General features: G+C 38.9%; 3 protein-coding genes across 3 annotated transcripts; all 3 read right to left on the bottom strand.

The window, feature by feature from the left end:
- Window positions 1-20,006: 20,006 nt before the first annotated feature.
- On the bottom strand, window positions 20,007-34,338 carry LOC119727327. The gene is made up of 11 exons (XM_038199216.1): window positions 34,237-34,338; window positions 33,305-33,502; window positions 32,413-32,610; window positions 31,756-31,771; window positions 28,611-28,952; window positions 27,671-28,024; window positions 25,774-26,118; window positions 25,134-25,400; window positions 24,898-24,969; window positions 23,766-23,810; window positions 20,007-23,530 (listed from the first exon to the last, which is right to left on the bottom strand). Exons 1-11 carry the CDS (start codon window positions 34,336-34,338, stop codon window positions 22,662-22,664), a joined length of 2,808 nt encoding a protein of 935 aa, XP_038055144.1. The 3' UTR covers window positions 20,007-22,661.
- A 6,421-nt stretch (window positions 34,339-40,759) lies between these two features.
- On the bottom strand, window positions 40,760-46,434 carry LOC119739612 (tyrosine-protein kinase receptor Tie-1-like). The gene is made up of 7 exons (XM_038214635.1): window positions 46,300-46,434; window positions 45,031-45,224; window positions 44,380-44,502; window positions 42,865-42,976; window positions 42,288-42,384; window positions 41,761-41,860; window positions 40,760-41,136 (listed from the first exon to the last, which is right to left on the bottom strand). The coding sequence occupies exons 1-7, from the start codon at window positions 46,364-46,366 to the stop codon at window positions 41,044-41,046; spliced, it is 786 nt and encodes a 261-aa protein (XP_038070563.1). The 5' UTR covers window positions 46,367-46,434; the 3' UTR covers window positions 40,760-41,043.
- Window positions 46,435-47,741: 1,307 nt separating this feature from the next.
- On the bottom strand, window positions 47,742-61,273 carry LOC119727226 (tyrosine kinase receptor Cad96Ca-like). The gene is made up of 11 exons (XM_038199122.1): window positions 61,081-61,273; window positions 60,585-60,695; window positions 59,488-59,666; window positions 58,973-59,095; window positions 58,121-58,232; window positions 57,334-57,430; window positions 56,445-56,544; window positions 51,168-51,483; window positions 49,724-49,896; window positions 48,128-48,332; window positions 47,742-47,749 (listed from the first exon to the last, which is right to left on the bottom strand). The coding sequence occupies exons 1-11, from the start codon at window positions 61,271-61,273 to the stop codon at window positions 47,742-47,744; spliced, it is 1,617 nt and encodes a 538-aa protein (XP_038055050.1).
- Window positions 61,274-72,089: the final 10,816 nt, after the last annotated feature.

The raw sequence follows: 72,089 nt of genomic DNA, 5'->3' as shown, positions 1-72,089 counted from the left end.
ATCACTCTTGATAACAGATTAGCCATAATATTGCTCTCACGTTTTGTTACAGAAACAAATACTGCCGACGATGTTAAGACAGTTTGGATTACAGGGAGAAAATGAAGTTTAATTTAGTGAATAGTATACAGAATAAACTACCTCTTCTTAACTCAGCGACCGTGCTATGATTCCAGAATCAACTTGATATGAATGTTAGAGGTTTCCTGCATGTGTTAGCTACTGCACCGGACAATAACATAATGTAATAACGAGTACGGAATATGTTCTTTTCGGGAATGGCAGACACATTTACCATGAAAACCCGTTAAAACTGGTTTCAGCAGTGGTTGGAAATGATGCAAGGATAACGAAAACAGTTAACTATATAATGGAATATAATGAAATGTAATGTTTCAGCTTCTTCCTTTGTTTATCGAAATAAAGAGTTTCCAACAGATAGACGATGGGTACTCAAGAAGGACTTCCAATCGCTTGCAGAACAATTTCGTATCAAACATCAACAATGGCAACTGTTTAAAGTATGTAGCTTGACAAAAAAAAGAAATTGAATATAGCTTACCGAACAGGGGTTCAGCAAGTAGAATCATTGCTATCAGACAGTAAACAATTCCCATCTTGTTTCTTAAACCCTCATAAATGTCGTCATGCGATCAGTGCAGTGTATGAAGGTGAACGCACACAGGATTATAACTATGCTGCAGTTGATCAATGCTAACAAAATATTGAAGTACATGAAGTGAAAGTGGGAAAAGGGTGCGCAAATGTATAACTGAGCGACGGTGGCCTATGTTTATCTGTTTCGTTGTTTTGTGTAAAAAAAGACACGAGGTTATTTATTTGACAGAAGCAATAACAAACGAAGCGCAGGATTCAAAGAGAAGCAATAACAAGTTTGATGTAGTCTGATTAATGAAGGCCCATGAAGCCCAGCAAAAAAAAAAAATCAATAATTATATTATCAGATAAATTGCATTACTCATGTGATTGGGACTTAATACCATGTATAATAACTTATGCATGAATTATATCGTATTTTTTAAAATTATTTTTGATTTTACCACACTAAAGCATTCGGTCTAGGGTGTATATATGTATAATATTTTATATTGTTTACGAATTCGTGGCTTAGACTAGCGCTTCACCACTATAATCCCATCACTCGACAGACTACTGAACAATTATTGCTCCATTTTCTGGTGAATTGAGACCAACCTGTGTCAGGCAATGCCGTTGTATTTGTTGCTGTATTGTGCAAGAGTTGGAAAGTAGCAGGATGGATTCTTAATGAATGTTGGAGAATGGCTGGAGAAGCCGGGATTTCTTAAACCCCTAAATAATCCATAGACTATATGCACCCTTCTATACTGCTACCTGAGGTCCGCAGAATGACAGGTTGTATTACTTGGATACAATAAGAAGTTTCTGCACTCTCTTGCTTGAATATATAACATTAAGGTCATTTTGGAAAAATTTACAATGACGTTATCAATATTAGACACTCACCGAGCCAAGTCACGTCGATACACGCGGTTCTTAAGTCGCTCCCTTCCTCGAACACGTGACAACAGTACCTTTCGTCTCTTCTTTTGAAACTCTTGATGTATAATCCACTGTTTCCCTCTGGGCCGTGCGTTCCAGCATATTCGTGAACTAACAACGTATCACCGTTAGCAAACTTGGCAAAAATAATTGCCAAGTCTTTGTCCTTATGAGTCAAGATTGACCAGTAAACTGTGGTATCGGTCTCAGTTGGTGCTTGCGGGAGTAGTGGGCATTGGATCATATTCTCACTCTCGACGCTCAGTAATACAAAGGTCTCATCGACAATTGTGTCATTATCTTTAGGAAATGTCTTCTCTGGAAATGAACCAAAAAATCATTATAAATGACTGACGTGGCATTCAACCCTTAAATACATTTGCCTTAACCCAGCACAAAAAAGGTAATGCGTAGGGGTAAATAAATGTCTTGATCGTTATTATGGTCACTGCAAAATATTGGCGCTATCACGGTTGATATAGGAATGGTAATGATCCTTGTCTTTGTTGTGTCTCAGGTGTGGTCACGGGCGTGCTTTTGGGTGTTACCATAGCTGTTGTAATGGCTGTGAAACTGGGTGTAAACTTGGTTGCGGTTGAGGCATGGCAATTTAAACAATCGTGACCATCTGAATGAACAAGGAAAATGCTATCTGTTTGGTCACTGTCACTTTGCGAAACGGATGAATTGAAATCATAAATCATAACGTTATTTAATCGTGGTCACTGTTAATTGGAATAACTTGTTACTTGACTAGTGATTTACTTCATATGTGCCTACCTACAACTGTCACATCCAGCTAGTCCTCCGCAAACTGATTGGCAGGTTTGCGCACCGTTTTGCACCAATACATATTGGTGTCAGTCACGTTTACTGGGTCAATGATGATTCCGGTTGTGTCACATTTTATGGTCAATAATCGGCTGCAATTTCAATCCAATGCATTATGTTGTTCTTGAGTTTTCGTCTCCACAATGTGTGTCAAAAGGAACTAAAATTCGGAATGAAGTTTTTGTGATTTAACCGCTTAGGCCTATTTTTTTAAATCATATTAAATGTATTCTTCCACAGTTCACGCCAATTTTCAAACAGGTTGTGTCAAATGTTATGGTTAATAATCGTTTGCAATTTCAATCCAATGCGATATGTTGTTCTTGAGTTATCGTCTCCACAAAAAGTGTTGTATTTTTGTTTAATGGGCAGATTGTGGCCGCGGGCTGACCAGTGGTTGTGTAGGGCGCCCTCTTAAGGAAAAAAAATCATAGAGGGTAGCAAAAACTGGCACATGCACTGTTGGCCGCTGGTTATCACGGTTCCAGTCGATTCCTACTTTTTTCTGTCATTACATCACGACTTATTATCGAACAAAGTTTCGTTTCAGAACATATTGTTTTTCTAGAGGTACTGTCTCCAAAAGAGTGCTTCATTTTTGTTTTCAATTAAAATAGACTCAGATTCGGAATGATTTTTTTCGTAATTCTAAGCACTTCTTTCCTTTAATAATATCAAATGTATTCTTCGGTTCACGCCAATTTTCAAACTTATTGTGTCAAATGTGATGATTAATAACCGTTCGCAATTTCAAACCAATGCAATATGTTGTTCTTGAGTTATCGTCTCAACAAAGACAGTCAAAAGAGACTAAAATTCGGAGTGAAGTTTTCGTAATTAAATTAAACGCTTAGGCCTATTTTCTTTAAATCATATTTAATGTATTCTTCCAAGGTTCACGCCAATTTCCAACCGGGTTGTGACAAATGTTATGGTTAATAATTGTTCGCAATTTCATTCCAATGTGATATGTTGTTCTTGGGTTATCGTCTCAACAAACTTAGAGTGTTGTATTTTTGTTTAATAGTGTTTATGGTGCTGACCAGCGGTTGTGTATGGCGCCCTCTTGTAGAATTTGTTTTTGAGTTATTATCTCAACAAAGGTCTATTTTTAAATCATATTAAATGTATTCTTCCACGGTTCACGTCAATTTTCAAACTGGTTGTGTCAAATGGTTTGGTAAATAATCGTTCGCAATTTTAATCCAATGCGATATGTTCTTCTTGAGTTATCGTCTCAACAAGTGTTGTATTTTTGTTTAATAGTGTTTACGGTAATGACCAGCGGTTGTGTAGGGTGCCCTCTTGAAACCAGTGCAATATGTTGTTCTTGAGTTATCATCTCAACAAGGAGTGTCAAAAGAGACTAAAATTCGGAATAAATTTAGATTAGCTTGCCCTTGACCTGGGACATGTTATTCAAATGTGCTGACCAGCGGTTGTGTAGGGCGCCCTCTTGTAGAAATGATTTTTTCGTAATCCTAGCACTTCTTTCCTTTAATCATATTAAATGAATTCTTCCACGGTTCACATCAATTTTCAAACGTGTTGTGTCAAATGTTATGGTTAATCATCATTCGCAATTTGAAACCAATGCAATATGTTGTTCTTGAGTTGTCATCTCAACAAAGAGTGTCAAAAGAGACTAGTTCTTTAGGACTAAACTTGTGATGACAATTTTACTTTCTCAAGTTAACAACAAACACGAACACTTGTTGCAATAGCTACAATATTGCATATTTATTCATTACAATGTACAATCACTGATCCCTTTCCATGCAGATCTCCAAAGTCTGTGTACCAAATGTTTGCATTTTTTCCACTCTTAGTTATACAGTCATGAAGGAGTGTTAAAGAATTTTCCCCAGACGTCGCCCGTCTTTCAGCAATTTAAAGAGGATCTTGGACATTATGATTCCTGACTCGCAGGTAAGCCTTGTCATTTCCATCTGATGACTGTGAATAGACAAATACTGGCATACGTCAGGTCAAGCTTTTATTTTTAATGAGGTCAGAAAATGATCCTCTATGGTATTACCCATTTCTTGCCCATGTGGTCGAAACTCACAACTAGATCTTGGCGGCACATTGCACTGTACACACCTTTAAGGTTCAAATGATTCAAAGGTCCATGCTAAGAATTCTTCTTAGGAACATTATTCTGTGCAACTCCCCTTCTCCTCTTAAATGGGCGAAAATTATACGACATGTCCTTTTGGCTAATGGTATTGAAAAGTGCATTTTTTTCAAACGTTCAAATTTGGCCTTCCCCGTAACCCCTGCCATGCAAACAGAAGCTGGGATACTCTGATGTATTCACGCTCTGATTGGTTGGATTTTGCGCGACCTGTGACTTGCGCGTCATCACTCTGCAAGATTTGGAACGGCCGTTAAGATTGATTCATTACTCTTTCATTCCAGTTTTTCGAGTCACGAACGGTCTGATTGCATTATGCAATGCTCAAAATGTTGTCCACATGGGCCGCAATGAAACAGAAATCACATCCAGTATGGAATGTGCGCATTTCTATGGAAAGTTTTCGGATAGCATTTGTGCACATTGTCTAAGTGCGGTATTGAACAGCTGCAGCCAGATGCTTTATACATAGGTCATAGGCCACATCCTTTACAATATTCTGTGAAGCTCATCAGAGTATCCCAGCGTCCTGTTTGCAGGGCGGAGGGTATGAGCGAAACATTTGGCCATGCTTTTCTGGAAATCTGAGGGCGCTGTTCAGTTTATGTAACATGTGCTGCTGAAAAACATTGATGTTTCTACCTGAAATGATAACACACTTTTGCTCATGAATATGGAAATTCACATTAGCAAATAAACGTAACTAAACGGCACTAAAATACCCTTGGAATCCCCTTGAATGGCAAAACAATAAGTTGAATAGGGAACAAAGATAGACTGTATAATTTGGGTCTTTGCATTTTAAACAATTATATTGCATGTGCCCAGTAAATGTTACTGAAAATGACGATCATACTTTATTAAAATATCCAATGAGAACTTGTTTCTTTTTGTGTTATTCTTGTATAGATATACCTGGCAATGGAAGACTTTGTGGCTGACAAGTATACATAGAGATGTTTACTTTTCTTAGTTAAACGTCTGACCATGGTTTGCATGGCATGAGTTCAATTCCACCTCATGTAAAAGCAGCTTCTGTGACTGAAACTATTAGTGGTTTCTCCTGGAATTCTAGTTGTTAGAGTACATTGTTTTCAAAGTCAATGTTATTTGGAGAGAACTCGGATGGCAAATTGTAATGAAGCCGAGTGTACGTGTTTTCGAATATTTCAACAAAATAGATGTATAAGGCGGTGCAAAAAGAAGGAAACCAACTTTTGATAGCAATTTTCAGCTACTTGTTGAGCATATTTTTTGTAAACAAAATACGGTATTAAAACATTGATTTGTGGACATAAGTAACGGAAAAAAATTGCAATTTTATATTTGTCTCTTAGATATGACAGTTGACACATTTCATGTACTAAATCTGTTTGTCCGGATACGGCTTTATTCCATCCGCCTGACTAAGCCTCGGAGCTTGATTTGAAGACGAAAAAACACTGCACTAGACTTACACATGGACAACAGTATTTTTGGTGACACAATTTGTGTAAATTCCTAAAAGATTTGTGTCACCATGTATGGTTGAATTAGAGCTATACTTCACTATATATACAAAAAAATAACATTTCAAATTGGTTGAGTAAGTTGATACCATTTCTGTCAAATGTGGGTTCTCTTCTTTTTTTCCACCACCATGTATATATATTTTACATATTAACTCAGTGCTTTTACAAAGACACTTTTAGGGGGACCCTAAAATGCATTTATTAAGCTGATACAATTTCACAAAAAAGGTGAACGGTTAATTAAGCACAAAATACGAATAAAGCAGCACGTAAAATACACGAAATTTATAAGGCGGATAATAACATGAATTTATTCGTAGTATATTTATAATTTGTAAACGGAAGTACTACAGCAAATTTTGAAATATCATAGGAACAAATACATTTACTGAAGTATGAAATCATGAAACTTTCCGTCTAAAATAATTTGGCATTACAGTAAAGACTAGACTTTACTGTTTTCGATTTTAGCTAATTACGTGAGCTATAGAAATTATGGATGTACAGCAACTGTTGAAATGTGATTCCCTTGCGGGCAGTACATTAGATTGTATCAAAGCAAAGTCTATACATGCTTAAAAATGCAGAAATCAACATGCCTATGTGGAGAAAACAGAATCTAGTGTAAATTGTGCATGTAAAGACAAAATATATCAAGACTTGTATACCCAGTACGTTTGTGGAATAATATCGGAATCTGAATAATTTCCTGAAGACGGTCAGAGCATACTGACCGGAACGTCGAGTTAATACCTATGGTTCTTTTCAGAACCATTCTCTTAGTTCAGAAAATATTCGTGGGGTTTCCGCAAACCTCTCATTATCTGAATATTCACTAATATAGTGTAACGTCTCTCTGAGTTGAGAGACATTATCAAATAAAGAGTCGGATACAAATATCTTACACACACACTAGTACTTTATTCGAGATTATTTACATCTCAGGTCAATAGAGGGCGCACTATATACAATGTAAAGTTAAGGCGTACATGTGTACATGTCAGGAACTCTGTCGGGGTCAGAGCCCAGAGCAACAATCTAATGCATCATATGCGGGAGCTCTGTGTAGGTCAGAGCTCAGCTCAAGAATCTACGGGGGAAGAGCCCAGTACAACAATGACCAGAACTGACATTTCTGCGCGCTTTATATACACTTTTGGGTGCGCGTCTTAGCCAATGGGAGCATTGGATTCTGGTAGTTATGAATAATGCATCCGTGTACAAAGGCATCGGGAAAGTTCTCTATGGGAGATTTGTACACGACTGACTTAGACATTCTACTGGAAGAAAGTCCGAGAGCAGTGGTTAGGGGGCGAAGTAGGATCACTCGTGGGTGCGTTACGGGGAACTGATCCTCAAGGAAAAGGGAAAGGGAATAACTTCTCGGTACATAGGTTTGTGTACAAGACTTAGTCTCTAGACTAGGTAAGATTCTACACACTAATGCTATGGAGTAAAACTATGAGATGAAGGACGAAACCTGACCTCTAGCTACCGTAGGTCTCGGCCAGTGGGTTAGCGGGACACACTCGCTGGGGTGTACGGGATCACAAATGGGTGAATACACGGGTAGGTTTTAGCGAGCCACATTCGCTAAATGCTTGGGGTCAATGTGGGTCGGATGCGAGGTAAGGTGTGTGAGGGGAATTCGCATCGACTCCGGGGAAAGGTGGAGGGAAAATGGCTAAGTCCTAAGTACATGTCCCATGGCGGTACATGTTCAATAGCAGTGAGAGCTACATGCATTGCGCGCTATATACAATAGCGTACTGTACAATGTGCTGCACACTTGGTGTGCGTCTAAGACTTCATGGTAAGCTTCGCGCTGTGTGAGGGCACACAGGATCGCTGCAAGCATTACGCTGTGCACGGAGTGGAATGGATTGGTTGGGCAAGAAGTAAACTACGCAATTTGCGGGAACGCAACAATAGTAAACGAAAATGATTAATATTAAATCAAAATTACCAGAATATGCAAATACAGTGAGTGGAAAGGCTCAAAGAAAAACATGTTACTTCTCTGAAAATATCCAGAAATTCAAAAATCTACATAGCTTAGTGTCAGTACCGCTGTAAATAAAGCAACATTTCTGCCTAATTTAAACCATAATGATGCTCTGTCTCTCATTTGAAAAGGAATTCTGCTCATAATGCAAAGATCGATACTCCATCAGGTCATAGTCCAAAACAACATCCGTGATAAACGAGGCATGTCTGGTGCAAAGTGCGATTCGAATGTACATAACACCTAGAGCAGCAGACTCAGTAATGCAGCTAAACGATAGCAAAACAAGAAACTGTTTACATTGTCGTTGTGATTGTACGACCCTTCACCTTTTGGGTCGAATAAACATTGACTGTAGTTACGACTATACGCCTTAGCAAATGTAATCTAAATGCCATATCAATACACAAATCTGTTCATACCCGTTAACAGCGTTTTCACTGCAACTGGCTGCAATCAAAGTTTATACAAACACCGGAGTATACGGACTGCATTGGTCCGAGGTGCATGAACAGTTATATACAAGGAACATCCCCGCCAATTCCTACATGTTATTACACTTTGTGAATTATGCTAAAAATGGAAATCAAACTGCAGTGCGAATGGAATCAGTCAAATGATACAAGGAAACGACGGACTTCTAGTCTCGAATTTGTACTAATTACATTCCGTTCCGTGAAATGTATTAAAAGAGCTTTTAGGCAAAATAAATCAAAACCAACAATAACAAACAAAAGAGCCACACAACCAGGGAACAGTACAATACACACGTACTTAATACATGTAAGTGCACGAAGTGTGCATACAGCCGGCCGAAATATGCAGCTATAAAACGAGAATCCTAGTATACGCCTGCACGATATGCTACACGAGAACTGAGCAGTTAACCATTAACAGACTCATACCAATAGAAAGCATGGTTTAATGTGGTTGTTCATAATCATCCATTTGATTTTAGGCTGTGGAAAAACCCTGTGCAAAATATACCCGAAGGGTCAACGTTAACACGATGAATGCAAAATTGCATGTAATAAACACAGCGTTGAGGGTCATAACCCTCGACTTGCGCTGCGTGTTTGGCCACGTTAACTGCCGTAATTATTTAAAGACATAACAACGCTTTAATACATTTGAGAACAATATTATAAAAGGGTTTTAATATTTTGCAAAGAATCGACGAAATGAAATCGGAAATATTTAGACGCCCGTTGGCTTTTTCACAAAATTCAAACTTTAAAGTTTTTAATGTTTCGATTCTTATTTGCATACGTTACATTTTTATATTGAAAAATCAGTTTGTGATGACGGATTTTTTTTTTATCATTTCGTCCTAACCCATGCAATTTTCTGTAACAGCATATTTGCTTGCCAAAATCACTTTGAGTATTCCAGAAGGCTCTTAAACATGCCTGTTTTCAGTTATGGGTATTGTATCCTTAGTGTTGCGCTGTAAAAACCAGGTCTTGCATGAGAAGCCTTTAGTCATAAGTGACTATTTTTTTGGGATCGCCCTTTTTAAATACGTGAACTGAGTCACCAGAATAGAGAACTATCCTGTCTCCACTGATGAACTCTATGCCACAAATACCAGGTGCCTTAGCTATAATGCTTCGCTGAAATGCCCCGTTGTTGACGTCCAGTATTAAAATCTGCAGTAACCCAGGATCGTCCAGATGGTTTACAACCAAAAGCTCGTCTTTTTGCACGGAGCTATGACCAGGTTTGAGTCTTTCGATTCCTAGAGTTATTTTGCTGATGTCAAAATAGTGAACGTGTTTGATCTTCGTTTGTTCTTTTCCTCCGGTAATATGAAACTTCCTTGCTACTTGACCCGATGTGACGAAAAAGTTTAGCTCCTTTTGACAGACCTGAAGTGCCAAAGACCCTGGCTGAATTTTCGGGCTCTCCAAGCGTTTCAAATACACACCCTCGTGATCAAAAACTGATATTTTTTGCCCATTCTCATCACTGGCAAATACGTACCCCAAACTACCCACCGCTAAACCATTCAATAGAACTGTCTTATCTTTTACTGGGGAGACGGAGCCAAAGTTAGTCACCTGTTTATTCACAATGTCAAAAGTCACAAGTTTACCCCATTGCAGCCCAAACAGCAGCTTGTCATCCGTAAAATGTGCAACACATGTGTAACCTGTGTCACCCAACGCCCCATACAGATCAATAAACCGATAATGATACTCAACCGTGAATAGATGCAAGCCCTTTGAATCAATGACCACCATGCCACCAACTTGGATACCAATTACGTCTGTGATACCCTGGAATCCGCTCTCATTCCCCATCTCCAGAGTAGTCTCGGTAAGTAGCTGTCCCAGGTAATTCCAAATGAAGTTGGCATCTATAAACAGTACAACATAAATCGTTTTGGTTTGATATTGGTGTACACAAAACACAACTTTCTCAAACAGCTTTTTGTTGATTTCTTTATAACGAAACAAGGCAGGTCTCGTAAAACTTGTTTCAGGGCTTTCAAAATTATATTCAAATGGTTAAGAATGGCTTTTGACTAGAAATTTGTTCACGCATCTTGTGTACACAGTGGGTAGAAAATAGTTCATTCATTGACGTTACTGGGTAATTCTATACAATAGCATCGCCTGACTGAAATTAACAATCAGTCAGTGAGGCAACAAGTTGAGTAAAGTCAGATAGGTAGATAGACTACATACTATGGACTGGCCTTCTGGGACAAGCAACAACTTGAAATCTAATTTGTGTCACTCAAGACTTGAACAAACCTGTTAAATCAAAATCTTCGTTCCCTCGGTTCTCAATGCATACCTTATCTGTAAAAAAAAACGTACATACTTTTAATTGCGGAAGTGACTTTTGTAATACTATCACAACTCAAAAACTGATTTCTAGCTAACTATTCATTTCCAAACGAAAGAAAACTGCATTCGAGTGAAAATACACGCCATTCATCTGAAAACTAGGGACAAGACGATTAGAGTGGGAAAAAAAAGTTTTTCTTTTTTTTTTCGAAAATGTCAAAGTTCACTCTTTAAAAATATTAAATGTAGGAGACTATTTTATCATGCTACCTTAAGCTATTTTTAATGAATAAAAAAAAAAAACTATACCATTTTTCTCATTTGCGACTCCATTATCTTCATCTCCAGTTGACATCAAGGGTGTAGTCACTATTTCTACATCTGAATACAATAAATTCATCTATAGTGAATCATCCACATTAGGGAATTCAAAACGATATAATATTGCACATTTCTAAAGCACATTTCATTAAGCACTAGGTAAAAGCAGCATTTTGGTGTAAAGTCTACGGGTACAATTTGAACATGACCATATTACATTTAATCATGATGATGGAATACCAAACGGACATGTTTTACCTTCAGGCGAGACCTGATCAGTATTTGGCCGCGACTTCTCTGTGTTCAGGTCCGCACACTCTTCAAGAAACCAGCGAAAGATTCCGCAATGATTGTGAAGAAATTTACGACTTTTTGGAAGTATCAACAAGACAGATGTCAGGACATAAGCCACAAGAAAATACATCGCTAGAGAGTAAAGAACAATCCAAACAAAACAGTTGCAGACAGGATAGGTACGTGTGCTCGGCACTATCCGGGATGTTGTAGTTTCCGTAAGACCTAGAGAAAATGTAAGAAGGTTCATTTTAAAACAAGACTTAAGGCAAGCCTAGTAAAGCTGGTCCCAAACAATAATGTCAGAGCTGGCACAGTATTCTGTGCAATTGATTTAGATTTTGCAATACCAAGGTCTAATCAACAGGTCGTGTGCAGTCCTAGCCGGTTCATTGCCGTTACAGAGTAATTATACACAAAATAGAGCTGCCCCGGCCCTCCTTTTACCAGTCAACAATTTGTTTAAGTCAAAAATAATAATGATCTGTCAGCCAGTCAGACAGTCTGTAAGTCAGTCAGTGAAGTACTAAGGCCTCATGGGGGCTGCTCTCCTGGACCAGCAAAGTCGGAACTTAATAGGCCTATGTGTCTCTTTAGGGTGAGTAAAATAAAACGAATCCCAAATTTCGGGAGTGTGTTTTAGTAAAGCTCTGCATGTCGCTCTTGCAACATCTACGAGTTAAAGCCCATCTCATAAGCTTTTTTTTAGGACAAGAATCATTCAAATCGCTAGTGTACTTTCCAAGTAACGGTGGTTTAAACACAACCACCGTTTAAAAGATGTGTCCACGGATTACAAAAACGTTCTTTCAGTAAAACGAAAACAATTCATACACATTCCTATGCGGTTTGTATTTGTTTTGTTGAACAAAAACACCGAACTTGTTTTGTGATCCGTGGACATAACCTTAAAACGGTGGATGTGTTTAAAATTCCGTAACTTGAAAAGTACATAAGTAATTTGAATGATTCTTGTACTAAAAGAAAGCTCACGAATTGGGCTTTTATCATCTAGAATAGAAACCTCACACTAAAATAACGGTCCCGGCCTTTTTTTTTTTTTTTTTTTTTTTTTTTAACCTACCCTGTATAATGTAATTCTAGCAAAGCAGACTTACGTGTAATGACTGCACTTGCTGGCTTTGTCTGGTCCGGAATGGCTTCACCGTGAGCTGTACAGACCAAACTACAATCGTCGAAGGACGGTTGCAAGCCGACCAGGTAAACTTTGGATTGTACATTGAAAACTTCATTGGTCAGGTTTTCTGTTGATGACGATGTTGTGAAGAAGGTTGGACTTTCTTCGCAGTTTGTGTACGACCAGATGAGGGTGGGCTGTGGGTAGACCTCATTGATAGAACACTCGAGCTGCAGGCTGTCTTGGTGTGGACTTATTTCCACCTCACAATTGTCGGCCGTAGAGTCGCAGTCTAATATTGTGGGGCGCCTTTCGGTTGCTAAAGCTGTTGATAGTGCAGAAGGTTTGAAATGTTTATAATACTAGGCTCTTCACGAAGAGATGGCATAATGGTACATAATAGCTCTAAACCCTAAGCCATAATAGAGAGAGCAAATGTTCATATGCAATTTACTTCCCTATTGTTATGATCGTTGTGATCATGTTTCGCAGCGCAGAGACCCTGGAGGCAACATGGCACGTACGTATACAACTAATCTCCTGGCTGTTGTGCCTTCAGTCTCAATCATCAGGATGTTAAGGGCCAGCTCAAGTCTATTATTTGTCATCAAGCAACCAATGCATGGGACGAATACGAGCCCTGCAGGATAGCATTGGCTTTATCTCGGCTTTTCTCCTTGACACTGACATGTAATCTGTATTGGGTGACGAGCAGTACGATTTGGTGATTGGTCGTACCATTCCATACTGCTTATCTGAGGTCCGCAGGATGACAAGTTGTATTACTCAGATAAAATAAGAGGTTTCTTTACTCTCTGGCTTGAATATATAACAATAAGGGCATTTTGAAAACACAATAACGTTATCAAAATTAGACACTAACCGAGCCAAGTTACGTCGATACACGCGGTTCTTAAGTCGCTCCCTTCCTCGAACACGTGACAGCAGTACCTTTCGTCTCTTCTTTTGAAACTCTTGATATTTAATCCGTTGTTTCCCTCTAGGCTGTGCGTTCCAGCATATTCTTGAACTGACAACGTATCACCGTTAGAAAACTTGGCAAAAATAATGCTAATTTGTTTGTTATTATCAGTCAAGATTGACCAGTAAACTGTGGTATCGGTCTCAGCTGGTGCTTGCGGGAGTAGTGGGCATAGGATCGTAGTTTCACTCTCGATGCTCAGCGATACAGAAGTCTCATCGACGATTGTGTCATTATCTTTGGGGAATGTCTTATCTGGGAATAACCAAAAACCATTATAAATGACTGACGTAGCATTCAACCCTTCAGTACAGTTTGGCTTAGCCCAGCCTAAAAAAGATGATGTAGTGGTTACTAACATAGTTCTGAAAGTTATTGTGGTTCCTGTAAACCATCGGCGCTATCACGCTTAATACAAAATGGTCATGGTATACGTATGCAAAAGCATGGTATTGCCATTTGCATGCAGTGAAATGTTAATGATCTTATGTCTTTGTTGTGTCTCAGGTGTGGTCACGGGTGTGGTCTCGGATGTAACTTTAGCTGTTGCAATCGCTATAAGACAGGTTTTGGTCTTGGTTGTGGTTGAGTTAAGACAATTGGAACAATCGTGGCCCTCAGAATGAACAAGAACATTGCCATCTGTTTGGTCCCTCTTACCTTGTATTGCCATGATTGCGTTGATGTAATTATTGATATGAGGTGTTGATGAATTGAAAGCGGATTATAACATATCGTGTTAGTGAAGTAAAGAAAAACAATTACGTCATCCAATCTTTGTCACAGTTCATTGGAATAACTTGTTACTTGACATGTAATTGACTTCAACTGTCCTACCTACAACTGTCACATCCAGATAGTCCTCCACAAATTGATTGGCAGGTTTACGCACCGTTTTACACCAATACGTATTGGTGTCAGTCCTGTCCACTGGGTCAATGATGATTCCGTAGGAAGACGAAATCTGGTACCGGTCCAATGCAAAATTCAGACCATCGTTTGGATATGCCTGGCGAAGAATGACGTCACGTAAGGCGGGGTTCAGACTTTCTCCTCTTAACCAGAAGACGATTGACACCGAATCACCAGGCCTGATGACTGTGCAGGGGAGCTCGTAGGCGTGACCAGTTTGGAGGTAAGCTTTCTTTTGAGAAACTTGAAGAGGTTCCTCGTAGGTTCCTGCACAAAACAATTCGCCAAGGCCAATTCACTTTAGTTGCACAATCGACGTACGGTATAGGTAAAGGTATTACTTGTATCTTTGATCTAAATGATGCAACAGGCATTTAGGCAATATAGCTGAGCAGTAGCAAATACTTTAATCACACACACACCCACACACACTCGCTCGCTTACATAGGCATAGAAGTTGGGTACTTTCTTTGTTCTCGTGTACTAAATTTTTTCAACGTCGCACACTTATCTCAAAATGCTCTTATTTTCACCATGTTTAATTTCTTGGGCTGAAATTCGGACTAAATACCCCTTTTCTAAAACTCTTCCATTTGCGACGAATCAACCCACCTTGGAAATTCCTAGTTTTTGAGTAAAATCCATATGTCTATTTCGTGAAAAACTTGTTGGGTACCAAAACGGTACCCCGCAAGTCGTCAGGTATTCCTTGTGGGGTACCTCCCATTGTTCCGGTGCCCCACAAGGCAGTGGTTGTACACGTACACACACCCACGGCCACATACACAATTGTTATCGGTTAAAAATGCACATGGCGTTTTTAAATAATTTAGAATATAGGCCTATTTTGTTGGATTTGTGGAGACACAATATGAAGTGATTATTACCCTAAAAGATAAATGGTTGTAATATCAACAACAAGCTTCAGTTCATCTCACCAGGCCTCCTCATCTTAATAAAGACGTTTGGTTATTATTATTTGCTATCATATATAGGGATTTCAGCGAATGACCTTTACACTTTCTAGTGTAGTGTTGCCCGTGAAAAAAAACATAACCCTACCACTTCTTTTCAATCGTCTTCTGAGGGAAGAATGATCGTCTGACTCCGAGTGGTGCTTTATATTCATTGCTTGATTTCCAAGTACACATAATCCAATGAAGATCAGCAGAAGTAGAAGGGTCTTCATTTTTTCATCTGCCACTTTGGAAATACAGTTTAGAAAAACGTTGAAATGTTTTAGTCTTCGCTATATGTTTTTGACATTGTATGTAAATCTGTTTTTGAAAAATTGCTATTGACAATACACGTAAATTAACAGGGCCGGAAATCGTGTTCGGATCGTTTAGTTCGGGAAAAAAAGACTTCAAGGTAAAACATATTTCGTTAGTTAGATCTTCCTTAAAAATGTAACACAACACATTTGTGAAGAAACATGTCCGGAGTCTATATACAACCCAACGCACGTTGTCCAAAGCTACCGATGTTCTTTTTTGAAGCACAGTTGTGACCCCTGCCGCTTTCTCCGGCCGCCGCTTTCTCCGGCCTTTAAGTTGCCTGTTATGTTTGTAAAAAAGTAAAGTATACATTTTTTATTGTTTGTTGAATTTATACCTGCTGCGCCTTTAGTCAAGGCTTATGCGCTTACCTGGACACGTGACGCACCCCTTACGCTGGCACGTAAAACGACTAGCACGAGCGGTGAGTACCATAATGTAGAGCGTCACGCGTCAAGGTTGACACACGCGTCTCAAATAAAGACTACGACGAAAAGGGTTTTTCCATATTATCATTGCGTCAGATATGGAAAAACCAAGCTGTGCAAAGCTTTCACAAACATCAATGATTTGCTCGATTTTGTTTTCATATCTAGATGCTACTAATCAAGCAAACTCACCAATAAAAGCCGGCAGGAAGAAGTAAAGATGTGCAATGAAACATTCGGTGTTAGAAATGTGTCGTATTAAAAAAAAGGCGCAAATCATGTAGCACCTCACTCCATGCAATCAATAGGCTTACACACAGACTCTAGTTTTAGTTGTTTTTGTCGTTTGTACTTGAACTTTGGCCAGACACCCGTTAAAAGAGCTCACTACGATAGCATTAACGTATTAGCTGTTATTATGGAGTAGGGACCTTTGTGCGGGTGTAATTTGCACTGCAGTTAGAAGCCTACCCAATAGTAGGCTTACTGATGTTGATTTTGGTCGATATTGAGCTACATATATAACGTTTAGCAGGCATTTTGTGAGTTATGTTCTGCCTTGTATTTCGAATTTCATTTTGCGGCCCAAAGGAAGACCAGAGAACCCACCTAACCACCCTCCGTAGACTCCGTGAAATACAGGGCGAGTGAGAATGACCCGGACCCGACATTGAAGAAAAATATAACAAACATTGTAAAAATACGTAGCAATTATCACTGTGTAAAATTATGAGGTATTTGACAGGCAGGTATTTTGGACATATTTGGTGAAAGTTTCATGTATATCCATCATACCATTTTGATGAAAAGCACAGGCAAAGAACACGGCTAATAAAACATGAGCCTCTACATTGAAAATGGCATAACTCCTCACCACAGCCAAAAATTGCGATATATGCAATGCGATATATTAATGCCAAGCCTATGAACAAGCCTTTACATATTGACCCATTCACTTTATATTACCTATTTTTTTTTTTATCTAGCCTATATACAGGGTGTCCTAAATATAATGGTGCATGTAATCCCCACCATTCTCGCCAAGTTACAACCGGAATTTAACGCAAATGTTTACACGATCTTCAAGGTTACAGATTTAGCTTGAAAATACCGTTTGTTTAACTAAGACTGCTTTTGTAAATCAAGAGATATGTTTGAATAACTGCAAAGCCAAAAAAAAAAAAAAAAAACCCGAGTGTTTCAAAGATCAGACAATGCCAGTTTGGCTCTTTTGATTAGATTATTCCTATGGGTTTAAGACAAACATTCCATTCACACGACAATATTGGGTTTTGTTCTTATGTTGATACAATTTAATAGTGCAGACAAGTTCAATTCTTTAAAACTTCAATGAAAGAGTTCAATTAATTGTAAATTAGTTATCAGCTAGTTTGTTTGCACTGTCATTTACTAATTGTGATAAACAAGAAATACTTTAAAAGGCATGAATTACAAAATTCGTCTTTCTTCCTCAAATTCCAGGGCGTCTCTGTTATAGCTGCTCCCTCACTGAGACATTGCTGCCTGAATGTAGTCTTTTTTCTTAGATACTTCGGAGTAGGCGCAATAAACAGTCACACAGTTCGGCATGTCTTGTACTTCCTGGAACATCTAAAACATACATTAATCATTTTTTTTTTCAATTCTTGCCACATACATAACAGCTTTAATCGACACTGTAAACACAAGATAACACTTTGAATGTGAACAAATTCTCGATAAAAAAATAAAAAGGTTCAAAATTTATCTGATTATAACAGCAGTAAAATAAAGCAAAGTCTGCTAATATTTCAGGGATTGATTCCTGTACGAATAAATGTAGTGTACATTAACCATAACTCCCTACTGCGATTGTAATAACAAAGAATTATTTTTATGAGAGACAAACAGTACATATTCATTTTGTAAGCTGTTGTGTTTTTACATAAAATAATAGCAAAAGATTTATTAAGCACAGAATAGAAAAATTGCTGCACCTAATGCACAATTCATTTGTTAAACATAAATATAGGTGGATCATAACAAAATGTATTCTGGAAGGCCTATTTATAATTTAAAAACGGAAATACAAGAGCGGCTTTTCAAAAAAAAAAAATAGAAAAAAAAAGTTTAAAAAAATCATTAAAGGGAAAATACAACATTTGCAAACATCAAAAAATAAAACTACCAAATCATTTTGAAATACCTTGCTGGACTGTTAGTGAATGACAGTGTAAAGCATCCTGTAAAATCATGGCACCTGGTATACTGTCATTTTCAAGAAAAGTGGTATTTTTGTATCAATTTCCAACGCTGATCGGCCGATCAGCGTTGGAAAAAACTGGCTTTTTTTCAAATACTGGCCCCAGTTGACCATCGCACTTGTTTGCAATCGATTACACACCTATGAACGGGTACAAGCCAGCTAGACTGGTTCCCTGACCTTACAATTCCCCAATATATGTAAACTGCTCTGTTTCTTCTTAAATGGAGTCAGGGAACCAGACTACAGGAAAATGATTGTTTTTCTTTGTTTTATAGCATTTTCGAACCCAAAACCTCAAAAAAGTCAGTGTAACTATATTTGCTATATATTTCCAACCCCCAAATTCCATCCATTTCTGAAAATTACAGCAAAAGCAAATGATGTATATTCCCTTTAAACTAAGTGAAAATTTAATTTGCAAAACAGTTTGATCTAAACCGAAATGTAAATTTTTTTTCAATGTGGCTAACAAAATGACCCAGTACAGTGCTTGGTGTGTTTGGATTCTCTTGAGGGCATTTTAATGGATTATTTCTTAGCAAATTAAGTCTCTATAGCTGTATCTGTATCTGTTTGGGTAAATTGCAGAAACCTATTAACTTTTCGTTGATCAAGCCAAAAACCTTAATGCGGAATGGCCACTTGGAGAATTTTATCACCACGTGTGTTTATAAGTCACTAGCCATGGCAAGCCTGTACATGCACAAGATATAGGTTATTCACATGACCAGGGATTGTTTACAATCTGAACTCTGGGCGGCACGAAGGGTTGACACAAAGGGATCGGCGGCACTTATAGGTTGGCCACTAAGATCTCCCATTACTGCACAAAGGCATCAGTCGCCATCTTGGCTTCTGTATTTCAACACTCCTTACTCCGGTGTGGTTGGTGTCTGGCCAATGGGAGTCTAGCAGGCTTTTTTTTTAAATTGATTTTGAGTTTGAGAAATTGAAGAAAGAGTTTTTCAGTTGAACTGTGTTGAACCAGGATATTTTAAAGCATTTGGAGTTTGGAACTTTCTATAGAGATGTTATAATGCGAGTTATAAAGATGCTTGAATTAATTGGTTAATACTAACAGAATTCATGTTATTATACATGTATTCAATGTTTTTGAATCTGAACAGTTAATTAACATCAATGTATGTATCTATACTAATCAATACATACGAAATTACTACATGATAAATACAGTGAGTGGAAAGGCTCAACCGTTAACTAGAAAATCTATACATTGTATTACTCTCAAAATATTCCCCCCAATTATCAAGGAATTAAACATATCGTATTCTACGGTTATAGAATACAACCTTAGTAACATAGAAAATACTAAATAATAAATCAATACAAAACTACTAAAATATACTAAAATAAAGTGAAGTAACGTTTCACTTGATGAATACGTCATCGCGACTACAATCTTTGGCGTACATCTTTAAGGATAGTGGCCTACGTGTGTTCCAAGTCTTACGTCGATCAGATTTTCGAAAGTGCCAAAAGTACATAAGTGGGTTAAAAAAAAAAAAAAAAAATGTACACAACCCATGAAGAGAGTCTGACAAAGACAAAGAAGAGGGGAAGAGGGAAAAATGGGATATTATTGAATAAAGAAAACAACAGCTGTTTTGGGGTATGTATTCCGAAACAGCTAATTAATGTTTCAAGTGAAACAAGCGTGGTAATATTATCAGGGAAGCATGCTTACGAGAAACAAGACAAAAGTGAAATCAAGTGAAAAGACAAGTAAACAACTATAAAACAAATAAATTTCAATAAAGACATTGTATATTTCTAAAAGAAATAAGGTAAAAGCAAGTGAAATGCAGGCAACTGAAACACTAAAAGCAAGTAATGATCTGAACTTGAGTAAGGAAATAAATTAAACATAAATAAGCAAACGAATAACTTAGATGGAAACCAGATAATAAAAACACATTCCCTAAAAAAATAAGAAAAGCAATAGACCTCGGACCCAACGACGCCACGCATCGCCCACATGTGCGCTCTCCCATGAGAGCCACGTAGCCATGTGGGAAGCATCCCACATGGTTCCCACAAAAAAGCGTACATGAGAATAAAACGCGCGTTCATGCATTCAAGCACTAAAGGCAGGTAGGTATTTTTAAAAAAAGACATAAATAATACTTGAAATATAAAAATAAAAATAATACATAAATAAAAATGTAACTAGGTTAATGAGGAGAATATAAACTACTACATACTCGTTGGCCACTGGAAAGCATGGCTCGATGAAACCAATCTAGTTGTTTCGTTAGAATTATACATAAATATTTTATGCTTGGAAAACAAACCAAGCAAAATGTATATTTAGGTTCAAGGTTCACACGATGTTTGTATATATCGTAAAATATACATTTACATGTATTACAGTAAACATGGGTCAAAAGTGACATAACCCTCGACTCGCGCAACAGTGGCGTAGCTGGGGCTTATACCTCGATTTGGATTGACATAAGACGCTTTAAACAGTAAGCCTTCAGCTAACTGAAAACATACAACTCAACAAAAAATACCACATGTTTTGGTTGGGAAAGGACAAGGGGTATTATCAGTATTTTAGAGGGGGGACTAAGGGGCATGGACAATATGTTTGGTCCCCCCGTGGCTACGCCACTGTTGCGCAGTCGAAAGTGTTTGAGTTTCACTACTCCAGTAATAGGCTACCAACTGCCATGTTCATTTCCAGAACTAAACAAATCTTTACAAGAGATAATCAAGTGGAATGAATGTTATAATCTGAATAGTCACTTTTTGGTGATGTACTTTGAACGCAAACACAATTTTTGTATAATTTCCAACTGAGAATATGACCACTTTCGACTGCGTAGATTGTTAATAAAATGGTAACAGATTTGTTTGATTCGATTCGATCCGATTTGTTTGTGGTATTACTTAAAATAGAAAAAAAAATAGAATAGCTAATGACATTAAGATTAGACTGATTGTAATAAATACGTATTTATAACATAAACAAATGAAAACCCTGCACGCTTCTAAATAATTCTCAAAAACTAAACCAACAGGTTAAAAACAAAGGCAGAGGAAATTGGGAAATTGAAGAATTGTGCTTAAATCAATATCAGATTCAATAACCAGCTAAACATAATTCCCGTTATTCCCTCCATATTATGTTGTTAACTATATATGTATATATCAATTTAATTATTTATTATACGCGTGTTATTACCCTTTATTAACTGGCACTGTCGTGTTTGTGTTTCGCTTCTCCAGAGTAGCCTACAAACGCAAGGTGCGCTATTTTCTCTTAAAGAACTCGTTTTCAAAGATCACTATAAATTATTGATAGCTTAAATGAATAAAAAAAATGCATTTTGTGGGCTATAAGTAAGATTTGAATATATTTAAGAAAGAAGAATAATAGGAGTTGACGATAAGTTTTGCATACGATTTTTAGTGGGACACATACGGTACCCTATTACCACACTGTAAATCATTAAAATGGTAACAAGAGTTGTAACTAAAGAAAAAAACCCACATTTTTTTCTTCATAGCAGTGCCTCTGAACATAACGCTGGTAAATAAAACCAATATCTGTTTACAATAAATACGTATGATACTATATACACATTATATATTGTATATACATAATAGTACGCTATACACAGTATACAGAGTATACATTGTTAGTACTATATAACACTTTTTCTAATCTGTAATATATAGTCTGTACCAATCTGTACTACTTTTTATGAAGATTAAAAAGGCGAAGAATCAGGGATCTCCTCTTTCCGAAAACGCACAACCGTACGCTTACCTATAAAATTCTGAAAACTGGGCATTTGAGTGTTTCTTTAATGAAGCCCTCGCATGTTATTGCACGAAACTATTTGTCACCCCCAATTTCATGTACTGACATTATACTACTTTACATCTCGGAAACATATACTTCAGTTTTGGATAATGCACTTGGCTGAAGCCCTCTCATGTTATTTCAAGTAAATAACTACTCATTGTCCGCCCTGAACTTCGTGTGTTGACACCAAATTACCTCCTAAGCCCAAAACATATATTTCAATTGGGGATATTTTTTTAAATGCCGTTTTAAATACCATTCAATTAGCTGCAACAGCGTCTGTGCTTGCCAAAATCACATTAAGTTGTTAGAAGGCTCCCAAAACATGCCTGTTTGAAGTTTGCAATATTATTATTTTATCTGTACTGTCAAACCAGATCTTGTGTGAGAAAACGTTTTCATCTATGACTATTTTTGTTTTGGACTGCCCTTTTGAAGTACGTGTACTGAGTCACCAGTATACATAACTATCCTGTCTCCACTGATGAACTTCACGCCACGAATACCAGGTGCCCTAGCTATAATGCTATGCAGGAATTTTCCGTTGTTAACGTTTAATTGTAAAATCTGCAGTACCTCGGGATCATGCAGATGGTTTACAACCAAAAGTTTGTCTTCTTGCACTGATATATAGCCAGGTTTGAATTCTTTTCCTTCCAGTGTTTCTTTGTTGATGTCAAAATGGTGAGCATGATATATCTTGGATTGCCTTTTCTCTCCCCAAGTATGATACTTCCTTACTACCTGACCCGAAGTGACGAAGAAGCTCAAGGTTTCTTTACGAAAATGAAGCGCCAGAGAACCTGGTTCGACACTTGGCGTGTCAAAGCGTTTCAAACACGCACCCTCATGATCAAAAATTGATATTGCTTTTCCGTTCTCATCACTTGCAAGCACATACCCCAAACTACCCACCGCTATGCCATTCAATCGCACTATCTTATCTTTTACTGGGGTGACGGAGCCAAAGTTGGTGACCTGTTCATTTACGATATCAAAAATCACAAGTTTACCCCATTGTAATCCAAACAGTAACTTGTCTTTCGTAAAATATGCTACGCATATGTAACCTTTGTCACTAAAAGCTCCATACAGGTTAATAAACCGATAATGATACTCAGCTGTGAATAGGTGCAAGCCTTTTGAATCAATGATCACCACGCCGCCTTCTTGGATACTTATGACTTCCATTACAGCTTCAAATCCACTCATATTGTCCTCCTGCAAAGCAGCCTCGGCGACCAACTGTCCAATGTAATTCCAAATGAAGTGTACATCTATACAAAACAGGAATCAATTTCAATCTTTCTTTTCTAAATTCGGTGTACATAGAAACCTTATCAGATAAGTTTTGATAACTTTATAACAAGACGAGTCAGGCTGCATAAAGCAGGTCCCGGGGTGTATGCACAGAATTTTATACAAAACATTCAGAGTGGCTTCCACTGGACATGTTTTCACGCATCTGGTCTAGATGAAGTACATTTGTTTTTGCCTAAGACATGAACATACCTGTTAGATCAACTTCTGCGCTTCCTCCGTTCTTGAGGCATACATCTGCAAGACAAAAATTAACTACTGTAGATAAATATTCATCGAATAAGAAAATTTACCAGTGAATGTGGCAAAAATACAAATACTGGCTGCATGGTGTAGTAAAACAAGTTTCTTTAGGTGATCCATGAAGCAATCTTTCTGTTTCGAGGCAAAGCTTAAGGAAAATATAATGCACCATGGATCACAGAGATAAAGCAGTCAATATTTGATTTGATTTAATCTTAATACTAATACAATTTAATTCAAATAGTTCCAAACTACCCCCTCACGAAATTGAAACCTAACTTTGTAGCGCTAGCGCTCGGGACAAATATACGAGCAACGCGCACATCCGTATTACTTTGGTGGCTACGGGTATAGTACTTTCGTTGCTATGGGTATAGCACTTTTGGCCGTGAACAGCAAGATGGCAGAAAATTTCGAATTTCATGTAACTTGCTCTCGGCCAATCGAGATACGGAATGTGTGGGTGAGGTGTTATAATAGTGATAACACCTTTCTCACACATTTGTATCTCGATTGCCTAAGAGCAAATCATATGGCATTCGCTATTTTTGCTATTTTGCTGAATTGTGTTGGTATGTTGGTTGGTATTGTGACCGGCAAATACATGTATAACTATATGGGTGTGCGCTTTGCACGTATAGTTCCAAAGCTGCGTCCAAACATTTTGTGAAGGGGTAGTTTTGGGAAAGTACATATTTCGTAATAAAAAAGAAGTACGTTTCACTTTTTTTTTTGGTGAACTTAACCAGTTATCGCTGAAACTCAATCAGAATCTATGGGAGAGGTGTTTTTAAACAAATATTGACTGCTTTATCTCGAGGTGTTGTGAAACTCGCCTCCCTCTGTGATCCATGGACAATTTTTTTTTCGGCACATGGATCACCTATGGAGGCTAGTTTTACTACACCAGTCGTAAATTGTTTTCTATAACCAAGAATCATTTCCACGAAATGCGTCATGCTCACTTTTTTTCGATAATAAATGGGAACATGTCGAGGCTAGATTGCTTTTTAGGCAGCAATTCGAAGCGGCTTATCAACATTTATTTTTTGAAAGTGGACAAGATGGATGAAAATAATACCCTTCTTCTCACTAGCGGTCTTTTGTTCCTCGGTACTAGGCATCAAGAATGATGTCTCGACAGGTTGTCTTTCTAAAGAAATTTAACAGAAAGAAATTTTGAATTTCTACAAATTTATAAGTACGAATCATGTTTATGAGACTGAATTTAAAAAGATTACATATTTCCTTTTTCCAAATAATACTGCAATCCTGTATTTATTTAAAATTATTAGTTATCGAATGCATTTGTTTTACCTTCGGATGACGACTGATTCTCTGTCTCAAGATTATCTGTCTCAAGATTGGTACACTGTTCATGAAACCAGGGCAGGGTTGGGATGTCACTGACATGATTTTGAATAAATTGCTGACTTTTTGGACAAATCAGCATGACAGTGATCAAGAGAAAAACCACAGGAGAAACGATTGTCACGAAGAGAGTAAAACCGAAACCGGAACAGTTGCAGCCGGGGCAGGTACAGGTGCTCGTCACCATCTGGGTTGTTGTAGTTTCACTAAGACCTACAGAAAGGTAGGAAGGTTAGTTTAAAACGAGCCTATGTACGATAATTAATTCAGGGTGCGCAAGGTTTTAATCCAATTATCCAGTTGACTATCAATGGAAGTGTTTTGATGGTGTACATGACGGTGTAGCCAATTCATTGACGTTACGGAACACTTCTAGACTCTCGTTTCAGCAGTCTACCACCGGTGTAGACTGAGTCGCAATTAAATTATCCGTCGGTCAGCCAGTCAATCTATTAGTCATTCAGTCGATCAGGAAAGGTTTGCAAAAAGCTAATTAGGATTTTACCTGGACCAGCAAAACCCAAAGTTAATAGGCCTTAAGGCCCATGTCTTGTATCATTAATGTAATTTAGCAAAACTGACTTACGAGTAACGATTACACTTGCTGGCTTTGTCTGGTCCGGAATGGCCTCACCGTGAGCTGTACAGAGCAAACTACAACCGTTAAGCGACTTTTGCAAGTCGAACAGGTAAACGTTTGATTGTACATGGAAAACGTCATTGGTCTCGTTTTTCCCTGATGACAAAGTTGTGAAGAAGGTTGGACTTTCTTTGCAGTTTGTGTACGACCAGATAAGCGTGGGCTTTGGGTAGACCTCATTGATAGAACATTCGAAGTGCAGGCAGTTTTGGTATGGACTGATTTCTACCTCACAACCTTCGCCCGTAGAGCTGCAGTCTAAAATTGTGGGACGCCTTTCGGTTGCTAAAGCTGTTGATAGAGCGGAAGGTTTGACATGTTTATAATATAAGGCTCTTCACAAAGAGACAGCATAATAATATCGGGACATACCGTTATTTCATTTTACCGTTTTGGATTTCCTCAAAAGAAAAACAGTAAACAAACCATTGACCGTTTTGTCGCTTTACAGTTTTGTAAAACGGTCAAACGGTATTAAGATAAATACGGTTTCTCTGTTTTATAAGTTTAATAAAATTCATTACAGCATAACGATCAATGATTTTTGTTTTACAATTTTACACAAATAACTTTGAAAAAACAGCAAAACGGTCAGTATTGAATACAGAATGTTTTTTTTTCAGTGTCATAGTGAACAGTCCGTGGTGCATTTTGTGGTGCTGGGCAAGGGGGATGGAAGGGGATCATGCTTTACATGAAAAAGTGTTACCTCGGCATAATGCGTGGTGTGATGATTCCTTGCGTGACCCTGACCCCCTTCTCACGCGATTCAGTTGGTGGGGCTTAAGAGTTGCAAGCACAAATGGCGCTGGAAAACTTCAATGGAGGACAATACTTTTTACAATGGATACAGGATGGTAAGACGTTTGAAGAGGTTGCAGATTTTTGAAGGAAATTGGAGTTCGGCGCGGCTCTTCAATAGCCAGTTCGAAAACTATGTCGTGAGAACGAAATGTGAGGAGGGTAATTTGGATCCCAGGCAATGGCTCGATCCCATGAGGTCGCATTACATTCCTAAGTGCATTGCTTAATTGCAGAACCTAAATCAAAAAAAAATGGTGGACAGGACTATTGACCGTTTTTTATTGTCATGTTCTTGTGAAACAACACTCTGAAATGAAGCAACTGACCGTTTATCGCTTTCAACAATTAAAAAAAAAAACATAAAGGTCATTGTTTTTTGTGACCTAATACCGTTCGACCGTTTTACAAAACTGTAAAACGACAAAACGGTCAACGGTGCGTTTACTGTTGTTGTTTTTGAGGAAATCCAAAACGGTAAAACGAAATAACGTTATGTCCCGGGATTATAATGGTGTATAGTAATTTTACACCCTGATTTAACACCATTATATGTGATCAACATAGGCCTACAGAAAGAGAGCAAATGTTCGTATGCAATTTACTTCCCTATTGTTATGATCGTTGTGATCATGTTTCGCAGCGCAGCACAGAGACCCTGGAGGCAACATGACACATATATAACTAATCCCCTGGCTGTTGTGTCTTCAGTCTCAAGCAGCAGGATGTCAACGGCCAGCTCAAGTCTATTATTTGTCATCAAGCCACAAAATGCATGGGACAACTTCGAGCCCCGCAGGATAGTATTGGCTTTATCTTGGCTTTTCTTCTTGACACTGACATGTAATCTGTATTGGGTGACGAGCAGTAAGATTTGGTGATTAGTCGTACCATTCCATACTGCTAGCTGAGGTCCGCAGGATGACAAGTTGTATTGCTTGGATACAATAAGAGGTTTCTCTACCACTCTCTGGCTTGAATATATAACAATAAGGGCATTTTGGAAACAATTACAACGACGTCATCAAAATTAGACACTCACCAAGCCAGGTCACGTCGATACATGCGGTTCTTAAGTCGCTCCCTTCCTCGAACACGTGACAACAATATACTTCGTCTCTTCTTTTGAAACTCTTGATGTATAATCCATTGTTTCCCTCCGGGCCGTGCGTTCCAGCAAATTCTTGAACTGACAATGTATCACCGTTTGCAAACTTGGCAAAAATAATTCCAAAATGTTTGTCATTATCCGTCAAGATTGACCAGTAAACTGTGGTATCGGTCTCAGTTGGTGCTTGCGGGAGTAGTGGGCATTGAATCGTATTTTCACTCTCGATGCTCAGCGATACAGAAGTCTCTTCGACGATCGAGTCATTATCTTTAGGGAATGTCTTATCTGGAAATAACCAAAAACCGTTATATATGACTGACGTAGGATTTAACCCTTAAATAGAGTTTGGCTTAGCCCAGCATAAACAAAGATGATGTGTAATTGTTACTAACATAGTCCTGAAAGTTATTGTGGTTACTGTAAACCATTGGCGCTATCACTGTTAATTAAGAAATGGTCATGGTAAGCGTATGCAAAGGCATGGTATTGCCATTTGTACGCAGTGAAATGTTAATGATCTTATGTCTTTGTTGTGTTTCATGTGTGTGTACGAGTGTGGTTTTAGGTGTAAATTTAGCTGTTGTAATGGCTATAAGACGGGTTGTGATCTTGGTTGTGGTTGAGGTAAGACAATTGGAGCAATCGTGACCCTCGGACTGAACAAGAACGTTGCAATCTGTTTGGTCACTGTCACCTTGTATTGTCGTGATTGCATTGATGTAACTATGGATATGAGGTGTTGATGAATTTAAGGCTGATCATAGCATATGTTGGCAGTGACGTAAAGAAAAACAATTACGTCATCCAATCTTTTTCACAGTTCATTAGAATAACTTGTTACTTGACATGTGATTGACTTCAACTGTCCTACCTACAACTGTCACATCCAGATAGTCCTCCACGAACTGATTGGAAGGTTTGCGCACCGTTTTACACCAATACCTATTGGTGTCAGTCATGTTCACTGGGTCAATGATGATTCCGTAGGAAGAAGAAATCTGGTACCGGTCCAATGCAAAATTCAGACCATCGTTGGGATATGCCTGGCGAAGAATGACGTCACGTAAGGCGGGATCCAGACTTTCTCCTCTTAACCAGAAGACGATTGATACCGATTCACCAGGCCTGATGACTGTGCAGGGAAACTGGTAGGCGTGGCCAGTTTGGAGGTAAGCCTTCTTTTGAGAAACTTGAAGAGGTTCCTCGTAGGCTCCTGCATTAAACAATTACGAAGCAGAGGCCGATCAACCCCAAGCGCACATTCCGTAGATATGGATGCTACTTTTTGTTATGGAAATAAATGAGGCTATTCGGGCATAGAGGTAACAGCTAATGTAGAAGATAACTGGAAATCGAGGTACTGGATCGCACTGGGATAAGTAAATTTAAGGAGCTCAGCAGTAACGATTACTCAAATCACATCAACACTTCTATCAATTTAAAGAACGTGCTTGGGTTTTATGACGAAGAATATGGGCCTACATTGTGAACTGATTATTACCCTAAGGGTGTGATATGAATAGAAGGTACAAATGGAACGTGTGGCTCTTGTCATAGGCCCAATGTTCTTAATAAAGATATTCCCTAAATGCTATAGTTATTTCTTTTCATCGTTATAGGCCTATAGTATTTTACAGGATTAGGTAAAAAGAAAGTGACATGGGTAAATATTTTTTTCTTTTACTTTAAAAGCAATCACTATTTGATAACCAATGAAGTATGTCTTAAAAGAGCATGTTTTTCCAATCATCTGTAAAAAAAAAAAGTCAAATGTTTACATGTGTATATGGAAAAAGAATTGCATACTTCACACAAACATTCAAACTCAATCGAGATTTTCAACAGTTGTGCTAAAACTAAAACATTTTTGTGACTGTCAGATTTGTGTTTGTGTAAAAGGAATAGGTCAACTCCCACCCCTCTCGCATATTGATGACAAGATGTTTGTGTTTTCCTTTGCACGTTTCTGTTTTATGGAGGTACTAGTGGGAAAAGGTTCGGGCTTGATTGTATTTAATGCGTTTTCATCAGAACGGTATGTGGACTGCTGCAATGAATGCACTCTATCCCCGTGTAATCTTCATGATATGGAGCGATCCACATGTGTTTTCTAAATATATATTTCTTATCCGGGCACTTCCTTTTTTGCTCACTCTTTATAGGGATAATTAGCATGTGGCCTAAGGAACGGGAATACGCACAGGTACTTCTTAAAGGGAAGATACAACATTTACAAACATACAAAAAAATGATCAAGTTATCACGAAATATATTACTGGATTGTTAGGGAATGACATTATAAAGCAGCCTGTAAAATCGTGGCTACTGGTGTTCTGGCATTTCATTTTACTGCTCTTAATTTTTCATAATTAGTTTTTCCTCATTTTCTTTGCAATTGATTACGCACCTGTTTAGGGGTACAAGCCTGTTGGACTGATTATCTTACCTTACAATTCCCCAAAGTCAAAAAACTGCTCCGCTTCATCTTAAGTAGGGTCAGGGAACCAGATTACAATAACTTGATGTTTTGTTTGGTTTTTCCAGCATCTTCAAGCTCAAGAAGTGAAACAAGTCAGTTAACAATATTTGCCATAACATTCCACTCCCGGCTCCCCCAAATCCATTTTCGACTGAAAATTGCAGCAAGAGCATGTATTGTACATTCCCTTAAACCTTCACTTCTTTAATCAGCCATGTTGGACAAGTATATAACGCCCTCATGTGACAGGTGGAGATGTGACATCCCCCTTTTCATAGAAAAAAAATGTGATTTTAAGAATAATCTTTCCAATCTTGACATAAACAGTTCTTTTTTAGAAAAAAAAAATGTGAAAATGATTGTAGTGGATCTATCTACATCCATTCTTGCAAAAGAAAAAATAATTTGTTTGGCTGCAGCAGAAAATTAAAATGGTTTCCAAAATTCTTGGATTAAAAAAAAGTCTACTGATTGTTTTGCTTAGGGGCTTTTCTCTTTCTTTTCTTTATTTGTTATGAGTTACTGGATAATCAAAGAAACTTTTTAGATCATTGTAATTTCGATTAGATTTTTAGAAACTTTTTTAGATTTCTGGAAGATAAAAAAGGGAAATAATTTAAAATACCAAATAAACTGTGCTTTCTCAAATCAACTGAATTGAATCTTGGTTCTGGCAAACCCGGATTTTATGAATTTTTAGCCGGATGAATATTAAGTTTTCTGCTGGTAATAAGAGTGAATAAAAATCAAGTAAGACAAAGATGTTTTGCGAGAACACTGATGGAGAATCTGATGGACAATCTGAAGGAGATCTGATGAACATAAATGTTTACAATGACAGCCTTTCTAGCTTTCGCAAAAGACGTCCAGAGCAAGTCCTGTATGGTTGCTTTTTGATCGCCTGGATTGTACGTGGCTATGATGTCATTGAGGAAATTGCAGTTGGTTAGTTGGAAGATAGAGTATCATGGCCTAGCGGTTAAGAGCACCGGACTCATGCTCCTATCATGGAGTATCATGGCCTAGCGGTTAAGAGCACCGGACTCATGCTCTGATGATTCAGAGGAAAACAGTGGCGTGGGTTCGAGCCCGGGCTCGGACACTTGTGCCCTTAAGCAAGGCACTTAACCATTATTGCTTCGTCCTTCGGATGGGACGTAAAGCCGGAGGCCCCGTGTGTTGTGTAATGCAATGCACGTAAAAGAACTCAGTAACACTTATCGCTAAGAGAAGGAGTTTGCCCGGTGTTTCTGGCCTCCTAGTTATACTCCCTTGTGGAAGTCTTACAGGAGAAGAACCAACCAAGTACCAAGTACCAAGATAGTGGTACCTGACGACTTGGGGGTCAAGTGTAAAGGTCACGGTCTTCTTGGCTAGCTCTATATCACGGATGTGTGTACGGTTGGGACGTAGAATACTGTCGGTAGGGGTTTTTACTATATACGATTGGGGCTTATGACATTTCTCCTGGACAATGGCTGTTTTCTATCGTCCGGATAATAATAATAATAACTGGATTTGTAAAGCGCCAAATTACCAAAGGATACAAGGCGCTAGAAAAGAAGAAAGAGGAATAGAAGACAAAAAAACATCAAAAGAAGGACATGCAGCTACGTTTGGGGGAATAGGTCTGGTTGAGAGCTTTTTTGAAGGAAAAGACTCTGCCTGAGTTTCTAATGGAGATGGGCAGGTTGTTCAATAGCCGGGGCGGCAACAGAGAAGGCTCTGTCACCAGCCAATTTATGTGACTTTGGGATGACAAGAGTCTCACAAGTAGAAGAACGAAGGGAGTAAGGACTTTTTTGGATTTTGAGAAGAGAGGAGATAATCTGGTGCAGAGAGTTTAGGTGACTTGTAAGTGTGAACCAGTCTGCGAAGCTGAATACGTTCGGCGACTCGGAGCCAGTGTAGTTGTTTAAGCACAGGAGAGGTATGGGTGTGTTTGGGGGTCTTGCACATGTGTTTTGAAGTCTCTGAAGACGTGACATTTCTTTCTTGGAGAGTCCATTAAGAAGGAAGCTGCAATTGTCCAGTTTTGAAAGAATCAAGGCACGGACAGTGTTGTGGCAGGCATCACAGTCAAGAAATGTCCTGATCCGGCTGAGGTTGCGTATGTGCCAGTTGAGAGAGCGACAGAGTTGTGTTATGTGGTCAGACATTTTCATGTCGTGGTCAAACACAACACCTAACTTACTGACCGAGAGAGAAGGGTGAATTTCAATGCCATCAATGTTAAAAGTGAAATTTTGGAGATGTTTGAAGTGAGCAGGAGAGACGCAATGAAGAACTCCGTCTTGTCTGGATTCATCCGGAGTTTATTAGATGTCATCCAAGATTGAAGCTCGTGGACACACTGGGACAATCGAAGCAGAGCACAGACAGCATCTCCTGGCTGGATGGGGATCAAAGGTCAAGAACATTTGGACATCATCTGCATAAATGTGGTATTGTATGGAATGTTGACGGGCTATTTGATCAATAGAGTGGGTGTAGTAAGTGAATAGCTGTGGACCAATGACAGATCCATGAGGAACACCATATTTGAGATTGGCTTCAGCAGAGAGCGCCTCCCTCACAAGGACTTGACTCGTTCTACCCCTCAAATACGAACGGGACCAGTTCAAGACAGTACCCTTCAGACCAAAGTCATGACGGAGACGTTGTAAGAGGGTACTGTGATCAACTGTATCAAATGCTGCCGACAGGTCAATCATGATGAGGAAGACGTCCCGCTTGGAGTCAATAGCTCGACAACATCAAAAGGACAACATCCCGAACTGTGAGGAGAGCAGTTTCAGTGCTATGTGTCGGCCAGTAAGCAGACTGCAAAGGCTAGGACAAGTTATTGGAATGGACGAAAGATGCAACCTGTGAGGAAACGACCTTTTCAATACGTTTACATAAAAAGGGTAAGTTTGACACGGGTCGGTAACTTTGCAGTTGCTGAGTGTCAAGCAAAGATCTTTTCAGGACAGGGGTTATCAAAGGTCTACGGAGTTCTGCTGGAAACACACCTGCTGGAAACACAGCCGTTCACAATGCGACATAGGATCTGGATAAGAGCCGGTAAGTGGTTTTTAACTAACCATGGGCATGGGGTCAAGATTACAGGATTTGGATGGACATTTCATGACAAGGCTAGTTAGTTCATCTACAGTAACAGGCTCAAAGCAAGACATAGTGCAACACAATCGGTTATTATCCCCATGTTCAATGGGTGTACCAGCACTAATGGGTGTACCAGCACTAGCAACGTTATCTACTTCAGAACGTATCTTTTCAACCTTACATACAAAGAAATCACCAAACTCATTAGCCAGTCTATCCGAGAAGGTAGAATCGGGTAAATGACAACGATTTGTATTCAGTAATTCATGTATATCGGATCTCGGATGGAGACTGCTTGACCAGTCTTCAGAGGTTAGAGGTCGGTGGCACGTCTGTCGTGGTACTGTTTCTGGCTCAGTTGGCGCTGAAAGAAACGGTCTTGGATTTCATCTCGCGTGATCAACTGGGGTAGTACGGATGCAGAGCAATGCAATTTGCATGTCATTACCACTGGATCAGGCATTTTATCAACGTCTTCTTTACAGTTGAATGGCTCTCTCTATGAAACCTTTGGAACGAAGGTAATGGGGCGAGGACGTGATGTGGTCGAAATCCCGGGTTTGAGAGAAGTTTTTGTAGTTTGAATAATCGTAGTGTCGTGCCACTATGTAATCCCACTGACGACTCGTTCTGGGATACCATGTTCAGCAAATATTTGCTTGGTGGCGTTGATGACTGCTGAGCTGGTACATAGGACTGAAAGCTTTCTGATGAATTGGGAACTTTGAATAGTAGTCAGCTATTATGAGGAAATTCTCAACCTCAAAGGAGAACAAGTCTATGCCTACGACTTCCATGGTTGGGTAGGGACAGTGTGTTGACGTAGAGTTTCTAGCCGTTGTCTTCTTTGGAAATGCTGACAAGTTGGACAGTTTTTGAACAATGATTCGATGTCGCTTGTAATGCCAACCCAGTAGACGCAGTCTTTAGCTCGTAGTTTTATCTTCTCACTGCCTTGGTTGCCTTCATGTAGCTGGGAGAGAACATGTTGCTGCTGTGTAGCAGGGATCATGATGGATTCACATTTAACAGTCAGACCATCTGCTGCAGCTAACTCGTCCCGGAAAGGCCAATAGTGATGGAGAACTTTGGGTAGCTTAAGTCGTCGTTCTTGCCATCCACTTATGATTCAATCATTCAGCTTGGTGAGGGCTGTTTCTGAAGCAGTGTGTTGCTGCAGTGTGTGCAGTCTAAGTTGGGTAAAACTGACAAACGTCACATGTAATTCAAGGTAGATGTGGTCGTCATCATCTCTTTACCAGGACGGTAGATGACCTTGACATCATCACCAAGGGCTTATCGTCGCTCTCAACAGTGAAACTGCTACTATTGACGTACGTGTGAAAGTGTTCACACCCAAAGACTACAGCGAGGGGTAACGCTCAATGTTGGCGTATTGCTGTTCTGTCTCGCTCAATGATTTGGATGCAAAGGCGATTAATTGGTGGTCAATCTTGGGTCAAGGCTGCTTCTAAGCCTCTGCTAAACGCATCTACCTGTATTGTGGGGTCGAAGTAGGTTAAGATCGTCTCGATGCAGGTGAGATTTCTGACCTTCTAAGACGCTATCTGTTGTGAAGGAGACCAGACGAAGTCGACGTCTTTCTTCAGTAGCCCTCTGAGATCAGCTTTGTGTTGGGACAGGTGGGATATGAATAAACTGTGGCAGATCACTATGCCGAGGTATTCTTGGAGTGTTGTCTTGTCTTGAGGAAGTCACATCTGTAGAAAAAACTTGGTGTTCGGAGTTTTGATCGCGCGTGTACTGTTGAACATCAACCCATACTGGCTGGCTGCCTTCAATAGGTGATGAAGATTGTGATCGTGCTCGTCCTCTGTTGCACCGAAAACCACAATGTCATTTGCGATGTTAATTGTGCCTGGGCTTGAAAAACCATGGTCCATGCGCATCTGGACACATTTTGGATCATCACAAGCCCAAACGGTAGCCTCAAGTAACAATATCGGTCAAAGGAACTGTTGACAGTTTTGAGTAGGGAACTTTGTCATCTAGTCGCACTGACCAGTAGCCATTTGTCGCGTCTAACTTACTAAAGAACTGGGCACTTGAGAACTTATGGGTAATTTCAGGAGAAGTGCAGCTGCTTATCCGATCAGTTGGTACTGTGACGCGTCGGATAACGCCTTGTCGCTTCATGCCGTCTAACTCTGCTTTGAGCTCATCCTTCAACCTTAAGGGGGATCGACAAGGGGCACTGATAGTGGGTTGTACTCCGTCTTTGAAAACGGTGTGATATGTGCCTTGAAAACTGCCAATTATGTTAAACTGCCGCTTGAGCTCCTGTGTTGAGTTGATAGGGGGACATGGTGGTTTGGTGATTGCACGGTGTAGTGTCACGAGTTTAAATTCTCGTGATGTGGACAGTACTGCTGGGCCTTCGGACTCTACGATGAAGAATTCCGCATTGTTTAATCCACTTTGTTGGAAACTAACTCTGGTTACGGGAAACCGTCGGCAGTGAGTCTATCTGGATGCATTCGGCTGTACATGTGAAGGGGCAAGTTGTTGCCTTGAACGCCTGTGTCAACTTTCACCCACAATGTGACCTACTGGGGCAAAATGAGGAATGTCCCCCAAAATCCTGTTTTGTATTTTTGAGTAGCCAAGTTATCCGAGATTCACACCGTGCATTTTGGTTGAACCTGGGCCAGTTGTCGCATGTGATTTATCGATGCCTCATGCGTACGGTTATGTTGCAGTGTAAGGGGTTTGTCTTTTCCGAGTAGTTCCTTTTGTAAGTCTGTGTATGTCACACCTGCGATGACCTGTTCAATGACACGATCTTGGAACTCACTATCATCTTTGACGTCGCATTTCTTTGCGTGTAGTTTTAGTCTGGACAAGAACTCATCGACTGTTTCGTTGTCTCTCTGTGTGAATGTGACCCACTTGCTTGCCTATATGAATGTCTTTGACTGAGAAGTATAGGGCACACTGCTGTTTAAAACAAGTGGATTGCATTTGCCTGATCTGGATCATCCCATTGCATTCTTGGGTGTAGACCAGCGTTTTCTGGCATGGCGGTTGTCTAGAGTCAGTAAACGGATGACAAGGATAAGCAGACACAGCTTACCGGGTGTAAAAGCAGCACTTGGGTTGGTGCCGTTCAGGTTGTCGCGGGTGTGTATGCTACCGCACGTACATGTACACGTACAGGCACGTTTGTTTATGGTGTAAAGTGAGGATGTTCTTTTGTTCCTCTTTCTTTTCCTTTGTTTGTACCTAACTTGTTCGCATCACCGCTCATTGGTTTTGTATACGTTTTTCCTTGTTCTCGATTCACTGATGATGTTGCATGTGTGTCCTCGATTTGCACCATAAACAAACGTGCCTGACGAAATGTTACGCCAGAAGTCCGGTTAGTGTTCTCACTTACTCAAGAATGTGTACGGGAATATGCACAGCTACTTCTTAAAGGTGCACTAATTCAAGTGAGAATTTGTACGCGAGTCACCGGCATACAAAAGTGCCCCTACAATTTCTTTTGAAAACGGAGACGTTTGGCTTAAAAAAAATCGTGGAATTGTGTTAATATACCCAAGGATCAACTCCCAGTTTTGGGGGCTTCGATTTGAGGGCAGGCTTGATAAAATTACGGATGAAAAGTGGATCATATTTGCCTGTGAAAATGGAAGGATGCCACTTGAAAAATGGTTACATGCTGGCTTGGGATCTATCACTTTTCGGGAGGTGATTTTGTTTGGGTGTGAATATTAAAAAATGTAATTGGCTAATCTACCTAAAATTGAAAAGAAATGGAAAGATGAAAGACAAGGCACTAATTTTTTGTTTGTTTGAGAAACCCCAGTGATGTTGGCTTGTATGTTATTTGGCCCTGAATTTTGTTGTTGTTACACTGTTTTCCATGGGGCTTGAATTAGTACAGTGGACCCTTAACAATCACTTCTTTTATCAGCCATGCTGGGCAAGTGTATAGCGCCCTCATGTGACGGGTGGAGATGTGACAGAGATTTCATCGAAAACATTATTCACTTTCTAGTGTAATGTTGTGTTTGAAAACAATAAACACATAAACCTACCACTTCTTTTGAGTCGTCTTCGGATGGCAGGGAGATCTTTTGCCTCCAGGTGGCGCTGAAAATGCATGGCTAGATGCTCATGTACTCCAATGAAGATCAGGAATAGTAGAAATATCTTCATTTTGTTTTCATCTGCGGGTGAAATTACAGCTTCAATGTATTGTGTTAAATGCATGTTATATGTAACTGTTTAAAGTAAAACAATCGTCGAATCTCATTAAAATTATAAAACAGGAATTAGTAATTCTAGCTTTTAGTTTTCAAAAACCCTGAAAGCAAAAAAGTTTTATTTGTGAGATGTGCTTGAACCATTAAATAGCGGAACACTTTCGAACAAAAAACACATAATTGTCGGGTTGAGTACAGAAGGCCACACATGCAGTGTTTACCTTGCGCATCCAGCCATATACTTATTAAACCGGACGCTCCAGTCGGACCTTAACAAGAAGTGTCAAAAACTGCCGAGTTGCGCGCTGCGTACTAAAGTTCAGTACTTGTTCTTTTACCCAGTTCGCTCTTTGCACACTCCCGCCATAAGCATGCAGAGCCTCGATCTGGCACCTTTACACAATAAATATAGCCGGATCAGTGAGCCTTATAATTTTCCCTTGTAACATTGTAAATGTGTGCGCCATAGAGCTGTATCTTTATGGTGTTTGCACATCTTTCCGTACAATAAAATAACAGTTGTGATGGTCGTTTTAATAGCAACGATAGCCATTATAAAATTCAATATGGCTGCCAAAACAAGTGGCTTTTTATTATCACTGCTCTTATTGGAGTCTTTGACACAGAAAGCATGGATATACAGTCACCTATAAATATCATAGCCCAGGGTATGGGCAGAAAAAAAATTGCTTGGCGTCCAATTTAAAATGTTGGCTGCCATTTTGAAATTCAAGATGGCAATCAACTACCAAACGATCCAATGGTGTTACCGCTATTCTAATTGGATTCCTGGGCCCTGAAAAGATGGGTATAGACATCAGAATCGTGCCTCTACGGCTCTCAGAGACCAATATATAGGTAAAAGTAGATTTGCGTGGCAGCCATTTTGAAAAATGGCTGCCACGCATTGTATTGCATTAGAAATGGAAAACCCCGATTGCCTGTTCTCCAAAGTCTTCAAACCTTCCCAAAATAATGGTCGATTCAATCGATTTTTGTTAGCATCTTGATGCAACTAATCTAATATACTCACCAATCTAAGCCAGTGGCGAGAAGTAAAGACGAGCAAATAAACAAAATTGGGTCAGTTAGGGCATTTGAAAGAGATGTACATGTAGCGCTAGACTTCAACCTACAGTCTTTTTTTAGATGTCACCTTTTGCCAGGTAGGCATGCATAGCAATAGGCCTCTCTCTTGTTTGTAAACATTGGCCCCATTTTGTATGGGCTGCCGTAAGCGCATAAATTGAAGCCGTGGTTGGCAAACAACATTTTTCCAAAAAAGTCCTCATAACGCCATCAACACATAGTAAAAAAGGCATGTGTAGGAATTATTTTGTAGCTTTGTTGAAAATGTTGTGTTTTCAAGTATCAAATAATATTTTGGTGATCTGTAATAACTCTTCTTCATTTTTGCAGTGTTGGACCTTCCATAGTTTTGCAGGCTGTGGTTGGCAAAAATGCATTTTGCCAACCAAGCGCAGGAAGGTATATCGTTCATTGCACTCGAAATAACCTCGGGCTGTTCCATCAATGTATGGGGTGTTCACTAGTCAGCTATTATACTCTATTGTATATACTATTGCTATTGGTTGAATATGCGAGCTCAACAGCTGCAGCAGCAGCTGTATGCAACAACAAAAGGATAATTCCAAAGGTAGCAAATTGCCTTAATCGGTCAAAGGGCATAGCAAGGATCTGCATTGATAACATGGAAATATAGGTCAACTGACGGTTGACAGTTGTCGGAGAACTGGCAATGAAAAGAAATACAACTATGCATGGAAATATGCGTCGTAATGTAAATTGCGTGGGATTTGGTTAGTAACATTGATAAATCTGTACACACAATTTATGATGTTGAGACAATTTGAAAACCAAAGAAATAATAATAATACATAAATGAAATATTAATAAATACAAAGTACACGAATATGGGATTTGAACACGAAAGCTTGAAGGTGAGATTTGGCACATATTTGGCCGCAGCACTTTAATTCGTTTTACACTTACATTAACATCTACATGAAGATCAACATGATTTTAAGGTTGATGCATTATTTATTCTTTTAAGTGACAATACAATATACAGCAACATCAAAATATGCGGGCTTTACTAATATCATTTCTGTTTAAAGCGTAAATACAACATGCAAATAAAAACATTTAGTTCCGGCTTTAGAACCAGTAAAGTATGGTTTCACAAGCACAATGCATTACCACAGGCACCGTACGTTGTTTTGTATAGCATACTATCAGTGTTTGCTTTGATCCGTATCAAAACAACATATTTGTGTTATAACGTCATATTTTCTAAAAAAAGAAACCACTTATAAGCAGTTTTTGTTTTCACATAAACAAGCAAAATTACTGAAGGGTATAATGGTGGCGCCCTGCTTCCCGAACAGTGATTTGATTTCTGATAAATTGACTTCAATTTTTCGTCCTTGTTCTTTCTAACAAACAGGATAGTTATGCTAGTTTAAAGGACAAACGCCTTTTCTTAGAGCGATGAAAAGCTGTTTCACTGCATGACAAGTTGTTAAACAGCACTGACTGGCGATAGTGAACAAGCAGGACCCATGATAATGTCTCAGCTTTTTGTAGATGTTTTCATAATTTGTTGCCAACTGAAAATACAGTCTTACAGGAGACATGATATATACATTAAACAGTGGCGTGGTCGGGGACGGGTGCACAAATCCCGCCCAAGTACAAAAAAAATGTTTTCCCCAGTCTTCTATAAATGACCATGGTTATTAACTGGTTTAACAGAACTTTGACGCCCCCCCCCCCGACTATTGATCGAGCAAAAACATCGATCTAGCCAAATCCCCCACCCCCATGGTGAGAACTCCGGATACGCCGCTGCGTAACCATAATGTACCCAATATCATATCAGTTACAAAGCTGGAGATGCTGTATAGCACTGTGGTGCATATATGACAAGAAGTAAACAATTATCAAAGTGCAAACCGGAAAATTACTCCCAAACATTCAGTGTGGTGTACCTTCTTCAGCCATAGTCCCCCGAAGAATAAGGTGCATCGCACCGAAAGCTCGTGAGTAATTTTCCGGTGAGCACTGTAATCATTCTTTACTTTTGTCAATAATATCAATATACACATAATTTGTAGGCCTAAGGCCACTATGTTAAATATATCAATTAAATTCTCAATTAAGTAATAACAGAGTCCATATGTCTTGTGGTTGTTATATTACATGTGAACGTTTTACCATGATCTTAAAACTCCAAAATAGTCGGGATTGTAACTATATTCCGACATTGCATACATACAGGCCTATATACAAAAGTAAAGTGAACTACATTATTGTGTCCAATAGCTTACATATTTTACTAAAGGTGTCATTTACTAAAGGTGACCAACAAGAAACACATGTCTTACAACAAAGACTTAGGTGCAATATACAAAATTCGTCATTTTCTCCTCAAACTCAAACATTTTCCCATAGCGGTCGTTCTTCCCTCACTGAGACTCCGCCACCTGCGTGTAACCCTTCTTAGATGCTTCAGGGTAGGCGTAATAATTAGCCACGAAGTTCGGCATGTCCAGTGCTTCCTAGAACGTTAATAATAAGGAAACAAGCATTTTTTGTAAAGCTTGCCCCAACGAAACAGCTATTTCTGACGCTGCAAAACAAAATAAGAAACGTAAAACCAAAACGATCATAGTTGCAGAGCTCCACCAATCCAGGAGAAATGGTTGGGCTTTACTTTTTGCCGCTTCCCTGAACGGTCAAGTGTGTAGTTCCTCACGTACTTCTCCGACTCACTTACTGCTGATAATGAACTGTTGTTACCTGTGAGCTGTCTAATTGTGTGTATGGTATGTGATTACTGGATATGGACAATCAGTGACGTAGCCAGGAATTTTCAGTGGAGGGGCGCCTGGGGGGGGGGGGCTGGAACATTTCATGGGGGGGGGCGTCATGTAGATCAATGATATTTTTTTTAGAAACTTAAAATCTCAGTGGGGGCGACTGGGGGGGGGGGGCGACAAGGTTTCGTGGGGGGGGGTCGCCCCCACGCCCCTCCGGTGGCTACGCCACTGTGGACAATGAATTAGCTCATTGAGTAGTCAAATGTACGAAAATATACATTTTCAAGTGGGCTATTGGGCATTGTCTTGTGTTGAGAATGTATACGTCCATGAGATGTAATTAATTTCAATGCAATTTCTCACCGAATCAAATTTCAGGAAGTGGTCCAGTTTGGTTTGGAGTTCTGTGAAGCTCGGTCTCGCTTTGGGCGAAGCCTTCCAGCAAGAAGCCATCAAATTGTACCTGAAACAACAAAGATACTGAACATTATGTTGTCCGTTCAAAATAATGGACCTCGTGGTTGATTGAATATATGAGTCTTTGGAACGGGTCATGATCAATTAAACTTTGCTTCAATGTGAATCCATAAACCTACATGATCTAAGTGCAAGGGTCAGTGGTAAGTCTTCTTTTGCATTTTTTACACAAAGTTATAATTCAGACGGGTGTACTTTACAATTTAAACCCCTTGAAACATTGACTCTGTAACCGTATTGTGCATGTTTCAGTACACGGAATACTCACGACTCACTGATACGTGTGGGGTTTGGGGATTTGGTTCCCGAGGAGTCCATATTTCACACGACACCACTGACGATCACAGGCATGGAACGTTATTTGCTGTCATATGTACGACTTTGTTATACAGTGTGATTCAAGAATATCTTACAGAGCCAGTCCACAGTGCGCAGGTCTTGGAAGTCGGAACCCCTGTCTTACAGAATCAACAATGGCATCCGGAGACATATCAGGGTAGGGAAGAGCACCTGTTGATTTCAGCAAAAGTAAGTATGGTGTTGGCAATTATCCCGCAGTTTAAAAGCACAAAATCGGATTGCCCAAATTACACGCTTATGTAATTATGTTCATGTCACAAAATAATTACGCTATGATAACTGACAAACATGAGTGGGATTGGACAACGGCAACACCAACAACAAAAAAATCGAGAAAAAATAGAAAAATGACAGGAACGACTAAAATGATGTCAACGAAAACGACGATGTCAATGACACATCCTACAACAACAATTTCTACGATGACAGAAATTACCCAAAAAACAAGAACAACAGCAGTAAAAGCAACAGGAGCTGCAGTATCAAAAACAAGAGCAACAGCAACATCGACAGCCACAAAAAGCAACTACAACCAGTTGGCGGTGGTGGCGGCGGTGTTGAAACGTTGCAACACTTCCACCACTGCCACCGCCAATACTAACAATAACAAGAAATTATTTTTGTACTTACCGAGCGTGACAAGCTCCCAGAGAAGTATCCCAAACGACCACACGTCGCTCTTGTTTGTATACGTGTTTGACAGGAGACATTCCACGGCCAACCAACGAACGGGTACAGCACTCTGAAAATATCACCACAGATCGGGTAATATAATGACAAAGAACCAGGGTAAATTACAGCTAAGAACAAAATAGAATACATTTTATTTATAGAAATAAAGAAGCTCATCAAAAAAGCTTAACATATATCAAAAGAAGAGACAATTTATTATCGATCCATGGGCGTCGCGAGGGGGGGGGGCAAGGGGGGGGGGTACTTGCCCCCCCCCCGAAAAGCAAAAAAAAAAAAAAAAGGAAGAAAAAAAAGAAAAGAAACAAAAAGAAAAAGAGGCGCGAAGACAAAGTGGTGTAAATGTAATAAGTTGGGGGGGGGGGCAATATGTCTCTGCACCCCTCTAAAACTGATAAATCGAGAATGTGTTGAGAAATACAAGCATTTTTGGGCCAAAAAATTGTTTGCCCCCCTCTAGAAAAAATCCTGGCGACGCCCATGTATCGATCCATCAAATATATAACTTGTGTACAACGCACTTACATAATACTTGTGTGGAGACTGTTCTTTTCGATTGTCGTTTATGTATTTCATATTTTTATACTTCATTTAACACTTTCGACCAATGACAGCATGTACAATAATCAACAAGGGTAAGGCTTTTTGGCAGAGATACACATATCAGAAATGCATATTTCGTAGTATCTCAAATATTAAACACAGAAAAGAGAGATTATAATAACAAAGTCTGAAATTTCCCATTGACTTTCAGGAAAAGAAAAAAAAAGAAAAGAAACCGAGATATTATTGCTATAATGGAACAGATTATAGGGAACACTTGAATCAAAGGGAGATATACTCTGTTGGGGTCAAATCTCCTCTTTAAAAAATGACACCCTGGTCATGTCCTTACATTCACGATTGACTGAGCAGTGACCAATTTTATGAAAGTGTCTATGTACAGAATTGCGGCACTTGTCATGATGAAATCTCTTTTTACTTCATCTGCCTGGATTGGCAACCACAACCTTTCACTCTGTGACAAATGACACCACAAAACTTCAAATCACAATTGAAAAATGGCGCAATTATCCAAATAAACCCTTTCATAAAATTGGTCACTGCTCAATCAACCGTGAATGTAATGACATAATCAGGATGTCATTTCAAAGAGGAGATTTAACCATAAACAGATGATATCCCACATTGATACACATGTGGAACCCCTGATATGTTAATATTTTCTCAAAAGTTTTTTGACATCACGGGGTAAAATACCACAAACATGATTAGATGCCTAGTTGAGGTAAATCCCAAAGCTTCAGTTTCGGACATTTTTTTTTATTTAATTACTCAGTTAATCAGTCAATGAAGGAAACAGGAAGAAAACCCAAAATAGGCCTGCGATTAAAAAAAAAGGCAATGTCGGCCCACTTAGTCAACATCACATTCTAAATTTAAATGAACTATTACCCCTGACAACATTTCGTACTGCTCGCTTCCTGTGACGTCACGAGCCAGTCCGAAGTCACACAATTTGCATACCAACCCCTCCCCCAATAGAACGTTCCGTGTTGCCAGGTCACGATGAATCAACTGTGGGTAATTAGAAAAAAAAGGAATTTCACTTTCCATTGTTTGATGAAGGCTGAACTTTCTGCGGCCGATTCAGATCGCACTGCGTGGGCTCAATAATTCGTGAATAATTTATATGATCACCTCAAAGTGCGAAACCAAAACATATCTCGCGATGGCCTGTCATGTTGAAAAAAAAACCCTGCTTCTGTACAAACATATATAACTGTTTATGATTGGGATGATTAATTTCTCTGAAAGCAAACAAAAGCAAAACTAAAACAGGATTACTTTTTCCAGCGTTCTCTCGAAATACGATTAACGGAGCAGGTTTTGGAGGGAATCTCCTCTCAAAAATACATGTTCACGAAGAAATGTTTTCCATGCTGTAACAAAATATTTAAAAAGGAGTAGGGACACCTTATCAATTTTCAAAATAAAGCGTAGAAAAGGATTGGAAACATGTCAGTAATTGCAGCAGTTATGTACTGTTCAAACAGTTTATTTTACCGAGAGAAAAACAAATAATACCTAAACTACTGAACCTACATGCACAGAGGACAGATACTCCATGCCATTAGCGACCTCAAAAGCGAACATGAGTATATGCACTGCACTGAGCGCTTCCTTGGATGCACTCTCAGTGCCGCTCGTCTTCGCCTTGCCCCAAGCTAGACGTTTCTGCGTGATGTAGTCTTGCAGTGTTCCATTCCGGATGTACTCCATGATGATGTAATAAGGCTCTGGACATTTTAATGTGGGAAAACGTGTACAGGCATCTAATAACCTTATGTTGGACACAGTATAGGAGAGTACTATTTGTTTTGGATAAAATAGGGGAGGGGACATACAAAATAGTTTACCTACACCCAAATACCGGTCACCCATTGGGACCATCAAATAGGTGAGGTAAGGTGAGGTGAAGTGGGGTAAGTGCTGAAGGTATTCTGAGTATCGTACGCGGGTTAAAGTGAGTGGCATAGCGTTAGTGGCGATTAACCCTTTAGTGCCTGAGAGTACTTGCTGGCTACTAAACTTGATACTACTGGCTGTGTGTCTCACTGTAGGCTCACTAATTGGAGAAATATTCACATTTGCCAATTTGCATATTTAATTTTCAATTTACGAAACGTCCACATATGTGGACGTCAGGCATTTACAGTTGCGTTATACACTAAATTCCTCATGAATTAGGACTGATATAAACTGAGCTGTGGACACGTGTCTGGTGTAAAATTCAACTTCAGTTGCAACATTTATTCATTAAGATGGTTAGTGATAAGCATTCTGGCAATAATCGAAGAAAATGGCAAGAATGAAATGTGGAAATAATGTAAAATTCCGAGCAGGCATACATGTCAATATTCCACTGACAATATCGAAATTCTTCAACATGAATTAAACATTCTGGTTCACTAGTACACAAACATCACATACATGTACATACTGGCAAGGACGACATACAAAAATTAGTGATGAACACTAAGGAAAGTACAAAACAAAACAAGAATACAAGTATTTTCGAGATTGTCACTGTTGTTGATATAACATTTATAGAAGTACATGTAGGTGCATACAATACAGTGCCACAATGCCTGACGTCCACATATGTTGATAGGCGCCCTTATCAATTAGTGCCCCGTGTCCACAAAAGTGGACAATTTGTTTGCCTATATAAACCACATAAAAATATATGATATTTTACAAAGTAAAGTGTCCCCTTACATTCCTGAATCACTACATCAACATAAATTGACCACCAACTGACCATTACTTAGAGAAAGAAGAATTTCTAAAACAAAATCTAAAGAAACTCACCGCGAAGCTGTACTAGTGGAGGCTGCCATTTTGATGAGTTGTATATAGCCCCCTCAATTGTCCACATTTTGATAGTTATGGTCACAAATGATCACTTTGGGTACAGAGATCACTATGCAATACACTGCAGTATTCTCAAATAGGCATGTATGTTGAAATGATGATATTAGTAACGTCCACGTAATATGTAGACGCAAGGCACTATTTAACCCCTAATCATAACTCAAATTTAATGTTCTCTATCGCGTGATACTTCTATGCATGCGGGTTGGTTGACTTAGTGATGTACAGTAAAAACTCAATCAGCGCCTACCTTCGGTTGTGCAACATCCAAGAATAGACACCACGTAGGGATGTTGTTTCAGGTTCTTGAAGATGCTCAGCTCATTCTTAAAATCTGACCAGACAGAGGAGCCTCTCTCACCTTTAAACAAAATACATGTTTCTGTTATCTATTTTTCTTTTCCCATAAGCATTACATTTACAAGGGTGGATCTGGGTTTGGCTCAAGAGGGGGGTTGGGCACTCAACGGTGAGGAGGTAAGCAAGCATGTGCCATTTTTTTTTTTGACTTGATTTTTCTATATCGTGTGGCCCATGGTAGGATCCGCCACCTATTTATCTATAAACACATCTATATACGTTGGAAGGATTCCGTATTGTGATTGTATTTTTGTTTTAATTATATGCAGCTGGATTAATATCAATACATGTTGGTAAAGATTTATTGCGTGACATATTGCTAATTTTAATTAATATCGAAAGCAAAAAAACCATTAGGAACAATAATACACTTTTCCTGTTCAAAGTGTTTTGTTCTTTCATTTCTGTTCACGCAAAAAGGCTTGAAGCGAAAGTGAGACTTAGTGAGGGAACATTTCCTTGTATATTGAGGGTTAACCACAGTTGCTACACCGCAGGGTGGAAAGTATTTGCGTATAATACTGATGTATTAAGGCTGTAGTTTGCTGAATATCACACTGTAGCACGCGTCATGGGAATATTACATGTATAGAAATGCAAGAAGCCAATTTGATATTCGCCAAATTCGTTGACCTGCTAGTCAGAAGAATAACTGTGCTTTACACTATCACATGACAATCAGTCACAAAGAAAGAACAGCATGATATATAGTTCAGATTGTAACCTAGCTCTTTTGTCACAGAAAACAAACCGCATAAGGCACATTGTAGTGATTAACAGCTGGATGGCATGACCTCGAATCCAGGGCACACGACCTTAGATAGGAAAACCAGTAATATTGCTGGACAAATATTAACAGCCCAACATTTACAACAAGAAAATCATTCACAAAAATTCACCTTCAGAAGTACATCTTTTGCTGATGTTTTATCCTTAGCAAAGCACATTATGTTGTGTTATCAGCATTATGCAATTGGCATTCGATGTAATCCGCATTTTTTTCTAGCAATTTAAATCCATTACTGTTCTAAAACAAGATAGAGAAATAGTCAGGTATAGATTTTTTTCCAGTTTTGAAAGACATCTTGTGATAAAAAAAAAGAAACAAAAGTGCGCAGAGACCGAGTTTTACGACTTAAAGTGATTTGTGTTCACTATTACAATTTACAATTGATGGTACAGCAACACTTCGTACGAGGTGTAAATCATATCCATGACATCTGAGAATCTAAACATGTCTTACGTAGATCCAAACATGTTTATAAAGTTTGTAGAATTGTGGGGTTAAAATGCGTATTAAATCTAAACACATGTTTACATTGTTAACTTTTTGTAAATTCTGAAAAACCCACACCAAAGGCAATCTCTCCTATTCCGAATCATCTTGAAAAAAAATGTATCTCACCTTTGATAATCTTGACAGCAACCGTAGTGTCGACTCCATTACGAACTATTCCCTTAGCTATGCCCTTGTGGACCTGGCCGAAGTTACCATTCCCAATAATCTCTTGAAGTTTGACTCTATTCCTTGGAAACTCCAATTCTGGAATAAAGGTCTTGGAGACTCGATCGAGGGTACCTTCTGATCTTAGAGCGCCTCCTTGTCGTTCCTAAACACGTGGGGGAAAAAGAGTGGATAGGGATGAAAAAGTTATGTATGACTTCGGATAAAGTTGGGTCCACAGAAAAGTCCTCATTACTCAGTCATAGGTAAATCCAAAGCAGATCACAAGGCAATCACAAGCCATCACAGATCATCACAGGTCATCTTGTCTCTCTAGTCACGTCACTAGCTTTCCATACAAATTGATATTTCTTTAGCCCCTGTTAATTATAACTTCACTTGTGATTTGACTGTCGATGGATTGGACTTCACCTCGGACGGTAAGTACTGCTACTAAAAACTCTCAATCAAAAAATAAAGTCCCCCCCCCCTCAATACTCTTTTGTCTAACTCAAGAACTTCTACGCACACCTCGCTCAAACTACGACTGATCATTACAGAAATTCAGCCATACTCTTTGTTTGGCTCAAAACAGTGATTATGTGTACAAAATTATGCAATTGATGACAAATGGTACAAAAACAAGGTTACCCTTCTATGTGCGTGCAGGGTGAGTGTGAACCACAATGTGCACGTATACAAAAGTGCAACTGGTCTCGGTATCGTTTATCATAAATTGCATGAATTCGTACACATTATTACTGTTTTGGGGCTAAATAGAGAGTATGGCTGGATTGCTATTTTTTGTACTGATTAGTCGTTATTTGACAGAGAGGTGCTCAGTAGTTTTGAGCTAGACAAACAAATATAGGAAGGGGGACTTTTCTTTTTTGGGGGGTTGAGTGAAATGTGTTTATTTATTAAGCGCATCTATCCATCAGTTTTGGTGCTTAAGGCGCTTCTCATTATCAACCTTCTCATTGGGTCGATGAAACACTCCAAAGACAACCTCAGCTCACTGGGGAGTATACAGCTCGATGCTGCCTTTTCGGCGCAAAGGGGCTCAAATCAACCACAATAACAATCTCTGCTCTCTCACAGGTACCCAATTTACCCTTGGGTGGGGAGAAGTTATTAGAGACAAAGTGCCTTGCCGAAGGGCATAAGCAGAATAACCCCAGGCTGGACTCGAACCCCCAAACATGCACAATTACCCGCAGACCACGAATTCAGTGCTACAGACCACGAAGTCCCTGATGAACATTTTTGTGATAATCTCAGCAACAAATTATAATCTATTTTCAACTGTCGTCTCAACACAAACGAATGAGTTAAGAAGCTTTAAGAAAAATCCATGATACTATAAAACACAAGTTACACTTTGCAACATTATAAAACTCTCTTTTTAATACGAGGTTGTCAATTTTGTAAAATTAAGTTCTCTACTGGTTTAAATGTATATAAAATAAAGCTCAAGTTTGTTTGAAAAAAAATGGACTGTGGAAAAGAGACTAAACAAATTGTCATTTCATGGAGTACATAAAACATTAAACATACCTCTTGTCCGAATGGTAGTGAAATCATCCGAGAAGAGCCATCTCCTTTAGAATTCCTCTTCTTCTTTCTCCAATTCCGAATCTTCAAAGCAATGCAACACAGTGTGACGACAAGAAAGACTACCAGACCGTTGGATAGCACCACTGCTAACATCCAAATGTTCTTTCTGGATTCTAAAGATAAAAACACAGAATATGTGTAATGTTGATATCATGTATCTTAGAGCTTTAGCAAAGTCGTTTTTATTATACATTGTATATCCTTGTTATGGACAAAGCAACCCCAACTCTTATTTTAGCCAAATTACATTTTCTTTGCAGCAGTAGTGTAAAACAGCTTGGAATATTTCTCTGATGGGACTAAATTATTAAATATATAACAGCAATGAGCCGTTAGTGTTGAATTTGTCCGATAACCCAATTTTCTTCTTCAAGTGTGACAACAACATCTCCCTAACTCTGTTCTGTATGGTGCCCTTCCCCCTGTCTCCACCACCATCAGACAGCGTCGCCTTCGGCTAGCCGGTCACGTTTATCGACATAATAGGGAGGTTTCGCAAGCGAACGGATACGCTTACACTTACGTTTAGCTATCCGTATCCGTTTTTTTACTTACGTGTAGCGAGCGCGATATGCGTGTCGTCTGCACGTATGACGTCATACGCCACTCACTATCCGCTAAACGTGCAGACGACACGCATATCTCGCTCGCTACACGTAAGTAAAAAACGGATACGGATAGCTCAGCGTAAGTGTATTCGTATCCGTTCGCTTGCGAAACCTCCCTATTGAGCCAGCTAGTCAATTCTCCTCTGGAATCCTGAAGCCCCTCGACGAAAAGGTCGTCCCAACATGACCCTGAAAACATCCATCGAGCTGGAAACTGGTCTGAGTGGTCCATCTCTGTCCAACACTATGCTCGACATGGACAGTTGGGCCAAACTCATCGTGAAAATGAATGAATGAAGAAGAAGAAGTGACTACTTGCCGAGACAAGTCAAATCGAAATTTGCAACATTAACACGTGGACGCAAACCTAGTACAGCCGGTCTCAGAGCGCAGAACTGTTCTGCATTGATTCAATGTGACTATTCACTGGAAGTCTTTACATGGCACGTGAACTACATAATCACATACATCTATTTACATCAACACAGCTGATTCACCATGTCAGCCAGCCAGCCAGCCAGGCAGCCAGCCACTCAGTCAGTGGCGTGCACATTGGGAGGACTGCCCATCTGGGACCAGAAAATATGTGAACGAAGCATGTACAAAATGTGACACACACACGGGAGTTGCTTGACAGGTTATTTCAAACGGACAGGCTCTCAGCCAACGGTTGCTCCAACCGTCTAAAGTGGGTCCCTGCCCAACATTTTACCATTTCTACAGAATGTTCGTTAATTCACACAAATATATCGACGATACCTGGTATAATAGCTTACCATTTGGTTTGCCTTGCACGACGAATACCTGCAGATGCTCCTCGGTGAACGACGTGGCGTTGTCTGGATAGAAAATTCGACACGTGACGCCAAAATTGATCTCTCCTTCCCGAATATCAACCCTGGCTTTGCTGATGACATCCCAGAACCAAGAACCGTCACGGTGGGTCTCAGAGTAATTCGTCTGGTGGAGTATCGGTGAGCTTTTATTGCCCTTTCGACCTTTGACCTTCCACTCTATGTGACTAACGGGATTGGAACCAACTGCGGTACACTCTAGATCCAAGCTGTCGCCAACGCTGACATTTTGTGTGCACTGTTTGCAGACATGACAGGACAGCGAATCCCACACACAAAGCTCACTCTTCGTCGGGCGATCTAGTTCGAAACGATATTATTCAAACTTAAAGAAATGTAACCAATGCTTAGGCATGGCGCCATGCTTTTCGCGGGGTCTTCTTCAGTTTGGGATTCCTATTATTAATGAATTTATTATTGACCAAACATGATGGATTGATTGGATTCCCTTGCCAGATACTAGATGGAGCAGACATTATTAATTAACACATGCATCACTGCATATCCACTAAGTAACTTTCCAATCTAAATCTTATTTTATTGTTTTCAGTAAAACGCAACAACTTAGTTATTACAAAAAAAATAATAATTTGTATCTATTGTCATCAATCTCCACTTTCAGCATGGGGATATAATTATTTTCATGTTGTTTAGCCCCTTAAATTCTAGTGAGAAAGACATAAGCGTGCGCATGTATTTCACGAATCGACTAAGCATGGTACGAAAATGTTTAAGGGATATGGTGAGAAAAAAATCTCTCCCTTCAGCTAACTCGTACGTACAACTTATGATCCATACGTACGACTTTGTACGTACGACAACGACTAATGAATTGTAACTCGTCAGGACATACGACGTATGTCGTACGTACAACTTTTATCTCGTACGTACCAAGTATATCTCGTACCTACGACATATATGTCGTACCTACGACTTATGAATTGTAACTCATACGTAGGACATATACGTCATACGTAGGAGTTGCAATTCCTAAGCCATTTATAAGTTGTTCCTATGAGATTAACTAAGTCGTATGTACGAGATTAAGTCGTACGTACGAGATACGAAATATAAATCGTACGTAAGAGCGAAGCGATGCAAATGTTACATCACGAAGCATTCGCTGCGAAATTAGCCGGAGTTGAAGTGTGTTCACGTTTTGCGAATTCGCAGTGCGAAAATTCCCCTGACAGCACAAATTTGTGTTCAGGTTCGCTTTCTAGCCGAGTATGAACCGGCCTTTTGCGTATAGCAACACTGGTACCGCGGCACAAAATATTGATATTATCAAACATTTAACACCAATAGCACAATTTTGTACATGAATGATTACCTTGTAAGACCAAGGTAGTACTCTTAGTAACACGCACTGAAGGGTATACTACTTGGCATGTGATCACAAGGCCTGCATGCTCTCTCGTCACAACAAAATATATTTCCCTTTTAGTGTCGGTGGGGCAGCCAGGACGACTCGGGTATTTAGATGAGCTTGAGTTACTCATTTGGTACTCCCCTGCAGGATCAAAAATAAAGTCGATGTAGGCCGGGTAATTAATGTGACAAGATGCATTGCATGTAACCGTAACTGGTTGACCAACGCTAACCGGTGAAGGATGCTGAGTCAATATGACCGCTTGCCCTAGTAGAAACAAAACAGAGAGAAAAATGAATGTTATTTAGAATAGTGCATCAAATGTTGAATTGAAGACATGTTTATCTTTCAACCTCAGTTCTGGTACGGCGTCGTCACATGCTTCAGAGGAACCACGATGCACCAAGATGCATATGTAAAAGGTTTAGTACAAACCAAAAGAGCAGCTAAAATTAATTATATCGTCAATGTAGCACTCCGGATAACAGACCGGTCATGCTAAGCATTGTAATTTATGTAAAGGGTGCCCCTTTTTTTACAAGTGATTTGTATTGTATTTTCAATTCTTATTACTCAGACTTCAGTTTATTCTACCCTTTTTGGCTGAAAACATCCCCGTCTTTTACTTTTTCTTTTTGAGAGTTATCTTGCTTTAGTCTCATGCCTGCCAGTCTATTGTTTAAATAAACCAGATTGACCAGTGGATCGGGTGGTGTGCTTCAGTGTGCTTCAGTGCTGTGCCATCTACCATCAATTCCTACAATCCTGGTTCCAGTTTCTCTCTCTCAGGTAAGAAATAGTCCTATATTTCTGGAATCATTTGCAGGTTGAAGTACTCTGATGATAGTTTAGACTATTAAAGTCCATTTGTTTTAAAGGTTGTTTCTTTTGATCTTGGAGAAAGTTAGTTTCCTTTTTGTACTGTTTTATTGTCAGTTGTTTCACAGAACCGTACAACTGTTTCACTGTGTGTAACACACTCTGGGCCAAACTCGATCATATTCTGGTCTGTAGTGTAGATTCATTTTTCGATTTTTCTTTGGAATTATATGTTATATATAACTCTATTTTCGAGTATTTTGAATAGGTAAATTTGATTTTCATTCTAATTTTCCTTGTCTAGAGTTTAAGGTTTTTAGCGCATAGCCCAGTCCCTGGGTAGACGTGCAAGAGTAGCACAGAGACTTGACTGTTTTGTGTTTTTTTGGTGTGTTTTTTTTAGCTACGTCCCTTTTTTGTTCGTTTGAACTAGAGGCAAGTGCAAGTCTGCAGAGTCAGGATCATTTGATGGGGAAGTTAAAGTCAATGTTCCAATGTTTAGAGATCTTATGTTTTTCTTTTTTAAGTCTTTGTTAAGATGTGTGGACCGAATTAGAGCTAAAAAAGCCCACAGTCAAGAACTTATTATTTTTATCATTCTTTTAGAAGAGGATCCATCTTTAGTTAGACTTGCCAAGTCCTGTCTGGAGTTTAGGCATATCTTGAGTCGTTTTTGTCTATAATGAAAATAAGTTGATTTCAGTTTATGTTTTCCTTACAATTATATTTATTGTTAGTAGTTGTGATACAAATTAATGTCTTTTATTTTCTTTTATATTTTAAAGGTTCAGTTTTTACGTCGGATATTTAGGACTATTTAGCAGGGAGTTTATGTGATATTTAGGTTTTTTTTTTATATAAACTAAAAGTGGTGTACCATCTACCATTAATTCCAACCGCCCCGTCTCCTGTTTCTCTCTTTCAGCTCGCCAACAATTCCTGCATTTTGACCCCCCCCCCCATTAAAGTCACTCGACTATCGACCATAATGCCAGAATGCTCTCTCATCCAGCCAGATAAACCAAATACTTCCTACTATACATGTATAACATCAACTTGGATCGCCGGGAAAATAAAAATGAAGTTCAAATACCTTATCGAATTGAAAAACTTCCGTCGTGACAACCGAATTTAATTACCTCGTCATTCTCAACTCATGGTCGCATATCTCGAAGTCAAAATGTTCTTTGCCTTGGATCATTTCCGGCTTTTGTTTTAGAATTATGATGATTCTTTAATCAGGTTTATGACTTTTTTAAGGTTTCCTTGCATTATGTAAGGTGTAAGAACAGACAAAACTGATATGAAGACGTCGACTGAGAACTGTTGAATCCGAGTAATGCAGATGAAATGACCATATAAATCGGTTCATAACAGTGTCGGTTGGAAGCTATTTGAGGGTAGCTTTAACAGTTGGTTTGAGAATGAACAGTTTATATTTTAACGCTTTTTCCTTTTATTGTTAAGGTATTGAAAAAGGGATTTTCCACACACAGAAATACAGATGATGATTTTTTAGAAAAAAAAAACCACTAGGAAAACTGACAAGTATAAGATACCTGTAATAATAACAAAATTAGGTTAATTGAAAAAAAAAAACCAACAACAACAACAAAAAAAATACGAACAATTAAGTAACCACGCTTACCGAACACGAGTTTGGCATGAAGAATCATTAGGATCAGACACGAAACGATTTCCATCTTGTTCCTTCAGCTTACAGACCGGCTGTCATGCGATCAGTGCATGTGAATGAAGGTGAACACACACAGACATGTGTAGTAATACACGTACGCAATTGATCAAATGATAACAAATAATGGCGTACATGTAATGAAAGTGAAATAAAAAAGAGGCATGCAAATAACACAACTGCGGTACCCTGTGTGTATTTCTTTCTTGTTTTGAGTACAGTTAAGGGGAAATGTATATACATGTAATAGAAATGCCGACAAATCAAGAATAGAACTCAAGAGAGGCAATAATTTAATTTTAAAGTGTTATGATGATTCCGAGGCATGTAAATCCCAGCAAAGACAAAAAGCCCGAACCCATAACAGATAAATGACAGTGTTGGTGTAAATTGGTCTAATGTCATGGCGATTCATGTTAGGAGCCTGTAATAACTGTTATATTATTATATTATTTTCTCTCTTGACTACTATGAAAACATTTCAGCCTTGAATTAATGTTTATAAAGGGTGTTTACGCATTCTTGGCTTAGACTAGAGGTTCAGGATATTAAGTCACATTACTCGACAGACTACTGAACAATTATTGGTCCATTGTATTCTGTATTGGGCCAATTTTGTCAGGCAAGGCAGTTGGTTGGTGCATTATCCAAGGATGGGAACGAAGCAGGATTATCCATGAATGTTGGGCTGGGAGACGAAGTCGATGCCTTGGATTCGTAAACGCCTATACAATATATACTCTGTGCAAGAACGTAGATGGCGCTCTTAGTGACCACTAGTGTGAGCTCCTATTGCTGCAGACCTGTAAATAATCCTGCCGTAGACCCCATGATAAAACCTCACTTCCAAAAATCAGAAAAACAAATTCTATCAACTCTTTAAGGTATTAAAGCTTACTTCAGTATTTTTCATTTCTATTCAATTTGTTTGTGAGGAGTGGGATATTCAACAACTTTTTGAGAAAAAGAATTTCATCGAAAGATGATTACGCCTAAAAGTATTCCTTAAGCACATTACCATTTAAAAAAAGGATACCTACATTCCGTTGTAAAATTTAAGGGCCCACTTTCTTAAAAACTGCAAAGAAATTAGGCTCGCAGTACTATTCCTGGCTTCAACTTTTTTTTTTTTTTTCAAACCTCTCAAATGTATGGCCCACAATATAGGAAATGTTTGGCTTATTTACTGGCCTGCAACTATGATAGACAAACTGATTAATCTGATTGCACAGAGCAGTCACTAATTGTGACTTTGACCTGACGTTGGGCAGTATCGGGCAGTTAACAATCTTTGCATGGAAATGACGTAGCTTACCTTCGCGTCAGGAATCATACTGTCTAACATCCTCTTCAAAGTGCCGAAAGACGGGCGACGTGAGGGGGAATGTCTCCAACATTCAATCATAATAGTGTAGCTGTAAACACAAATCGAAACTCTTGTCAAGGAAAATGATTATGTGGTGTTTGTGGAGGAAGAATAATTTGAGTGATTTAGAATCAAGACATCGAGACCCCTGTCAATATTGAATCTTCACAAGCTAACGATAATTAAGTCTTCACATGATTATCACGTGATCATGTCTCATGTTAATAGATAAGCTAATCAAAAGAACTTTGTCTTAGTCAAACTGTTTTATCAATTCCTTTTACTGAACTACCTTGGGATCTGACTTACAATAAAAATGAAAGAGACAGGGGAGCACTTGCCCCCCCCCCCCCCAAGTGCCCCTTACAGCTTAAATGTGCCACCTCGAGATAAAACAAAACGGGCCCTAAAATTTCGGATAATTTGTTTTCAGTAACCATCTCCCAAAATGAAACAGAGAGTTCTGATGTGAACGAGGAATATGAAAACAAAGCCCAAATAGTGCCCCCTATTTTGGAACTTGGTACCAGCCCCCCACCCTACACAATATTTGATTTAAGTGTCCGGTAAAAAAAAACTAAAAAAAAAAAACGTGTCGACATTTCAGCGACGGAAGATTCCTTTTACAGTGCCCCTTTTTGGTGATGTCCCCCCAATTGTCAGGAGAGATTAAATTCGTGTTTACAGGACTGAAATGGTCTGGTTCCCCTTAATGTAAGACACCATCATTTACATATGATAATTATTGCAACCCAATATAAGTCGTCGATTCGATCTTTGGGTTGGCTTATGTCTTGAAGCCTGATTTCATATTAAACAAAAGGTTCATTATACTCACAGTTGATTGTGGCAATGCGAGGGATTTGGTAACCGATAGCCCTCAGCTAAGATGTCAGTTATTTGACTGGCGGACATTCCACGATAGGGATGGTCACCTGAGAGCATAGAGTTACATTTGTTAGATTACAATAAGAAAGAACTGGAAAAGGGTCTGTTTTTCATCAAATAAGGAAATTATATTAACAACATTAGCAAACAAATCTGGTTGCAGTTTGCAATGGGATTCGATGAATAATCATCGTTCGTTACAGTATGTTTTTGTTTGTTTTGCGTAGAGCAAAATCAATGCTTAATATCGTTACATATAGTTCTTTTGAAGACGACTTATCTATTACATGAGACCCATTCATGAGGCTTAAGTTTGCCAGTGCATGCAACGATTACATTTCTTGAAACGCAATTGAGCAAACGGGTCATGCGGTAGGACCACGTACTGACCTCTATATTAACTACACTGGCGTACTGTGCACATGCATTGAAACAGCATCCGTCAGCTTTGGTCAGCCACGACGCATGCGCAGTAAATTATATTTAGAGTTGACGTGGTGAATATAAGCGTTTTATTTTCTGACCTGCTCGCTGAGATTCAAATAATCATATTCCTTAGAACGCCCAACATCCAAAGAATAATAGATAATTAGGGAAATTGATGATGTGAGTGAAAAACAAATGCAACTGTAGAACGTGACGTTCCGGGGATCCAAGAATATCGAATCATTTGCTTCAAGAACAATGGGCCAATGAGCAGCCAGTCAAGTTAGTTACAAAGTTTTAGTTACACATACCTAGGGTGACAATCTCCCACAGCAAGACACCAAAGGACCACACGTCACTCATTGTGGTGTACACGTTCTGAACGAGACACTCCAAAGCCAGCCAGCGAACAGGAACCAATCCCTGAATTGTTGAAATACAACATAATTTAGGTTTCTGGACTATTACAGTTTGGATGTAGGAATTTACGTGGAGGCACGAGGCCGCTAGTCAATGCATGTAAAAAGAAAAAAAAAACTGTTGCCAGTACCTACAAAATAAGGGGGCTCACGAACTGGAAAGACTTGAGAAATAGATACCTTAGATCCCCAAAATAACACACTTTATCACGAATGACAACTATAATAGGACTGTCACTTCCCCCTTTTGCCATATATTCAACCTAATGACATTTCAATGTGCTTACATTGTTCCTTGACAATTAAAAAGGCAGAGGGGAAGGCCTGCAGACCATAGAGTATTAGTCCACTGGTGAACTTAAAATAAAACACAACAATGACATGTTGACACCTAACAAAAAAACCTGTTATCAAATGTTAACACATACGACTTAAACTCATACATGAAAGACATGCCAAGCCTAGTAAAGCTGAACCCAGAGCCCACAACATCGTGCCCAATTCATTCAGAAAGGCTAGAGTGACGAGGTAATCATATAAGATATTACTGCCCGGCTCACAAGTGACAGTGATTTAGTGAGTCAGTTAGGAATAGAGAGGATTGTGCTGGCCCTCTCTGAGTCCAGAAATAACAAACCTCCCCCTTTCAGTCGGCAATTTAGATGAGGAAGTAATAGATCCTTCTCTTGATATCTCGCCAATCAAGTTGAGTCCGGCTCAGTGGGATTGCTATAGCTACTTTACCTGGGATGTTTTCTCATATTGTTCAGTCTCAGAAATGTCACGTGCCAATCCAAAGTCAGAGAGTTTGCACACGAGGTCGTCACTGAGAAGGATGTTGCGAGTAGCCAGGTCACGGTGAATGCACTGCAATGAAGAGCATGAACACATACTTAACGCTATACGCGGCATTAGACCGAGCCACTGTATTGGCTTATTTATTGGCATATTATCCACACTTTGAAATGGTTATTTATGGAGCTCATTTTAATATTTCTGTAGGAAAATACCAACAGCCACATTTTGTTTCAAAAAGGTTTCAAAACATGTTTGGCATAGACCCTTTGTATTCTGCAGTCATTTTTAATTATTAGGGTAGATTGCTTTCAATTTCGCTCCAACAAATGTACCAGAGACTTATTTGCAAAATCACAGATAAGTATGATTGTTGTTAGTATCTGCTCGGAAAAAGTTGTGTGTTTGGGTGTGTAAGAGTGTATGTTAAAATGTTACTTCTGTTTTGACTTTACCCCACGTACCCCCATGGAGGAGAGGTAGTCCATTCCGTTGGCAATCTCAGAGGCAAATGTCAAGAGCTGGAAGGGGCAAGCAGGCTGTGCGCCCTCAACGGCATCATCTCTCCAGGCGTCTTTCTTTACTCTGAGGTATTTCTGTAAGTTGCCTCTGGATAGATACTCCAGTATCAGGTAAAAAGGCTCTATGAAATGACAAAAGATGACAAAGAAGGCATTTCAACCCAACATTACCATCATGGGGTGTGCAAACACTGAAATGTAAATGCCAACTCGACTGGCTGTTGCACGCTACGGCAAATGCGCCGAGGAGCAACTGTTCTGCCATCTTGAATCATTAAATAGTCACGTTCTTTAGTTGAGGGTGTTTTAAACTCACTTTAAATAATATCCCCATCCACACCCATTGTTACACAGTCCTAGGGATAGGATTGTCTACACCTCAAAAACCGGTTAATTTGAAGAAGAAAGAAAATAAAACAATTCTTATAGTCGCCGCCTGAACTCTGAGGAAAAATTGCAAGACAAACTATCTGTAAAAACCATTTAATATGCTTCCATCATGGGTGTTCCCTGATTACGGAAACAGCCTTAAAGTTTGGGCATTGTCAGCCAGTGTGGGCATCGTACAATTTGCTAAAAGTTCGAACGGGATCGATGGTTGATGGGCAAACAAATTAAGCTAGCAGAATACCAAACTGAAAGTTTGTCATTTATCACTCACTTTGTCAACAATTCCTCGCCTAGAAATGAAAGCAGAATCTTCTCTTACCAGGAAATGAACAGGGTGACGCTTGAAAGAGTTGCTCTGATTTTTTTCCCTTTATAACACCCAATGTATATTGTTTTGCTCAATACCAAACAAATCAATGTCTATTTTGATTCGGCAAAGCAGAAATGTCATCAAATAAGTCAGTATTTAATCAACATACGAAGTTATGAAATTGGTCACAACCATTGCCCTAAAATTAACTTTACATCGACTGCGTGTTTTATCAATCGCTTACGACCTCAACCGAAAATACCTTAAATATTTATTTAAACTTTCCTTTGTAAAGGAGTCATAATGATTGACGCATCTAACAGGCTCATAGTTGACTTACGCGTCTCCGTGCAATAGCCAAGCATGGACACAATGTTGGGATGTTTAATGAGATCCTTTTGAACCGCCATTTCCTTCTCAAAATCAGCGACCACATTCGCATCAGCCGACTCTGAAAAAAACATACCAAGGAATAAGCTGATTTTTTTGTTTTAATGTAAACATTTTCCTTTGCGTCTTTCTTATATTGATTTGCCATTATGTCTCCTTCACCCTATTTATCCCAGCCATTAGAAACCGCTCAGTTCAACACGCAAAATAGGTAATACGTTGTTTGTCTGTCAGTCGGGCTGGCTGTCTGCCTGTGTGTCACTTTGTTTTGAAAATGGCCTAATGAGTGTGTGGAAGTGCACAATACCAGGATTAATGGAGAGGTATCCAGTGTATGCAGGTTCCGATTTCACTGCCCTCTGAAGTAACGCTTGAGTTTCGTCAATAACACAATCTCCAAAACGAAGTTAATACAAAGGTAATAAGCACACACCATCCGTCCTTACTTTTGAGTATTTTGACGGCCACTTCTGACTTGATTCCCGGATGGTATATCCCATCTGCCGTGGCTCGGTAGACATGGCCAAAGTTACCGCTGCCTAGTACCTCATGCAGGGCGATCCTCCCACGAGGAAAATCGTAGACATTATGTGATTGGATGAAAGTCCCTCGGTCGTGAGCAGAAACTTCCTGGTTCATACAGTACAAATAATATATTTGTTTAACTTCATGTTAGGCAATCATTATTGCAAATTAAAAGAAAAACAATATTCAAAATGAAAGATTATTCAAAATGAAAAAAAAATCAAAGCTGTGATCATATTTGGTGGGAAACGTTTTGCAACGGAGTTTGTGTTTAACGAAAACACATTGTCTTAACCGTTAATGCATCATAACACATGCACTTCAGTATTTCAAATACTGATGTTCCTGTTACCTCTAAGTGTTAAGTAGAACTATATTCTCTCATTGATATGATTCATTGCATTAATTTACAGGTATTTGCCCTGGAAAGTCAAATTGAACCAGAATCCAGTCAGATTCTACAGGGTGAGTGAGTCCAAGAAAACAAAAACCCAATTGGCAGGACCATTTTCTTAATAAAGTTATGCATGTAGCTCTTTCAAAATTACGGATATGAACGCCCAATTAATTCGTATTCTTTTAGTACAAGCAATCATTCAAATCAATTTGTACTTTTCAGGTTACGGAATCTTAAACACAATCACTGTTTTAAAGTTCTGTCCACGAATCATAAGAATGGTGTGCGTGTCCTTTCAACAAAATGAAAACAATTCATACGACACCCCTATGTGAATTGTTTTCGTGGTTTTTTTGTGTGTTTAAAGAACACTTACCCTTTTTGTGATCAGTGGACAGAACTTTGAGACGGAGGTTGTGTTTAAAATGCCATAACCCGAAAGTACATTGGTAATTTGAATAATACTTATACTAAAAGAAAGCTTATCAATTGGGCTTTCGTATCTTACATTTTGAAAGTGTTGTGTGTAAAACTTCAAAATGATACTGCCATTTGGGTTTTCTCTTTTCGGCTCAACTTGTATTTGGCCTAATCCTCATGAGATTAACAGATGACACTCTGTCGGATCAAAATGACACTCCGGGTGATTTCCCTCTGGGTTACTGACGCGGATATCTTGGTAAAAATGTCATTGGACAGGTGAAAAGATCGTGTTATACATTGGGAAAGAATAAACACAACATATGAACCCAGATTCCGGGTCGAAACTGAAATGGGGCTTTTTAATGTGCAAGTCCTGTAAAAGGCGCATACACTTATGCAGTTGACACAATCGTCGATCGAAATTTCATTAAAATCATTTAAGTGTGAATTGTCATTTGTTTAAACATAGGCCTACTTATTATCTTACAACACAAAGTTGAAAACATACTGTCAGATGAAGTTCTTTTGACGTTGCGACCCCCTCCTCTGTACGTGCTTGCTGGTATTTTCGTTTCATTATGCAAACTATTGTTATTGCAACGCAGATAACAACGGAGGATGTGACTGAGACAACGATGACAGTGAACGAGATAGGAAGCTTGAAGACGTCTTGTCTTGTGACTGGGTCCTCGGTTGATGACAGGAAAGTGATGGCTTGGTCTGCTTATAATGTTATAATGTTAATTGTCAAAATATTAATGACGAGCAGTCTTCCCTTTTTTTTTGCAGTGCTTCTCAATAATGAGAACAATAGATTTCGCCACACTTTACAACGTACATTATTCCAACCATTTTATTCGCGTGAAGTGCACTATAAATTATCGAGAATGGTGAACAGTGACTGTGGGTATTGACGGCCTAATTTTTATCTCTAGATAGGATTTGTTTTATTGTTGTGAGAGAGGTATTTGCGCTTTCAAGGGGCATTTTTCCATCTCTTAAAGGTGCACAACCTTGTAAATGCAAGAGGGATGCTTGTGTTTTTGAGGGCCAATTTTGCATTACAAGAGAGGATACAATGTTATTGATAGCGCGATCATATGCTTTCATACGTGTAAGTTTGAGGGGCTGTTTTGTTTTCATCTCGAGGTGGCATTGTAAACCGCGAGAGGGGCACGGTTGTTGGCCTAGGAATATCGGCAAGGGGGCGGAGTGCCCCCTTCTACCGGTTCCGCCGCCGCCTCTGAGTAGAAGAATGAAATGGTCGCTGATAAAGTAACTTTCCGCTTGATAATATCTTTGTTTTTTCCCCATAAATGAACTATTTCGATTTGATTTTCTTTACAAAAAAAAAGGTTGTAGTTTAAGACTCAAGTTTGGGCGCACACATTCCAGGGGAACTAAGTGTCATTATTTGTATTGCCTTCTTTCACATTACAACTTGTTTCATTCGTTTCTACATTTAAAAGTTATTGATATATGTTGTTGTTCTTAGTAATATATAAGCTTTCTCTGTTGGTAACTGTTCGCTGAGGCAAGCACACCCTCGAGAACGGATGTGCCGAATTAGTCTCGAGGGCACAAGGGAATGTTTTAGCATCCCCAAGACTAAATCACTTTTTGGACTGAAGTGTTGAAAATTTCAGGTCTATGGGACTGGGTATTTTTTTGTTTACATTTATACAGTTTTTTTTTCATCCAAACTGTTCTCATTTATTTGTTTTGTTTCCACACATTTATGATCAAGTTACTACAAGAGGACTTTTTGTGAACCTTCTCGAATTTGAAAACTATCCCTCGAAAGCACAAATAATATAATAAAATTTGTGCAATAATAAAATTTGTGCTCCTCTCGAGATTTAAAATTGCCTATCAAAAACAAAAGTGCTCCTTTCCCAAACACTTATCCGGATGGAAAACTGCTCCCCGAAAGCATAATAAGGACCCTGCTCGCAACATTATTAAACTGTGCTCCTCTCAAGATGGAAAACTGGCCAGTAAAAACATAATAGTGCTCCTCACGCGACAAAAAAATGGTCACTGAACCGACCATCAAAGCAATATTGCCCCTCTCGCAATAAAAAAAATGGTCCCTTTGCATATGCTTTAGCTAGTCAAATTTAAGGGCAAACCCAGAAAAGGCTAGTACACTTTAATTTATTTGAGTAAGGGATTTAAAATTTAAAACAAGTTTAAAAACAAAAGCAAACATTTTAGAAGTGCATCTCGGTGTTAGTAATTTTGTTCCTGGTTACATTTTTTTTTCAATGTGAACGAAAATAGTTTCACAATTTTCTCTTCTTTCACACCGACGGAATGTGCCTTTTTTCTGAGGAAGTGCCGCCTTTTATTAATGCCCCCCCCCCCCGTTTGAGAGGCATTCCGCTAATAAAAGCTATTATAATGATCTAAGCACTTGTGCAAGCTTCCAAAACGTCCTCCTGCAGTGGCAATTGAAATCTTTACATAAGCATGCTGCTTATTGACAAATGATATCTTCTGAGTACTTCTCTTGATCGTTTTCTGTATACACTGTTACAAGAAGTTTAATGATGAACAGAAACACTTTGAAATAATTTACATGTTTTTATTTAGAGTGCACTTATGAGACATAAAAATGATAAAAAAGCATGTTTTATCGGTGTAGCAGGTCAACTCATTACTCAAAACATCTTCATTTAAAGCCATTTTTTCCATCGTTTCACGCACGCCTCCCCCCGAAAAGGTGCATTCAAAAAAAAATGGTAAATGGCAATCCATTACGGTCATTGTCATAAAACTCCCTTTTGTTATATTTGCGTTAAAGGTATCAGACAAAATGAATATTCCATCAGTAAGCTGAAGGGTCCTCTTGTAATTAATTTGGTTGAAAAATTTGACAGAAAAACTTTACGAATGTAAACAAAAAAGGTTACTGTCAGTCTAAGTGACCTGATATTTTTAACACAAAGTAACCCGAAAGCTCCCGTTAGCTACTGCAGTAACACACAATAAATAATGCATGTCATCTTGCTGACTGAGCTGCATCCGTTGTTAAAAAAAAAATGCCGAGCGAAAGGGCATTTTAACCCTAGCGCTATATGATTTTACTGCACTACGCCGCTGCGCGTACTGTGCGTACCGTTTTCACGAAGAGCGAAAGTGCATTTTACGCCACTACGCCTCTGCGCGTACAACGCGTACCGTTTTCACGAAGAGAAAAGTGACTTTGGGGAGGGCAAAACACATTTTTGCGTTTTCACGAAGAGAGAAAAGCGTGATTTCATTCATTTAAAATGATTTTGGAGAAACAGAAGTTTGCCAGGATGTTCGTTGTTGTTCACCTATTCAATTAAAACCAAAAACAGAAGTTCGAAAATATGAAGCTTTCTGGCCACTTTTCTCTCTTCGTGAAAACGGTGACGAATTGTAACAGACTTCTATGAAACAAAAAAGTGAGTGCCAGAGATATAATACTTTGGTATTTCAAGATGGCTACCTGCCGCCATTTTAAAATTTGAGGTCACAATGGTCTGCAATCGTAATGAATACTATTTAAACAGATTTGTCATGCCAGAAATAGTGGAAATCGAAACCTCATTATCAATATGGTTCATCTGGTTCCCGAGATATCACTTTTAATGTATTTCAATATGGCGTCGGCGGCCATTTTGAAAAACGTGCTAAAAAGTTTGCCGTCACTTTTGGGAGGTGAATAGGAGAATTATTTTTCTTTAACTTGGTCCTATTTGTCAAATCTATCGAGACAAAAAGATATCCGCAACATGGTCATGGATTTCCGAAAAAAAAAACTCTACTATCTCTTTGAGTATAAATTCGGTTGTTAATTAAAATATTTGAGCCTAGCACTTTTTATGTGCATAAACAATCTGAGCTTTAGTTTTCGTTGGGAATATGAAACTTTTCCTTGTGAATACAAACAAAACTATCTGTTGTTAACCCAGCAGTCACTTTTTGGAGCTGTATTGTAACGATTCGCCCCTAACGGCAATGCAACACTGGTAACAGATATTGATATTTGAAGACAAAGACAACAAGTAACACTTAAATGAAATTAAATAAATTTTACATGAATGATTACCTTGCACCGCCAAGGTAGTACTCTCATTAACAAGTACTGAATTCGAAGGGTTGATCAATTGGCATATAATCACAAGGCCAGCATGATCTCTCGTCGCTGTAAAATCTATTTCCTTTATAATGTCGCAGCAGTCAGCACAACTCGGGTTTGGAGAAGGGCTTGAGACACTGATATCGAACCTCCCTGGAGGATTAAAACTTAAGGCCATGTAGGACTGACGAGCTTTACAAGATGCACGGCATGTTAACTTTACATGTTGACCAACGCAAACTGGTGAGGGATGCTGAGTCAAATTGAGCTGTTGCCCTTCCAGTAGACACACACAAGAAAAAAAGAACAGGACAAACGTTTCTGTTATTTAGATTAGTGCAGAGAATGTTGAATTGAAGCAGGGTGGATCAAGCAATTTTTGATGGAAGGAGGGGGACGGTTTCATCAGCAAATCACAGCTGAAACGTAGACAGTTTTTCTTTTTCTTAGGACACTTGACCTCCGTAAAATCAATGTTAGTGTGTTTGCTAGCGTTCTTTTATGGTGTAAGTCGAGGACACACACGTGCAACATACTCGATAAATTGAGGACAGGGTTAAAATTGAGGACAACCTCGATTAGAAAACTTGTACAAAACCGAAAAGATGTGTTCCAAGAAGTGAACGTTAGTGTATTGACAAGGAAAAGAAAAACAAAACAAAAGAAAATCCTCGATTTACACCATTAACGAACGTGGGTGTATGTGTGCGTTTGTTTATGGTGAGAATTGAGGACACACACGTGCAACATCTTTGGTGAATCGAGGACAGGAACCAAATCGAGGACGACTCCGATTAGAAAACGTTCACAAAACCAATGAGAGCTGTTGCAAAAAAAAGTTGACGTACATACAAAGGAAAAGGGAAGAGAAAAAAAAAGAGAAGAAAATCCTCGATTTACACCATAAACAAACGTGCTAGTTTTGATAGGCCATACATTTACTGTGAGGACTTCTGAACAAAAGAGGTCCACATAAACCAGGTAGAGGAGATGCTGTGTGGACTTGGGAAAGTCCACACAGTGTTTCCCCATTTCTGGAAAACAGGTTTGAAGGCATTTTGGGGTTAGGTTTGTCTGTTGCAAAATGAAGAGAAACACAAAGGGGATCATAGAAAAGAAAATGGGTCGAGAGAGTTTCCACAGTTTGAGAAAAAAGAGATTTATACACTGTTTTTTCCCCGTTTTTTTTTTACATGTGTAAACACCAGAAATCGTGGACTATTAAGGACAGAAGGGTTAGGGCACAAACAAAGGGTCCACGATTGACCGAACGACCATATAACCCCATACCCAAGCTGGAACTGTCGGCATGTTGTGCACAGACGAACATTATTACCGGTATAATTGTCTTTATTTGTTTTGAGTGTCAGAGCAGAGGGGGGTCCCATTAATTGTAACTATACTTCTATGAAACAAAAATTGAGTCAGAGTTGGGGGGGGGGGGATGAACCCCCGTGTTGGATCCGCGAAGTATTCAGAGGCTTCAGATGGGCCTTGATGCTTAGCCTGACAACAACAATTTTCGAAATTACATTGTATCGTCAACTTCGCACTATAGGGTTAATTACTGACCGGCCAAGATATGAATTGTAAGTAATCTACAAAGGATCATAAGGCCAAGTGCTCTCTCCTTTTAGAGAAACAAATACCTCCGACGATGTCAAATGTCATGGACAAATTAAATGCATTTCAATTTCCTTCGCCGAAATGGAAGATTTCCTTCTGGAATACATTATTGAACTACCTATTTTTTTCAACACAGCAACTTAAGCTTCAGTTTGACTTCGTTTGCAGCAATGTCGGGAGCCGTATTATGATTCTGGAATAGTAAGTTTATGTACGTGGTAAGATCTCCCTGCGTGTGTAAGCTATAGCACCAGACAAATTGAGGTAGAAACCGAAAAACACTCTGTGAAATGCAAACACATTTACCATAAAAAGCCCATTAAAACAGGCTTGAGTATTGGTTAAAAATGATGTTAGGGTCGCGATAACAGATACCTTAACAGATATTACAATTTTTAATTTAACATCCCCTTCTCATATTGCCTAGGTGTTGAAATAGAGATTTTCCAACAAATAGACTATGACTTCCCCCCAAAAAAAATAATTATAACAAAAAAATGAGCTTGAAAAGAAGCCAAACAAACAAACAAACAAACAACCAAACAAACATTAAATACGCTTACCAAACATGGGCTGAGCATGTAGAATCACTAAGATCAGACACAAAACAATTTCCATCTTGTTCCTTAAACCCACAGACCGGCTGTCATGCGATCATTACAGTGTATGAACTTGAAGGTGAACACACACAGACATATGCAGTAAAACACGTACACAATTTATCAATGATAACAAATAATGACGTACATGCACTAAAAGTGAAATAAAAAGGATGAGCGCAAATAACACAACTACGGTGGTCTGTATGCAGTTTTCCTTGTTTTGAGTACACCTAAGGGGAAATGTATATTATAGAAACGGCGACAAATCAAGAACAGAACTGAAAAGCAGCAATAATGTTTATTTCGAAGTGTCATGTTGATTTAGAGGCCTATCAAGCCCAGCAAAGGCAAAAAGTCAAGCCCGTTAACAGATAAATGACATTATTGGTGTGAATGGGTCTTATGCCATGCTGATTTATGTTTGGGAGGGGGGGGGGGTGTTTACCTGTTATATTATATGTTTTTTCTCTGGAGTACTCTGAACAATTTCAGCTCTGGGTGTATACATGTATATAGAGCGTTTACGAATTCGTGGCTTAGGCAAGAGCTTCGACGATTTTAGTCCCATTGCTCGACAGACTACTGAACAATTATTGGTAATTTTTTTGCTGTATATTGAGACCAGTTTTGTCAGGCAAGGCCGTTAGTTTTGGAAGGATTTGGAAGTAGCAGGAATTATTCATGAATGTTGGACTCGAGACGAGGTCGCGAAGCCTTGGATTCGTAAACTCTGTGAAAGAACGCAGATGGCGCTCTTCCTGACCACTAGTGTGAGCTCCCACGGTTGCAGACAAGTAAATAAGCTGCCATATAGACCCCATGATGATTACCTCACTTCCAAAAGTCATGAACAGTTCTCAACTCTCTAAGGTGTTTGAGACACGCATCAAGTTAAAGCTTTTTTTAGTATCTTTCAGTTTCTGTTCCATTTGTTTGGGAAAGGTGGGGTTATTTAACAACCTTTTGGAAACAAATTTAATCCAAAGATGATTACCTCTAAAAGTACTCCTGAAGCCTATCGCCATTTTTTTTAAAAAGGATACCTATCATTCCATTGTTAAATACAGCAATTTTAGGGCCAATTTCATCCAAACTATACAGAAATACAAAGTAAAAAAGTAGGCTCGCATTTCTGTTCCAGGCTTCTACTCGTTTTTTTTTAACCCCTCAAATGTATGGCCCACGAAATGTTCTAGTAGCAGAGAATTTGAGGGCATGCAAATCGTGATTCGGCAGGTGTATCGGCAATTGTTGGCCTATGTACTGGCCTGCAACCCAATGCAAGACACACTGCTTGCGCGCACCAAAACAAGCGCGTATTGCGCGAAGTATGTAGGATACATACCTGAGTTAGTGTGATCGCCAGGTCTTCTACTTATCGAGTCCATTTCACAAAGCTAAATTCGTTCAGCCAACGCCGAACACTTTTCTCTGCACCTTCATTGTACACTGCCAGTTTTACGTAAGGTAGTCTATGCAATAGACCATGGCGAAAGCCATGGTATATTATAGGTGAGCAAATTCGCTGTTTAATTATGCAAGACAACCGCATCTTGACCTCTAGATTTTGATCAATCAGCAGGCGCTTTCTATATCGGGCCTTCGGTTATTCCCCCCTTGTCGCGTTGTAGACACGGATACAAGAAACCTTGAAACAGCAACAAAGGTTGTGGTCACGCGCTCTGATGTTACGCAATACGTGCAATCTTGTCTAGGTCTTATCGATCAACTGAGTGTTTGTTTCAATAAAAAGAAACCCAAATTTGAAGAACCAGTATGGACAGGCTAAATGTTTACTGGCTATTAACTGATATCATCTGAAAGTGTAATCTCTATGCTTTTCAATGACACATTGTTTACATTTCCAGGGTCATGCATCACTGAGCGCCACTGTCATGAGATTTTGATGAAATATTGCAGTTGGTTCACTTTCATGTCGAACACAATAGGCATGGTGTGCATGAGAATTAGTATTCAGGAAGAAGACACCAGTGCATAAAAGAAACCCCCAAAAAAAGAGAGAAAAAAAGTCGGGTTGGGTTTAAAACTAAATTGTATTGTTTGTCATGAATTTCTCGTTTTGACAAATCCACGCTCAAAACAATGTGCCATTTAAATGTGCCATTAGGATTAACATTCAAGCTATTTCACAGACATTTCCGTAACAATAGGCGCACCATGCCCAGTGGTTTTTTTTTTATGATAAGTGAACCAACTGCTTTTTGCATCCAGTTTTCATGACAATGATCCTGACTGATGCATGACTCACAAAACCTAAACATAGTATCATTGAAACGCATAGAGATTACGCTTTCAGATGATACCAGTTTAATAGCCAGTAAACATATCGTCTGTCCATACTCATTATTTGAAGTTGGGTTTCCCTTTTTTTTTTGAACACCCTGTATATGCCCGGCTGTAATTGTTGTATTACAAAACACTGCATTCGAATAGACCGATCAAACAGTAAGTCCTGATTTTGGAATGAAATGACGTCACGAATTAGTAAATTCGACTCCGATTGGCTGAAACGCGTAATCGCATAAATCTGCATGTTATAGGAGACTGGGCTTTCAATAACGGGAGATACTCAGACTATACGTAAGTATGGATGAGTTTAATTAAGCATCTTGCCCGTATTCTCTGCTTTTGTAAACGTTAAATAACCCCACAACTATGACACGTGCGAATAATCATGGCTTCACATATCAGAACTTGTAAAAAGGGCAAAGTGACCAAATAACTAACTGTGTCAAACTTGAAAGCATTTGAATTCAAATTCTAGAAGTGATGCCTATAAAACACTGTCATTTTGACCCCCGAATGAGTATAAACACAATGGTTAAATAACCCTTCTGTTGTGGTCGCGGCTGTTTATTATCAAGCAGGTGCATGAAGCTTTGTAAATGTTGTCAGGGTCACACTTTGCTGTCTTGTTTGCTATCTTTACTACCGTACGTTTACTGTTATTTGAATCGCACATTGCTTCAGATAATTTTATTGTATTGCTAGTTTTGTTAACTTATTCAATGATGATAACTGTACTAATCATCTTTAGATGATTATTATTGTTTGATTTCAATACAAACGTGGTTTTGTATACAGTTATAACCAAGCACAAATACTGTAATGTGACATACCAGCTATATATTTTTAATTTCAAGATAATTTGAGAGAACATTTGAAAGTTATTGTATAGATGTTTTTTGTAAATGGTTTAGCTTTTCCAGTTACTGTTTTTGCATATTATGTTAATTTAGTATATAAGTCTGAATATTGAGGCTTTACATCCATATTTTAATAAAGATTACCAACAACGCAGCACTTTGTTTCAAAATGAAAGGTGTTTCTGTATTAAGTGTTAAGGCAACAAATGTTTCTTTTCTGAAAATGTTTAGGCCTACACTTTACATAATCCTGCCCACCAGGTTATCAAACCAAACAAATTATTCTATGACAATTAAACATACACAATTTCCTTTATACACTTGGTTATATGATTAGTGCAATTGAATCTTTATATTCTAGCCTTAACGGTTTTGCAATGAATTTAGACTAAATGCAACACAATTTTCTACTCATGTCATATTTGCCTTGGTATTCCCGTTAACGAAACATTAATATCAAGAATAAATTCTTTATATGATCCGCCTAAAAATTTACAAAATATATACATTCATTTTATTGAAATATTTGAAAACACAAACCGTTTCATTAAAATGTACAGCTTCTTGAAATTGTTTATGTATATTTCTTCGGTTTTCAAATTTA

This window comes from Patiria miniata, unplaced genomic scaffold (assembly GCF_015706575.1).
Source record: "Patiria miniata isolate m_02_andy unplaced genomic scaffold, ASM1570657v1 HiC_scaffold_1, whole genome shotgun sequence".
NCBI classification, from domain to species: Eukaryota; Metazoa; Echinodermata; class Asteroidea; order Valvatida; family Asterinidae; genus Patiria; species Patiria miniata.
Note: the sequence above shows the minus strand (reverse complement) of the source record. Positions and strands in the feature narration are given on the sequence as shown.

Coding starts and splice junctions, on each gene's coding strand:
- LOC119727327 (XM_038199216.1), bottom strand. CDS start 34,338: ATGATCCCTGCTACACAGCAGCAACATGTTCTCTCCCAGCTACATGAA. Junction 33,503..34,236: donor CTAAAGACTGCGTCTACTGG/GTTGGCATTACA, acceptor TTTGTATGTAAG/GTTGAAAAGATACGTTCTGA. Junction 24,970..25,133: donor GAATCAGTCGTCATCCGAAG/GTAAAACAAATG, acceptor AAATTTCTTTAG/AAAGACAACCTGTCGAGACA.
- LOC119739612 (XM_038214635.1), bottom strand. CDS start 46,366: ATGTGGACAATTGAGGGGGCTATATACAACTCATCAAAATGGCAGCCT. Junction 42,385..42,864: donor CTGGGAGCTTGTCACGCTCG/GTAAGTACAAAA, acceptor TGAAATCAACAG/GTGCTCTTCCCTACCCTGAT. Junction 41,137..41,760: donor ACTTCCTGAAATTTGATTCG/GTGAGAAATTGC, acceptor TTAACGTTCTAG/GAAGCACTGGACATGCCGAA.
- LOC119727226 (XM_038199122.1), bottom strand. CDS start 61,273: ATGAACCAGGAAGTTTCTGCTCACGACCGAGGGACTTTCATCCAATCA. Junction 57,431..58,120: donor GTGGGAGATTGTCACCCTAG/GTATGTGTAACT, acceptor CTATGCTCTCAG/GTGACCATCCCTATCGTGGA. Junction 48,333..49,723: donor CACTACCATTCGGACAAGAG/GTATGTTTAATG, acceptor CCACGTGTTTAG/GAACGACAAGGAGGCGCTCT.